This window comes from Physcomitrium patens, chromosome 15, assembly GCF_059467195.1.
Source record: "Physcomitrium patens ecotype Gransden chromosome 15, ASM5946719v1, whole genome shotgun sequence".
In the NCBI taxonomy this organism is placed as follows: Eukaryota; Viridiplantae; Streptophyta; class Bryopsida; order Funariales; family Funariaceae; genus Physcomitrium; species Physcomitrium patens.
The window spans coordinates 8,735,977-8,808,065 of NC_143424.1; the positions used below are offsets into that span (position 1 = coordinate 8,735,977).

The 72,089-nt window shown below is 34.8% G+C and overlaps 3 protein-coding genes across 14 annotated transcripts; all 3 read left to right on the forward strand.

Annotated features, from left to right (window-relative positions):
- The first annotated feature begins 34,437 nt into the window (after nucleotides 1–34,437).
- LOC112292167 (putative aquaporin NIP5-1) lies at nucleotides 34,438–37,637 on the forward strand. Its single transcript, XM_024540378.3, has 5 exons — nucleotides 34,438–35,447; nucleotides 35,595–35,819; nucleotides 35,971–36,165; nucleotides 36,603–36,664; nucleotides 36,757–37,637. The coding sequence occupies exons 1-5, from the start codon at nucleotides 35,217–35,219 to the stop codon at nucleotides 36,947–36,949; spliced, it is 906 nt and encodes a 301-aa protein (XP_024396146.1). The 5' UTR covers nucleotides 34,438–35,216; the 3' UTR covers nucleotides 36,950–37,637.
- A 1,402-nt stretch (nucleotides 37,638–39,039) lies between these two features.
- On the forward strand, nucleotides 39,040–44,695 carry LOC112292166 (uncharacterized). Of its 12 annotated transcripts, none has more exons than XM_024540372.3 (10): nucleotides 39,136–39,593; nucleotides 39,985–40,113; nucleotides 40,345–40,427; nucleotides 40,721–41,168; nucleotides 41,303–41,886; nucleotides 42,278–42,451; nucleotides 42,748–42,864; nucleotides 43,176–43,355; nucleotides 43,479–43,525; nucleotides 43,808–44,695. In XM_024540372.3, the coding sequence occupies exons 2-10, from the start codon at nucleotides 40,068–40,070 to the stop codon at nucleotides 44,298–44,300; spliced, it is 2,172 nt and encodes a 723-aa protein (XP_024396140.1). In that variant the 5' UTR covers nucleotides 39,136–39,593; nucleotides 39,985–40,067; the 3' UTR covers nucleotides 44,301–44,695. The 12 variants fall into 12 exon arrangements, with proteins under 12 accessions (XP_090112494.1, XP_024396140.1, XP_073395245.1 ...); XM_073539144.2 differs by having other exon boundaries at nucleotides 39,138–39,593; nucleotides 41,306–41,886; XM_024540373.2 differs by having other exon boundaries at nucleotides 39,245–39,649.
- Nucleotides 44,696–46,515: 1,820 nt separating this feature from the next.
- LOC112292413 (zinc finger CCCH domain-containing protein 19) lies at nucleotides 46,516–53,968 on the forward strand. Its single transcript, XM_090256108.1, has 11 exons — nucleotides 46,516–48,183; nucleotides 48,352–48,431; nucleotides 48,639–48,826; nucleotides 49,014–49,989; nucleotides 50,174–50,301; nucleotides 50,512–50,571; nucleotides 50,672–50,722; nucleotides 51,062–51,322; nucleotides 51,405–51,606; nucleotides 51,743–53,453; nucleotides 53,819–53,968. Exons 1-10 carry the CDS (start codon nucleotides 46,898–46,900, stop codon nucleotides 53,050–53,052), a joined length of 4,542 nt encoding a protein of 1,513 aa, XP_090112234.1. The 5' UTR covers nucleotides 46,516–46,897; the 3' UTR covers nucleotides 53,053–53,453; nucleotides 53,819–53,968.
- The last annotated feature ends 18,121 nt before the right edge of the window (nucleotides 53,969–72,089 follow it).

Here is a 72,089-nt window from a genome sequence, read left to right on the forward strand (position 1 = left end):
AGATATGACAACGATGAGCACACCGCTTGGATTGGTTAGAATGTGCACTCTTCCTCAAGGCGCGACCAACTCGGTTGCGCATATGATGAATGGGATGAATAAGGTATTGAGAGATTTTATTCCGGAAAAGACTATGCCTTTTCTGGATGATGTTCCTATAAAAGGGTGCAGAGAAGGAGACAAGGATGAAACTTTAGCTACGAGGGGGTGTCGCAGATATGTTGTTGATCATATACAAGATTGTGAAAAGATTTTAACTCGGCTTGGAGAAGTTCATCTTACATTATTGGGTATGAAGTCCGTATTTGGAGTGCGAGAGGTTGTAATTGTTGGACATTTATGCGGATCTTACGGAAGAAAACCAGATCCGACTAAAGTTGATGCAATTGGAAGGATGAAAGAGGATTGTGGTTCTTTAACAGAGGTTCGCAGGTTTTTGGGTGCATGTGTATTTTATCGAATCTGGATCCTTCATTTTGCTCACATAGCGGATCCATTATATGAACTGTTACGCAAGGGTTATCGATTTGAATGGAAAGAAAGGCATATTCAGGCAATGCAAAGATTGAAGAAATTATTGATGTCACCTCCAATATTGAGGAAGGTTGATTATAAGTGCAATAGACCAGTGATTCTTACTGTAGACACTAGTCCAATTGCCGTTGGATGGGCGGTGGGTCAAGATGATTCGAATGGGAATAGATTTGCAGTTCGATTTGGAGCTAAAGTTTTAAGTATTCGTCAGCGTGCATATTCGCAAGTCAAAAGAGAACTTTGGGGAGTCGTTTCGGCTATGAAAGCTGAAAAGGACTATTTGATTGGGGCAGTAGTAGTAATTGAAACAGATTGCTTGCCATTGCTTGGAATGATTATTAACTGTTCAACGCCAGATATTGCAATGTTGAGATGGATTGCTTATATTAAGTCACTAAATCCAGAATTTAAGCATATCACTGGAAAGGACAATTTAGTAGCAGACATGCTATCTCGAGCAAGATACGAGAGGGAGGACGAAATGGTTGAAGACATTGATGATGTCGGATTGAAATTCTATTCAATATCGAATCTCAACAGAGAAGACAAGCTATTTCTTGAAGAATCTTATGAAGGAGAATTATTGGATATTGGTCATTATTTGAATACCTTGTCTAAGCAGGGGAATTGGTCTACAGAAAAATTCAAACAAATAAGAAAAAAAAGCATATGGATTTTTACTTCGAGATGGATTCTTATGGAAGAGACCGAAGAAAGGAATTGGGATGCCACAACGAGTGATAGGCAAAAGGGAAGAAAAACTAAAATTATTAAAGGAGTTTCATGATAGTTTATGGGCAGGGCATAGAGGAATCTGGGCTACTTTTGCTAAACTCAAGGAACGATATTGGTGGAAAAATATGTATCGAGATGTGCTCTCATTTGTAGAGTCATGTGAAATCTGTCAATTGTATTCTAATATCCGACATCGAGATGGTCTTCATCCTACGTATCCTCTGGCTATTCATTTTAAATGGGTTGTTGATTTGGTTATTATGCCGATTGGGTTATGGCAGATGAGATATTTGGTTTTAGCTCGTGAAGATTTATCAAATCTAGTAGAAGGAAGAACATTGAGGACAAAATCTACAGAGGGGATTTGTAGGTTTTTGCTTGAAGATGTCATTTGCCGTTACGGGTGCGTAGGAAAAATCACTGCAGATCGTGGAGAATTAAATGCACAAGAAGCTCGTAAGTTCTTTGAAAAATGTGGAGTTAAACTATCACTGACTACTGCTTATAATCCGGAAGGGAATACGAAAAGCGAACGCGGTCACCCGCCGATTGTGAAAGCATTGGTTAAAGCTTGTAATGGGAAGGTTAAAGAGTGGCCACGGCTTTTGTCATTTGCATTATGGGCTGATCGAACAACACATAGTTTGATGACAGGATATATGCCAGTAGAACTTATGACAGGTCAAAAACCAATTATGCCGATTGAAGAAAAGGTACTTACTTGGAGTATGTTACCATGGAAAGATGGATTGACAAGAGAAGAACTTCTGGCTATTAGGATTCGACAATTGGAGCAAAGAACGGAAGATGTCCAGATAGCATTGGAAAGGTTAAAAAGAGCAAGGTTACAAAACAAGGCGCGATTCGATAAGCAACATCGATTGAGACCAAAAGCAATCGAGGAAGGTGACTGGGTACTTGTTTATGACAATAGTCTGGATAATCAACATAGTACTTTGCGGAAATTTTTAAAACGTTGGTTTGAACCATATGTTATAACAACTGTTCATGATAATGCGACTTACTCATTACGGGATGTTAGATGGTACAAAATTGAAAATACCAATTGCAGGGAAGCGAGTAAAAATATTTAAACGAAGACACGCAGAGATGAATATGGAAGACCTTAATGAAGGTACAGAGATTCCGCAGCAAGAAGATGAAAGTGATATGGATAATGAAGGTGACGAAGACGAACTGGACAAAGACGTAGGGGATATATTCTGAATCAAACAGCAATTGGGTAAATTGGTGCATACCGAAGGATGCACAGGTTCAGAGGGGGTGGATGTCGTGTTGTAACACGAGTATACAGTGAAAATAAAAAGAAAGGGGAATTTTATTAATATTCAGTTACCTCGAATATTGGGAGCATCAACCAACTCCAGTACAAATACTGAGTGGTCAGGTTCAGTCACTCCGTTACAGTCAGCCGGGGCATACTGAAATGCTCCATTCGATTCCAATAACAGGAGTCAGCAGGAAGAGAAGGACCAATTCACACGACGGGTTTGAGGAGCCAATTGGATCCAATTTCGATAATCCAATCCGGGTCCTCTTACCCAATATGAGACCTGTATTGGTGGGTCAACCCAATGCAGTCTAATTACGGGAAATCCAGGTCTTACTACGGATCTTAGCCAATCTGACGTGAGGACCAATTTGACCCAATTACGGGAACATCCAGGGTACTACGGGCATCTTTTCCAATATAGGACCTGAATTGGTCGGGCGACTCAATGTGGTCCCGATTACGGGGTTCGATTCTGTTTCAGGATGTCCTGTTCTCTGTGCCGTTTTAGGGAACGTTGTTTTCGGTAAATGGATTTTTTAAAGGTAAAAACGGAGAAGAAAGCTTGACGGCGAGAGCCAATTTTGGATCCAAGCTTGAGGTGGGAGCCAATTCCGGATCTAAGACGGAAGATTGAAGAAATTCAGAGGATAAGGTTAGGGGGGGATATAGTTTTGAGGGGGGAAGGTTTTTTTTTCGGGGGGAATCGGGGGGGGAGCGAGTTTTCAAGCTTTTGCAAGGTTACCAGTTCGGTTTTTCATTGGAGGTTTTTGGAAGATCAGGGGAATTAGAGAGAGGAGCTTCATGCTTCGGATCGTGGAAGGAAAGACATAGAATTTGGATTTTTCTTCTTCGTAGAGTTTTGGGACGACTGAGGCAATCGCTGCTGAAGTCAGTGTTGTAATGGTGAATCGGGATTTTTAAATGAAGTGGGTTTGAATACTCTTGACTGTTTTGTAAAATCGAGTTACGTCTGTGATTGAAGGATTAAAGGGGTGTCTATAGGATTGAATATGCGGAGTGAATGAAATTTATTGGGTTAATCTAACAGGACAGTCAGTGGATACAAGATCGTAAGTACAAAGGGGTATTGAAGATTAACAGTTTGGGATGTTCGGGGTTCTCTGTAACGTCTAGAGACCTATCGGCTGGGAAAAAAAAAAAAAAAAAAGACTTCGACAAGCAGTCGAAGAGCATCCGTATAGATTTACGGTACATTGTTGCAGTCGTTTATATTCCAGCAGTCAAAAACTGATAGACTGCTTGACTATCGGCAAATCTCCATACTACCTTCTACAGCCAGACGCCCGGTGCATTCTCGAGCAGGAAAGCACATAATACGACAGCGGCACTGAATAGCTTCCATGGTCATCAAAGCCGAAGCCCTAATCTCGTCCAATTTTTCCAATTCTGTTAACCGATATTGGAGAGATTCTTTGTTATCCAACCGTTCTTCCAATGCAATTCTTAAACTAGGAACCTCCAATTCTATTGGTAAGATGGCCTCCTGTCCGTATACCAATTGAAAAGGTGTGGAATTGGTCGTTACTTTATACGCAGTTCGATATGCCCACAATGCTGCAAATAATTTAGTATCCCAGTCGGTTCCCGCTCGTGAAATAGTCTTTGTTAAGATTTTACAAAGGATACCGTTGGTCTTTTCAGTCTGCTCATTGGCACGTGGATGATAAGGGGTAGTTTTTCGATGTTTGATCTCATACTTCGTTGTCAATGCTTCAATGGTTGCATTAATAAAATGGGTTCCTCGATCACTAATCAATTCTTTCGGACAACCAAAATGAGTGATAATGTTCTCATATAAAAATGTTGCTACAGTAGTGGCATTATCAATTTTTGTTGCCGTAGCCTCCGCCCATTTGGTGACATAATCGGTGGCTACTAAAATATAACGTTTCTGTCCATTCCGAGAAGCAGGTGCAATTGGTCCGACAGAATCAATACCCCATTTTTCGAATGGTGCTTGCGCCAAAACTGGTACCAATGGCATGGCAGAAGTTCTAGTAGGTCGACCAATTCGTTGACAAGGGTCACAACGACGAACATATTTGTGAGCATCTGAAAACATTGTTGGCCACCAATAACTAGCCATTAAAGCTTTACGCGCGGTGCTATCATCCGCAAAATGTCTTCCATAGCTATCCAAATGACATCCTTCCAATATGGTACACACTTTACTTAGAAATACGCAACGTCGTAAAATACCATCCCGTCCTTGTTTGTATAATGCGGCTCCAATCATGGTATATGGCGCACTTCTTATAATCAGATGCTTCTTTAATTTTTCATTATAAGAAATTGGAAAAGTCTGAAATGTGAGATATTGGATCAGGTCACCATATTCGGGTGTAATAACCTCCACAGCGAATAGTTGTGCATCCGGAAGGGCATCGTTTATCGGCTCATTACCCAATATATTCGATAAACGGGACAAGTGATCTGCATTGGCATGTGTCTTGCCAGGGCGAACATTAATTGTAAAATTGAATTCCTGGAGAAGTAACACCCAGCGAGCAATTCGTCCGCTCAATTGGAGTTTATTTATCATATGCTTAAGCGCGTCATGATCAACGTGGAACACAAACGGATAGCCCAGTAGATAATGGCAGAATTTTTGTACAGAATAAATCATGCCGAGGGCTTCTCGCTCGGTAGTATTATAATTGCGTACCGCCATAACCAATTGTCGACTCGCAAAATATATTAGATGATCACGGTTATTGTCATCCTTTTGACTCAATATTGATCCAATCGCGACGTTCGATGCATCGACATAAACCTGAAATGGTTTCGTCCAGCATGGGGCAACCAGTATTGGTGCAGACACCAATTTTTGCTTTAAGGCCTCAAAGGCAACACTGCATTCGGCCATCCAAAAGGGACTAGATCCATCCAATAGTGGTTTCTTTAGCAAATTTGTCAATAGCTAATATAGTACCGCAAAGGAGTGAATAAAACGCCGATAATAGCTGACATGGCCCACAAAGCCACGTACTTCTGACACCGTCTCTGGCTTTGGTAAAGCCAATATTCGAGTTACTTTATCTGGGTCCGTAGCAATACCGCGGCTGGACACTATGTGGCCCAAGAGTCTTCCAGAGGGGACTCCAAATTGACACTTCTCTGTATTCAACGATATACCGTACTTATCACATTAGTCCAAACATCGTCCCAGGTAGTACAAATGATCGGTTGTCGTACTGAACGTGCAAAAATCATCTAAGAATATTTCCATTGACACTCATAAATAATCTTGAAAGGCCTGTGTCATCACTCTTTGAAATGTGGCTAGTGCATTGCATAATCCAAATGGCATCACTTTGTATGCAAATGTACCCCAATCTGTCGTAAAGGTCGTCTTGAGCTGGTCTTCCTTAGCAATTTTCACTTCATTGTAACCCGAAAAACCATCCAGAAATGAATAACATTCGTGTCCTGCTACGGCATCCAATATACTGTCCATAAAAGGTAGAGGAAAATAGTCCTTCTTGGTAGCAGCATTGAGTTTCCGAAAATCTTGACAGATTCTAATCTTGCCTTTTTTCTTAGGTACCATTACCATTGGTGAGACCCATTTGCTATACAGAACCGGATAAATGAAACCCACGCGCAATAATTTGTCCAATTCCTCCTTTACCATCAAGGAATATTTTGGGTTGAGACGGTGTTGTCTTTGACGAACTGGTGTAGCATCCGGAACCAATGTAATACAATGTTCACACACCGTTTTTGGAATACCCTTCAGATCTGCATACGTCCAAGCAAAGGACGATTTATGCTGGAGGAAGAATGCTTTCCACTGACTCAATTCGTTACCTTGAATACCCTTGTATATCTTTATATTCTGGGGCGCGTCAGGGGTGCCTAAGTTCAGAGTCTGGAAAACAGGTTCTTCCACAGCTGCCGATTTAAAATCGCCTGTTGGCCCGTCGTCGTGCGAAGGAGACTGCAACTGTTGGTGACTCATGTCTGACCGCATTGCACTCACATGATTGACATCATATTGGGTCATCCATTCGGTAATAATATGATCCGAGTTAGAGGCATCCTCCTGATGCAGTAAATATTCGCCGGGGCCACCACATTGGTAGACTCCGCCCTTGGTTGTTGAAGGGATTTGACCTGCCCCAAATTGCGGTGAAACTATAGCATCGTCATCTTCCTCAATTGAGTGACTCTCGTTATCCGATGTAAATTCTGATTTGGGCAATGGGGTTTCTCCGTGATATTGTACCGGATACATTTGTAGAACAATCTGGTCACTGCCTTTTCCAATTGTCAATGTGCCATGGCCCCAATCGTTCTTAGCCTTGGCTTGATACAACCAAGGTCTGTCCAATAAAATGGGATACGATAACGTAGAACGCTGTAACCGAAATACAACATAATCAATTTTGTATGTCAATCCCACGATTACAGTGGCAATATCGCGTAAGATTCCCATCGGTTTAACCTGACTATGATCTGCCATTTGCAAGACTAATGTCGTAGGGAGCAATTGCTTTAGATCCAAGTCTTCCATTGTATCAGCGTTCATTAAATTCACACTGGAGCCACCATCGACTTGTACCCCTGGAATTAAAACTCCATCGATTGATACATCGATTGTTGGTGCTCCCGGATCTGGGTTTAAGCTAACTTCATGTATTTCTTTAGTGCGGGATCTTCACCGTATTAACACTGAATTCAATGTTGATCGACATTTCGGTGCTACAGCCAAAAGTTGCTTCATTGTAATTGAAGGCTGGATAACATCCAAATCCTTCAAAATGTCATAGGGTTGCATATTGAGAGTAACTCCCAATGCTCTTTTGCGTTTCATTGGTTTCGTTTTGACTCTGTTTGGCAGCAATTCCTTCCTCTTAGTTGACTCTTCGACCACTAAAGGTTCCTTCAATGGGTACGAACTTATATTGGGTTGTGCGGGTATTGTGACGTGGTCATTTGGGATTGATCTTGATGTCCCCGAAAAATTAGCACGTGAAACTGAAGTGGATTCCTCGTCTTATTGAGGGCTCAATATTGGTATACGTCCCAATATTGATATTGGTTCGGTCCGCCTCTTGGACGGCGCTACTGTTGTTACTTCGATTGGGTCATCCAGGTCCTGAATTGGATTCTTGCCTTTTTGTTGGCCCCTGGTAAGTACTGCGTTCACCACCTCGACGTGATGTACTGGTAAGTCCCGTTGAACAGGACCTTTGTCCTCCGCCGGTTGGCTTATTTGCATCTGCTGGCCCCGATTATTATAATTAAAAGCCGCATTGCACTGCTGATAAGTATGACCAGACTGCTTACAATTTCCACATATTGGGGCATAATCATCACTTGCTCTTGGATTAGGACATTCACTCGCATAATGTCCAATTTATCTGCACCGATAGCAACGAAGTGGTCTTCTGCCAGCTCCTTCAGAGATATTGGGTGTCTCTACTGGTATATAACGGCTCGGTCTATTCCATGTCGGTTGAGTGAAGGATCCTGGTTGACCCATTGGTACTGTAGATTCTGGCATTGGCTTCTGCATAGGTGAATATTGATGATATCCTTGCTGATTCACCCCCAAGCCATGGATATTGGATATACCTTCTTGGTGAAATTCAGAGTTTTAGAAATTGGAATAATTCTTGTTTTGTCTATTTGCTCGATTTCTATTCCAGCCGAACATATTATTCGTTTGTACTTGATTTACATTCCACGAAGTTGGTTGACTCATGGTCTGTTCTCCGACTTGTTGTTGTTTCCTTAAGTTCCAACAATTGGCAGTGGTATGCTTACTCCCACAAAAGGTACATTGAACCATCATTTGGGGTGGTGAAGAACATTCGGTTACCAAATGACCTTGTCCCTTAGAATTGCTACACCAAACATTGGGTCGCATATTGGTCGGTTTATGCCTTTTCTCTTTATCCTTGGCCAGATTCACAGCCAATTCATCCATTTTCTTCCTTAATGTTAACAGCAATGACTCATTGGGATCCCTTGATACCAATTCATTGGTCAATTCCTTCGTAGGTATTGGTTTTTGATATGCGGAATAAGGCACATACGGTTGTGACGATGATGGTAGTACAGCCTGCAATGGAACGGCATTCACTATTCCCTGTGGAATTGTACCATAATCACTCCTTCCCGGATAACTTTCCGATGCGTCATTCCAATTTGTCATTTGATAACCGCCTTGCGATGGAATCATCGTGGCGCCAACGGTTAACTACTGGTCGTAATGACATTCCTCCCATACTTTTGCTCACTCAAGAGATGCTGCAATGGTAGCTGATTGGGCCTCCTTTACAAACATCTTCAATTCTGGTGGGTGTAATCCATTAACCAATATGGACAACACAAACGATTCTGGGATTTGGTTATTTGGCCATTTTCGAAGTATATCTGCTACATGACCATAATATGAATGTACCACTTCCCCTGGTACCATTCTACTGTTCATTAATCTTTCTCGAAGACATTCTTCAAAACCAATTGGTCGGAAATGGGCTAAAAATGCCGTTTTCAATGCCTCCCAATTGATAAATTGACCTACAGGTTGGCGGTTATACCACTCGAACGCTGTGTCTTTTAGTGTCGCTGGCAACCATCTCAGCCAAATGTCTTCTGTCCTTCCATTATTGGCTACACACGCCGTCAAGAATTGAGACAAATGTTGATCTAGGTCTGCACCTGGAAAACCACGAAAAGTAGGTAATGGTGCGACGCTAGTCGTACGATCGCCCAAGGTATCCATTTGAACTGCAATCAGAACGGCTGGTCCTCCTGCCACCATCGAATTTTCTGTTCCTCTGAAATTTGTTTTAAAATAATCTCTGCTTTCCCTTACTCTAATTACCGAGCTCTCAGCGGTCCTTGCTTTACTGTTATTCTCCGCAATTAGTTTTGTTGGTTGACTTGCAGGTGAAAAAGTCAGATTTTGAAATACGATATAGTTGCCTTTATTGGCGACCAATTCATGCCAATCTGCAGAGCCCCTATTGCTCGTTTCAGCGGTACCCCTTACTGGAAAATTACCCAATGGAGTACCAAATACTTCTATGCCTCCTTCTCTTTCAATTAACGGCCTCAAGATTTCCACTGGAATGTTAACAAAATTTCCCGCGAGTGCTCTTGGCAATTTTTCTAACGGTACATAAGACTGCAGAATTAACAGTCTGTCTGATTCTTGATATGTTCGGATGTGCCGACAAGCTTGCAACCATGGTTTAATCCAATTCTGTCGATGCTTCTTTTTAAGATTACGTTCTTGCTCCTCTCTATGCAAGTTCCTTCCTTACGCTCTTCCCTGTCTTTCTCTCAACTGATTTATTTTCCTCGATGCAATGCTCTCGTTCTTATTAACCATAATCTTTCTTCAAATACTACTGAAATCGTCTTCCATTGCCCATTTTTTTACACGTTTGTAATTAATTCCTAACGCTCAAAGCTATTATCACTCCCCGGCAGTGGTGCCAAAATGTGGTTACTTGTTTTACTTATTCCGAAAGAAACCTCCCAGAATAAATCTGTATAGGGAAATTTGAACACGGGGAATGACTAGTTGCTTGAGCGTTCACATTAGGGTCACACAATTAATTACCTCCAATGTATCGTCTCTATTTCCATTGTCTAAGCACACAAGGAAACTATAATCTCTCCTTTCACCTTATCAATCTCTTCCTTACAACAATTCAGTCATATCAATAACTGTTATTTCCACCAATATATCTTCACTCTTATAATCTCCAACTGTAATACCTCAACATCACAGCTTCAATACACAATTACCCTCATTCCAATTACTGGAATTCTTCACACAAAACTACCATTCACATTACAGTGTTTCACACAACCACAGATTCACTCTTTCTGCTGAACTACATTCAGATTTCAGCATTCAATCTCTCTTCTTCTCATTCAATAACATATAATTCCATTCACACTTTCATTCTATGATTCACTTCACAATATTCAGAAACTTTCAATATTCTTATTTCAAAGAACATAACAACAAAAGAAAAGAGGTAGCACCAAGCTTACCCCGGCTCACACTATCACAGTAATGGCCCTTTCTTCCTCTCTCTCATCCTCCTTATCCTACCACGAGATACCAACTGCTACATCTCTAATGAAAACTGCTTTTCCTAACTATTCATCCATTTTAACTACTGAACTATCTTTCCAACAGTCATCTATCCCTGTTTACACTATAAACTAAGTATCTACAAATCAGCAAATAACTACTTATTCTACAATATTGTAATCTTAAGATAGATTGCTTATATCAAATCATTAAATTCAAAGTTTTGGCATGTAACTCAAAAGGATAATTTGATAGTAGATATATTAGCTTGAGTCAAATATGAAAGAAAAGATGAGATGGTTGAAGAAATTGATGATATAGGATCAAAATTCTATTTAGTATCAAATCTTACTAAAGAAGATAAGATTTTTTTTGAAGAGCTTTATGAAGATGAATTATTAGATATTGGTTTTTATTTGATTACCTTGGCTAAATAAAAAAAATTGGTCTTTGAAAAAATTTAAATAAATAAAAAAAAAAATATATATATATATATATATATATATATAGGTTTTTTCTTCAAGAAGAATTTTTATAGAAGAGACTAAGAAAAAGGATTGGAATGCTATAATAAGTGATAGGAAATAAAGAAGATAAACAAAAACTACTAAAAAGATTTTATGATAGTTTATAGGTAGGCCATAGGAGACTTTGGACTACTTTTGCTAAATCCAAAGAATGATATTGGTAGAAAAATATGTATTAAGATGTGCTTTTATTTGTGCAATCATGTAAAACTTGTTAAATGTATTCTAATATATGACATTGATTTGGTCTACATCTAACATATCTTTTGGATATTTATTATAAATGGATTGTTAATTTGATCATTATGCTAATTGGATTATGGCAAATGAGATATTTGATCTTAGTTTGTGAAGATTTATCAAACCAAATATAAATTAGAACATTGAAAAAAAAGTCTACAAAAGGAATTTGTAGATTTTTGCTTGAAGATGTTATTTGTTGCTATAGATATGTAGAAAAAATCACTGCAGATTGTAAAGAATTAAATGTACAAAAAGTTTGTGATTTCTTTGAAAGATATGGAATTAAATTATCATTGATTATTATTTATAATTATGAAGGAAATGCAAAAAATGAATGTGATTATCTACCAATAGTAAAAGCATTAATTAAAGCTTCTAATAGAAAGATTAAAAATAGCCTTATTTTTTACTATTTATATTGTAGGTTGATTGAATAATTCATAGTTTGATAATGGAATAGATGCCTATTAAACTCATGATAGTCCAAAAACCTATTATGCCAATTGAAAAAAAATACTTACTTAAAATGTGCTACTATCGAAAGATGAATTGATAAGAAAGGAATTTTTATCTATTAAAATTCAACAACTTGAACAAATATTAGAAGTTGTGAAAATAGTATTAAAAAGATTAAAAAGAGAAAGGTTATAAAATAAAGCACGATTTGATGAGCAATATCAATTAAAACCTAAAGCAATTGAAGAAGGTGATTGGGTTTTGATCTATGATAGTAACTTGGATAATTAGCATAGTACTTTAAAGAAGTTTTTTAAATGATGGCTTGAACCATATGTAATAACAACTGTACATGATAATGCAACTTATTCATTACAAGAACTAGATGGAAAAAGGTTAAAAATATCAGTTGTAAGGAAGCAAGTGAAGATATTCAAACAAACATAAATGGAAAAAAATATAAAAAACCTTCTTGAAGACATAAATTTTTCAAGACAAGAAGATGAATTTGATTTAGATAATAAAAATGATGAAGAAGATTTAGATGAAGGTGTGGAGGACATTATATGAATCAAACAAGATTTTAATTATTTGATGCATATCAGACGATGTACAAGTTCAAAAGCGATGGATGTTGTGTAGTGACATGACTATATAGTGAAAACTTTGATTAAGATTAAGTCTTAATAAGTAATTAATATAAATATATTTTTAAAAAATTATTAATAGATTTAAGAAAAAATTATTTCAAATTACCAAATATTAATACTCGGAGAAAATCAGTCGTTGACATGAGTCAAAATTAGACCTCAAAGAATAAAACCGCATATCTACATCAATTCAAGAGTTCTTTGAGAGATCAAAGAACAAAACTGAAGAGGGGACTTATAAAGAAATTTTTGAAAATTGGTTTTATAATTGAGTTAATATTTAATTTTTGGAAGATTTTTAAAATTAATAATGTTCTCAATTGGATTATTTTGAAAAATAAAATTATATTTACAAAATTAAAGTTTTCTTAAGTTCTATGATTTTTGTATAAGTAAAAATTGAGCAATATTTTGGTATTCAAGTTGTTAGTATGTGTGCAAACTTTGAGGTCAATCAAATAGTTAAATCAAAGTGTCTAAAGGTTTTTGTAGGTTGAAATCTCAGAAATTGGAGTTTAAAGATTAGTAATTATTTTAAAGATCTTTAGCAATTTTTCAATTAGATTGAAGTGAATTTTTTTGTGTAGAGACTAGACTTGATTTCCAATAATTTAGGTAAATTTTGGAAGTAATCAAATGATTCAAGAAGGAGATATTAGTACTAAAAGTTCAACATTTAGATTAGAGTAGGAGGCTAGTTAATTCTTGAGTGGAATTTAGGATTGATCTTCTATTTGGTAAGTTTGATCTTCTTCAAATTTTATGTACTTATTTCCAATTTAGTTGTTGAGAGGTGTGTAAAATCTTAAGCAAGTTCAATGATATAATTGATAGATATTGAAGTTCTAAACTACTCTAGATTTAGATTAATTTATTTAGAATTTGATTTAGGATTTAGAAATAGATTAGGATTTAGGTATAGATTAGGATTTAGGATTAGTTTAAAATTTAGGATTATTTAGGATTTAGTTAGGATTTTATTTAAGATTTAATTAAAAAATATTAGAATTTTAATTAGGATTAAATTAAGATTTGGTTAAAATTTATTTAAGATGTATTTAAGATTATATTTTCATACTTCTTTTGAATTTCTTTAGGATTTTTTCATGCTTTTTTTGTAATTTTTTTCAGATTTCTTTGGATTTGATTCAAGCTTAATTAACATTGTTAAGATTCAATTGAAGTTATTTAAGATTCCATTGAAATTAAAATCTTATTATTGTAATTTTCTTTTTACTTTCAATAGTCAGGTACTCAATGCATTCTCAAGTAAGGCTTTACATAATACAACAGCATATAAAATAGATCTTAGAAGATATGCTATAGAAATTTGTAGAAGTTCACAATAATGATTAAGATAAATATTTGATATCTTTAGAGTTTACTTACAATGATAGTATTCAAGCTAGTACCAATCATTCACCATTCTTCATTAATACCAATGACCATTTGATTATATCAACAATTCTCTGTCATTCCATTGATACCAACAATTTGACAATGAAGGAGTTTATATAATAATTTACAACTTCCTTATATTAGATACAATATTGCTTCTTTACAACATAAATTGACAAAAGCAATATGTAGATAACTACTAGCAACACAAGACCTTTCGAGATGGTGATAAGGTATTACTCTCTAATGCCAACTATTCACTTACTACAACAATTTAAGTCCATAAACTAGTACCTTGGTGGCTTGGATCTTTTTGTATTTTTGTAATACTTTTTGATGTTGCATATTACCTCAAGCTTCTGCCATATATTTGAATCTATTCAATATTCCATATTTTGCAACTCAAAGAACTTTATATTGTACTAATGCACTTCTTGAATTAATATCAACTACCACCACTACCATCAATTATAATTGATGACTAACAGAAGTATAATGTAGACAATATTTTGGACCATTGCTATTTTTGTTGTGACAATAGATATCTGCAACTTCAAGATAAACTCTTCTTGAAAGATTATTCCATCTATGATATAACATAGAAATCTTCACAAAATCTCATCGATTATCAAGAAACAATATAAAAATACCATTAGAAGCAAAATAAGAATATTCCACATTAGTAGAAAAAAATTAATTGTAATAAAATATAGATAAAATATTTATATTATTGACTTATAAAGATAGATAGTTATGGCTGTTATTAGTAAGTTTTTAGAATTAGAGTTAGATTGGTGGTCTATATGGGATCTACTATAAAATATTCTAAAAGTGTTTAAGGTAGTTATTTACAGAGGGCCCATCTCCAAAATCTTCTAAAAAGGTGGTTATTTTTGTAGGGCTTACTTCTAGAATCTTTTAGAAGGATTAATTTTCCTTTTAGAGCCCACTATTAGGAATATTTTAGAAAGTTTTGGGATGGTTAAAAAAAGTATAAATAGGACTAGCCATAGCCATTTGGATATTGGTTTAGATATGGCTTTAGTTCTTTTTTCTCAATAAATTTTAGATTTTAATTTTTCTATTTTACTATATTTTATTTTCTTTTACCTTTTATGTTTCATTTTATTTAGTTTTGTTTAGTTTTGTTTTGGTCTGCTATATCTTATGTTATGATAGAATTTATGTTGCTATAGATTTAAAAAGTTTTAGATCTTAGAGAGAATTCAAATCTATTTCATAATATTTATAATTGAAACTCAATTTTCATAATATTTCAATAATTAAATTAATTAATTCTAATTTTGACAAAAATAATTGTAAAAAAGCTCTCAAGGCTTTTTTTATTAATAAAAAATTATATTTGTCATTCAAATAATTTTTCTATTTTTTTTTATAATTTAAAAAATTATTCTAATTAAAATTTTCTATATTAGAATCTATTACAAAAGTGTAAACAGTTATAATCTATTTATTCATTGACATTTCTTATACTCTTAAATAATTCATTAGGGCCTTTTAAAAAAAAAACATGAATTATATAAATTCCATACCTTATACTTTTAAACCCTTTCAATCCAATATATTATAGAATTGGAAATTTTAATAAAATATAGAATTTTTATTTGAGTCTTTTTTTAAATTAGGAAAATTAATTAAAAAAATATAAAAGAAAAAAATATAATTTTATCATAAAAATAATACTTATCTACCATCTATGTGGCCAAAATTTTAAAACCTTGCTATTGATATGAATTAGAATAATATAGTCTTCATCAATTTAAATATAGATTAAAAGATTATGTAATTTTTTTTTGCAATGCCAAAAACAAACTCATCAAAATAATTTATTGCTTAATCTATTGCATGTAACTATCAGCTTTTTGAAAGTCATCAAAAATAAATATTTGGTTAAAGATGCAAAAATCAAATTATGTTGATAATTCTTAAGGTTTTATAAATTTATTTATGAAATCTAAAACCTATGCAAATTGATGTTGTATCTTTTAAATATCTCTTTGAGTAAGAAAAGACTCAATATTATTAAGGAAGATTTTGTTTATATTATAAAAAACCTAAATGTAGTCTTCAATATTGTCCAAAGAAGTATTATGTCTATAAAATAAAAAGCTTGGTAGTTAAAGAAAACAAAGTGTTGGAAAATAAGTTTATCTAATTATTGTAAAAATTATGTGGCTGAAATCTTATGCAAAATCTAATAAGGTTTTATTTTCTATTCAAAATCTTTACTTTGTTTTATAATAGATATTTTTTTAAGATCTAAAAAACTCAAAGCCTTTGCCTTATCAAATTGAAAAGAAACATCTTATTTTTTAGATAAAGAGTTTACTAAAAGACATAAAAGAAAATTATAAAAAAAAATAAGCTTTTGCATATAAAAGTCAGAGCTAGTCATTTTTTATCTCTTGAAGATATTATCCATAAAACTATTCTCACCAAGGAGGCAAAAATGGTCAAAATAGATCAATAATATTTATTATTATTATATTTTTAAAATTTTAATTATTTTATATTTATCATAGCTATTTAACTATAATTTCTAGATATATTGAACTTCTTATAATCTCAATATTTTTCATAGTATAATCTAAACTTTTCTTAATTAAATAAAAAATCCGAAGTCTAATACATAAACTTTTATATATGTTGCAAAAGAAGAATTATCTTTTCTTATTTATGTTACACTTATTTCTAATGAATAAAGGATTACAAGAAACATCCTAAGTTATTGTAAGGATTATCAAGATATTTAAAAAATAATAATATTAATATTCTTTTAAAGCATCATCTTCATGATTACTTAATTAATCTTTTAAAAAGAGCTCAACCACCATTTGGACCAATGTATAGCTTATTGTAAAATGAGTTGGCTATATTTAAGGAATATATTGATAAGAACTTGATCAAAAACTTCATATGCCATTTAAAATCTCTAATAAGAGCTCCTATCTTGATTGTGAAATAAAATATCAATAAATTTAGACAAAAAATTTGTTTGTGAAATATCAAAAAAAAAAATATCTAAAATATCAATAAATTTTTTGTCTAAAATATCAATAATTTTTTTGTCTAAAATATCAATAAATTTTTTGTTTAAATGATTATTTGCTATTTAGACAAAACATTTATCTACTAAAAATATATAAAAAAATATAAACTTTGTATTTTTTGTATATTGCAATAAACTTAAAGATGTATGATTGTACACCAAGATAAAAGAATGTGTATTTTATGCAATTTAAGTTGATTTCTAGAAATAAATTATTTAAAATGATTGACTTATAATGGATCCTACAACAGTTTATACTACCATGGATTAAAAGGTTCCAAAAATAATAAGAGATGTTTAATATTTTTTAAGATTTAAAAAATCTATTAAATCTTTATCAATAAGTTTTCTCAAGTTGCAATTCTATTTACACATTTGACTTGTAAAAACAAAATTTAGTAGAACAAAGAAATTAAAAAAAAATTTAAAGATTTGAAGATAATTTTTATAACAATTTCAATTTTATATGGTGTTGATTTTTATGAGGCATTTTTTATAGAAATAAATACATCATACTTTGCTCAAGGTGTGGTATTATTATATATAGGAGTAGATCAAAAATTCAAAAATTACAAGATCTACAACAAAGAAATTATACAATTATAGATTGATTTTGTAAATAATCCTATTATTTAAAAGATACATCTAGACTAATGATTGTTTATAAAATTTGTGAGAACATAATAAATCATTGTCAAACTTATTAATGCATGTCTTTGTTATAATTTGTATTCAATATCACTTTTTAGATAAGAATATAATAATTTTTTTGAGATGCTCTTTTCAGATGTTTTTATCTTGTATCAAAAAAAAAAAAAAAAAAAAAAAAAAAAAAAACTATAAGCAGCAATATATAATATTTTTGAAGCTAAAATAATTTTTATATTTAAGTAATGAAATCTATATTGATTATTGATTCAAAATTTTTTAATCAAGTCTAATCAAATAAATCTTCAAATTCTCTTGTAAATTATATTAAAAATAATTCTTCTAAAATTTGTGATATTTTTAGGTTTGAATTCAAGGGCAATCTACTATATTTTGAAGAATGCTTATATGTTTTAAAAGATGAAGCAAGATTACATACTTTTAAAACTTGTCACATTTTTTTAATTATTGAATATTAATTTTTTTTGACAATATCTAATATAAATATTTTAAAGAATTTCTAAAATTAGGTAATTTTTTTTTAAGATCAAAAACCATCAAGGACATGAATTGAAAGAAGATGCATAAACTTATAAAATCCATGTCATAAAAAAGTGACTAAATAAAAATAAAGAAGTATTTATATTAAAAAAAAAATTATAATGGCTATAGCCAAAAGACAAGGAAATTAGAGACTCTTGAATTTAGACTAGAAGCAAGAAAGGAGTTGAAAAGATTAAAGAAGGCTTCATTCTTGCCTCTATATATACTATCTATGTAGAATCTATGTGGCGACGTTCTATAGGACCTCCAAAAATGTATTGACTTTGCATGACATGTATCTTGACTTGCAAGGTAAGTTTTCTATATAAGCACCACATAGTTAGCTTTTTTTGCAAGCTACTAATATATGTGGTTTATGGATAGCTTATTGATCAAGTTTCTAACCTATCAATCAACTACAAATATATGTAAAGTCAAAATAGCATCTAAGAAGCTTCTAAGAAGCTTTTCTAAAAGATACTATGAAATTAATTTACTTTGATCTGATTTTATTTATTCATATTACATAGGTAACGATTGCAATAAATATATATTCATGATATTATTCTCTCTTCTAGAGACAAGTTCCATAAAGAGTGGTGATCATATGTTGACAAAGTCTAAGATGCAATAAATTATATTTGCCACGTATTTTGATCTATGTTTTTTTTGAAGATAGTTGATAGGTCTTCTCAGCCATTAATAATGATCTATTTCAGGATAAATAGACCACCCTGTGATTTGATCATTGTTGAAATCTTTGTAACTTCCTTTAAACAAAACATTTGTAACACTATCAAGAGTCATGCTTACTTCCAATAAAATCACCAAACATGAAGAGTCTTTTTTTAGGTCATGATATCAAACACGTTATATCTTGCTATCTATCCAAGAAAAGACATATTATTCTTGAAGGTTTTCATTCCTATTACAGTATCTTAAAGGCTAAAATAATTGTAATGTTTCATCCGATAAGTCAGCAAATGATGGCTTTTGAGTTGAATCCATTAGTTATTGATTCTCTATCTCTTTAATACCACAATTACACAAAAACTACAAATAAGGATATAAGATAGAATGCAATCTTTTTTAAACTATGTTTCTTTTAAAGTAAAGATTTGATATCATTTATCTTAGTTTAGATAGATGCCATTGATGAAAAGCTTTGACCTTCTTTGTTACATTTATAAGATTTTTTACTAGATCATATGTGTATTTACTATTATTATATCTATACCAATAGAAAAGGTATTCAAACTTATTTTGGCACTGCCTTGAGTCCAGAACTACTTTTACTTCAAACTCTTCATTATTATCCATTTTTATAGGAGGAGGTGGGACTTATTTTTTCTTGGTATGTTCACAATCTTGTATGATTCAAGAAGAGATATGTGGAAGACAAGATGGATCTTTATTGACTTTAGTAGATATAATTGATAAGCAATTGGATTGATTTGTTTACAAATAAGAAAAGATCCAAACTTACAATAATCCAACTTATTATGAAGTCAAGTAGTCTTAATATTATGACAAAGTAATTATATCTTATCACCTATATTGAATTATGATTGTTCCTTTCAATATGCATCTACATTTATCTTTTGTCATTCTTGAGCTTATTTTAATTGTCCCTTTATTGTTGCATGTAGCTTTGACAAATAATTTATCAAATCGTCTGCCATAAGATTATTAATTTTTGAAAAGTTAAAAGTATCAAGTTAAAGATGATAACCATAATTGACAAAAAAAATTGTTTGTTGCATAGAAGAATGCATTGTATTATTATAAGTAAACTCTGCTAATGACAACAAGATTTTTTAATTGTCTTATTGATAATTGATGGAACACATTAAATATTGTTCTAAAATTTGATTTACATACTTTGTCTGTCCATCAATTTGATGATGAAAGGCCAAAGAAAATTTTATGTCTACTTTTTAAATCTTAAAAAGGATATTTCAAAATCTTGGTACAAATTGAGTGTATTTATTTGATATAATATCTTTTGGCAATCCATGATATCAATAGATATTATCAAGAATAAGCTTCATAACTTCTTTACTTATGATAAATTTTATACATGGTACAAAATATGCTATTTTTATAAAATGATCTATTATCACAAACATAAAAATATATCCATCTAAGATTAAAAGATCCATAATAAAATCCATAGAATCAAAAGACCATGGTTGTTTTGAAATAGGTAATGGCTAAAGAAGTTCATAAGATTGATGACAAGTTTTTGACCCTGAACAAATGTCACATGATTGAACAAAGTCTTTAATAGTCTTTTATATTTGTGACTACTAAAAATCTCTATTTAGCTTCAAAGTCTTATTGTATCTAAAATATCCTCCTGCTAAAAAGTTGTAACATGCTTGAAGAACATGTAAATGTGCTTCTTTTTTTGGTACATATAAGCGTCTTTTGAAATAAAGTAGATTAGTCTTGAACTTGAACTTAAAAATATTATAAGATATAGAAGAAGTATTCTGGATATCATGAACAAGAGGATTATAAGACATACTTGATTGAATTTGCTTGAAAAAAATTGAATCAATAGTCAATGTTGATTTCATCACTCAAAGATGAAATTATTTTGGCTTCAATAAAATTATCCTTTATTGATCAAAAGCTGCATTTTTTTTCTTTTGATGGAAGATAAGAACGTCTAGAAAAGACATTAGATAAATTTTATAATTTTTTTAGATGATAAGAGATATTGAACATAAATCTTCACAAAGTCATACTCTAACGAGCTTAATGCCAATTTAAAATATGTATTGACATAAAATACTCAAGATTCTTGTAATTCATATATATGGTGATTGAACTGGAAGCTTTTTCTAAATAATGATGCTATTCTTTAAAAGAATCCATAATTACAAGAAGTTCTTTGTTGTGGATTTCATAGTTCATCTTGATTGCTAAGAATTTCATGGAATAAAAAGCTATTAGGTAGAGCTTATCATCTTTTCTTATTTGTAACAAAATAATACCTATAACAAAATCTGATGCATCTATTTTCATAAAAAATGCCTTAGAAAAATTGATGTGATACAAAATTAGTACAAAAATAAATACCAACTTCAAGGCTTTAAAAGATACTTCATCTCCTTTGCTCCAATCAAGTTTTTCTTTGCATGTAAGACATATAAGTAGAGGAGCAACTTGAAAAAAAATCTTGATGAAGATTTGATAGTAATTAGAAAAGTCTAAAATTTATTTCATATTTTTTTATATTTTTAGAATCTTCCAATCTATAATAGTTTGAACCTTCATCAAATCCATCATAAGTCATTTGTTGGAAATGATATATCCTAGAAAGTTAATTTGAGTACTATAGAATATACACTTTTTTAACTTGGCATACAATCCCACATCTCTAAGTTTTTGTAATATACAACAAACATGAACTTCATGCTCTTTTATATTCTTAGAATAAATTAAATATTGTTTAAGTAATAAATAATAAAATTATTTAGAAATTCATGAAAAATATCATTTATAAAATATTGAAAAGTAGTTGGTGTATTGGTGAGTCTAAAAGGCATAACATTATATTCAAAGTATCAATATTTTATTCAAAATGTAGTCTTCTATTCATCTCATTTTTTAATATTGACCAAGTTATATGCTCTTTATAGATCTATTTTTGTATAGATCTTCGCTTAATTTAGTTGATCAAGAAATTTAAATATCAAAGGTAAAAGATACCTATTTTTAATGATAATCTTTTTGAGTCTTCAATAGTCTATACACATTTATAGTGATTCATCTTTTTTCTTTAGAAATAAGATAGGAGCTCATACAGGAAATTTTATATGGCCTATGAAATTCTTGGCCAAGTTCTTGTCAATATACTTCTTGAGTTCAATCAACTCATTTCGTGATAAACTATATATTAGACTAAATGGTAGCTGACTTCTCTCTTTAAGGTTAATTGAGCAATCATATAGACAATGTTTTAGAAAAATATCTATATTCTTCTTTTCAAAAATATCTTTAAAATCTTAATATTGATTTAGAATGCTACTTAAAATCTTTTCATCATTAAAAATAGGTGTGGTATAAATAACAAAAGGTAATTTTTTTTATATATATACAAGAAAGCTTTCATGCATATAAGTATGGATTTGGTTATAATAGACTCATGGCTTTTCATCAAACTCTTAATAATACTTTCAAAAAATTCAGGTTTACAAGAAATCCAATCTATCAAAGAATTATACCTTTTGAACCACAATAAAGCTAAAATAACCAAATTAGAAGGAGACCTAATTATATTAAAAACTATGCAACTATTATGATCATTTATTGTTACATCTATAGGAAGGATTTTATGAGTAATATCTTCAAAAGATAACAAATGGCCATTTATGACTTCTATATGTATAGATTTAATTTTTTGAATTAATAATATTTTATGGCTTTTAACAAACTCTTCTTTTAAGAAACAAGCTGAGGCTCTTAAATCTATCAAAGTAGAAGCTTTATAATTATTAGGTCTTAAATACATATCTATTTTTAAATAAGAAGATAGTGTTGAAGAGAGGATAGGACCTTCATTTATATAAGATTTCAACTACAGGATCTCTATTATAACTGGATAAATTTATTTTCTGATATTTTGTCAACTTTGATAGTTGTACTCCTTATTTTTTAGTTGTGTCATTTCTTTGAATACTTTTGAGCAATATACTTAGCTTCTCTACAATATAAATATAGTCCTTCTTGACAACAAGTCTTTTCTTATTTAATAAGAGATTTAAAATATATAATATCAATTTGCATGTCTTCTACTTCTAAATATTTAGATTGAGAGGTCATTGGTATTATTATTGAATTATAATAATGTAGAGGTTTTTTTAAACGATTTTCAAAGTGAAACTCAAATAACTAATTGTCATACTTCATAGCAAAGTCAATTGCTTGACTCAATGCTTGATGATCAAATAAGTTGAACATCAATTTCTTTACTTCTTATTGTAATTCGTAGAAAAATTGGCTGATAAGGGCAACATCATCTTACTTTACATTAGTAGCTAGTTGTCAAAATTATGAAGCATATGATGTCACTAATTGATTGTCTTCTCTTAGATATGAATCTTATTGGTTGCAACAAGAATTCTATTATAGTTTCCATACATAGATCAAAATTCCACCAAAAAAGTCTCATAATTATTCAATATTAAATCTTGTTGTTTAAGAAAGGATGAAAATCATAATAATGCCAAACCAAAAAAAAAGTATCAATGAATCTAACTTATGATCCTAGCATTGCATAGCTTTGGAGTTGAAGTTCAATCACAAGTTGTACTTGATTGATAAATCCTTGAAATTTAGATCTTGTGCCATCAAATTTCTTGAATAAAGCAACTTTGGATTTCTTAATATTGAAAAGATATTCTATTATAAGAAAAAAATATGTAGATATTAAAGTAGCTCCAATCATATTTGTATCTTTACTTCCTGCCATTTTAGTTATTTCTTGTGGTAATAAACTGAGTTGATGTATTACAAGCATCAACTCCTTTAATTTTTCTTGCATCTATGCTATTGTACTCTTTATTTTGAAAATCTATGCCGTAATAACACTTAGAAAAAAAAATCTAATATCTCTCAAGATAAGTAAAAGAGAGGACTTAAGAACAAAAAAAATATTAAGAATAATATTAGTTTAAAAGAGGGTAAATTATAACTTCTAATATAATTATGTCTTATTAAGAAAAAAAGATAATCTACTCTTAATTAAGAAAAGATAAAGCTCTAATATTATAAGTATACTCCTGTCAATTTGTCAAGAGCATGAACTGAAAGAAAATGCATAAACTTGTAAAACTTGTATCAAAAGAAAAGTGATAAAATAAAAATAAATAAGTATGTATATTAAAAAGAAATTAAAATAGCTATTGCCAAAAGACAAAAGAACTAAAGACTCTTGAATCTAGATTAGAAGCAAGAAAAGAATTGATAAGAGTGAAGAAGGCTTCATTCTTGCCTCTATATAAATTATCTATCTAGAATCTATATGGCAATATTCTATAGGACCTCCAAAAATACATTGACTTTGAATGACATGTATCTTCACTTGTAAGGCAAATTTTCTATATAGATGCCACATAGTTAGCTTTTTTCACAAGCCACCAACATATGTGGCACATGGATAGCTTATTAATTAAGTTTCTAATCTATGAATCAACTACAAATATATATAAAGTTAAAATAAATAAAGCTTCTTAAGCTTTTAAAAAGCTTTTTTTAAGAAGCTTTTCTAAAAGATATTACGAAATTAATCTTTTTTTATTTATTTTTATTTATTCATATTGTCTAAGTAATAATTACAATAAATACATATCCATGACAAAAACTCCTTATTATTGACTTTATGGACTTTTTCAACCATTATCTATGTCAAAAAAACTATGATTTTTTATTTTTTAAGGATTTTATCACTAATCTTTTAATCTAAAGCTCGTCTTATTTTTTTATACAATAGTAGATTGCTTCATTAAGATGATTCATTTTATATCATATACAAAACTATCATAAGTAAAGATATAGTTATAATATTATTAAATATATATAAAATCCATCTAAGAATCTTATAAGGAAAAAAAAATTGATATTTTTTTATCAGCAAAATTTATTAAAATCAAAATAAAGTGTTAAATTTTTTTATTATAAAATAAATAAGGTTCAATAAAGATTGTATTCTATTTTTTTACTATTTTTTGTAGTTTTTTTTATATTTGTGGTACTTAAAAGGTGGAGAATCAATTGCCAAATTCAATTCAAGAAATTTATTTTTATTAATTATCAAAAAAAAAAAATGAAATATTTTTAGCCTTTAAGACAATATATAAAAGATGAAGATCCTCAAAAATGACATGTTCTTCTTAGAATAGATAATAAGATACAATGAGTTTGATACCATGACCTTAAATTCTTAATGATTGGTGATATTATTAAATATAATAACTATTTATGATGGTATTTTAAATATTTTATTTAAATGAAGTTACAAAGGCTTTAATAATAATCAAATAAAAAAATGAACTTCTTATCTTAATATGAGATACTATTGATTTTGAAAAGACCTATTGAATACTTTTGGCCAAAAAAAAGATTCTAAAGTACCAAAATTAAAAGAGTACTTAAATTTGTAGAGTTAAATAGAATTAAGTAGAAGTAAGTAAATTTCACAATATCTTATAGAAAAGCTTTTCAAAAGCTCTATAGATATTGATTTGATTTTTTAAGATTTTATAGGTGATTGATAAGCTAAAAATTTAGCCAACAAGTTGACCACATGTTGCACATGTTGGCTACATGATTTTCAAGTTCTTCACATGTTGCACTTGTTGATTACTCGATGTATAAGTTGGCCATGTGGCACATATGTTAGAAACTTATTTTATAATTTAAATATGTATAAGATAACCTATAAAATATTATTGCATAGCCTTATAGCTAGATACTATATTTGAGAGCAAAAATGAAGCCTTCTTCACTCTTATCAATTTATTTCTTGATTTTAGTTTTATTTTAAGATTCTCTAATTTTTTATTTTTAATAATATTTATTATATTTTTAATATTATAATTATATTTAAATAAATAATTTTTTTTAGTGAAAAAAATGTATTAACTCTTTGGTTGTTTTATGATTCATGTCATTGATAAATGATTGTCAATAGCCTGTAATATCAATATTTTATTATTTATAAGTTGATTATATTTTAATTTTATTTTTTAATAGTATTTAGCATCAATATTTAAGTTTCTTATGATTAATTTTTCTTCTTCAATTTTAATAATCAAAAATATTAAGCATTAATATGATGTTGCTCCTGTGCATAATTTTTCTTCTATAATTTTGATTATCAATATTATTCACTATTGATTCCTTTTTATTCTAGTATCCAATGAATTTATTTTTATTTTTATTATCAAAAATCTTCAATATAAATTCTTTATTACTAAATAGTCATATTAAATTCTTTATTATCCTTATTAATTGATTAGATGATAATCTTATTGTTGATTAAAATTTCTTCTTATATTTCTTATTAATTAATAATTAATTATTTTTATCATTATTTTTTATTTTTCTTTGTCTTATTTATTAGCTAATTAATTAAGCCACCACCTTATTATTGATTTTTTTTCTCCTTGTTCTACTTGTTAATTGATAGCCAATTTTTCTTAGTTTTTTTTATTGATTCTCCTCCAACCTTCTTTTCTTTTGTAGATAGTCTTTTCTCATTCAAAGATTGATAATCCTCATCACCATCATCATCAACAACTTTATGCTCTTCATTGCTAGTCTTAGCATTTTTAAAGGTCTTGTTCTCCACTTTCTTTGCCTCTTCATCTTCTTCCTTCTTTACTAAATTTGAAGATGTTTCCACAAACACACTATTATTCTCACTTGGATACATCTCCAAGTACTCATAAATACTCTTGTACTCCAAAAACTCAACATCACAGCTTTTGATGAATTTTTTGGCCTCCAAACACATGAGTCTAAAAGCCTTTGTATCTTCACAATATCCAACAAATATATATTTTATACCTTTTGCATCAAATTTTGATCTCATACAATTTGGTGTCTTTGCATATGTTATGCATCCAAAAGTCCTCATGTGTAAAATACAAGGATTCTTCCTACTCCAAGCTTCTTCAGGAGTTTTTAATGTAAGTGTACTTGTAGGGCACCTATTCCTCGTATACACTGTTGTTTCCATGGCTTCCATCCAAAACTCATGTCTAAGTTATTAGGCATGAAGCATATTTCTTGCCATCTCCATAATGGTTCAATTTGCTCTTTCAGCAATTCTATTTTGTTCTGGAGTGTAAAGAGTAGAGATTTGTCTTATAATACTATGCATCTTCAAGAAATCATTGAATTGCTTTGACATATATTCACCTCGATTTTTTGTATGTAATATCTTGATTTTGCATTCATATTGCTTCTCCACAAGTGCCTAAAACTCCTTAAACCTTTTGAAACACTCATTCTTTGCTTTGAGGATAAAAATCCACACCTTCCTTGAAAAATAATCAATGAATGTGACAAAGTACATTGCACCTCTTATTGATGGCATCCTCATAGGTCTACAAACATTAGAATGGACTACCTCCAACAACATTTGATTGTACGTGTTACAACTCCACTTGGAAATGAAGCCCTTTGTTGTTTGCCTTGAATACAACCTTCATTAGTAAGTGTCATAGCATTGTGGCTTATATGACCAAGATCTAAGCCACTTACTATGGATTGGAGCTCCTTCATGCTCTTGGCATTTATATGACCAAGGCATCAATGCCAAATGCCAAACTTCTCTTGATCTTGAGGAAATTCAACAAATATCGCCACTTCAACTCCATTCACCTTCTTATACTTGATGAAGTAGAGGTTGCCATCTCTAAAGCCCTTTGCAACATCATCTCTTTTCAATGTCTTAACAAAACATCCATTCTTATCAAATTACACTTTACAACCATATGAAACAAGTTTATTCACCAAGAAGAGGTTTTTCTTTATCTTTGGTACATGTAAGCCGTCCTTCAATCTGATCCTCTTAGTTTGGCCTTTCACAACAATTTCTACTACAATAGAACTAGTTCTTATAGCTTGTACTAAGCCATAGTCTCCCATGAGTATATTTGTTGCTGAAATTTCTTCATAAGTATCAAATGAATACTTGTATAGAGTCATGTGCTTGGTGGCATCCGAATCAACAATCTACTTGGACATGGCAGCCATGAAAGTACCTTCACTTTCCATGAATGCATAATCATCACCTTCATATTCATCACGAGTATTGTTTACACTTTCTTTATCTCCTTTCTTAGTCTTGTAGCAATTTCTAGCAAAATGATATGGTTTTCCACAAATGAAGCAAGTTCTTGCATTGCCACATTGATTAGAATAACTTCTCTTGCCTTGTCTTGAAAAGAAAGCCGAATCCTCACTTTGAGGCTCTTTTTCTTTCTTCTTATTTACTTCATGAGCAAGTCTTGCTGTCTCATAATCCATTGTGAGCTCTTTTAGTTTGATGGATTTTAATGCTACAATGAGGTAGTTATATGACTCGAGAAGGTTCAAAAGTAAGGTCATGACAATATCACTCTCTTCTAAAGACTTGTCAACAATTTCAAGTTGATTAGCAACGGCCTTTACTTTATTGACATGAGCAATGAGGTCATCACCTTCTTCCATCTTGCAAGTGAAGAATTTCCTTCTTGTGAAGATGATATTAGATAAGTTCTTGCTCTCATATATGTTGCAAAGGATCTTCCATGCTTCTATTGGTCTTTTGCAAGAGACGATGTGAGAAAAGTTGGCTTCATCCAAATTACTGGCAATCATACCAAAAGCCTTCTTTTTATGTCTTATAAAATCCTTCCTCTCCTTAGCATCAGCATGCATGCTTGGAGGCTCTTCACTTTCATCTACAATGTCCCAAAGGTCCAAAGATGCCAACAAAAGTTCCATTTTTACCTTCCAATGGTAAAAATTGTCACCTTTAAACTTCTCAATCACTCTCAAAGCTTCACCCTCGCTAGAAGCCATGTCTAAGAACACGTCTATCAAAAAATATCAAGAAAAGGAGTCTCTATGTGCTTAAAATCAGCAAAATAATTTTGCACTAGCAAAATCTTAGAATGCTTTCTTATGAACAAATGAATGTTTTTTCATTCCAAATACTCCCAACTCAACTTTCAAATTTTTTAACAAGTATATGGACTCCAATCAACCTCACCATCAAGTTTTATTAATTCATAAAACTCACTTTCTTACTAAAACTTCCACAATACCAAAGATACTATCAAGGGCTTTTTATAAGGTCTTAATCACTCAATCCTAAGAATTAAGAACCTTCAAATAAATGTTAGGGATCTACAAGGTCCAAATGAAAACTTCCACAGGTCAAAACACAAGGTTAGATCATACAAACTCTAATATTAGCAAACACCATAAGATCTATTCCACACAAGAGCAACAACTAGCAAATAACTTCAACTTACTTGAGAAGCACAATCAAGTCTGTGTGGACCTATAACCTATTGAAGAAACATAATAAGCAAGATACAAGTAAATAGAAATGAGCAAGGTTAGACATAAGAGAAGTGTACAATGAGATGCCTCTCACTTCTAACACCTTTTACTTATAGGAAGAGTTTACATTCATTGTGGCTCAACCTCATTCTCATTCATCTTTACTTCATCCAACTAAATCTTAGATTCTATTTAACCTAGCTGTAACTACAAATCCTAGCCGCTACCTTGATAACTTTCTTATTATCTTTTGCTGCCTTTTAACCATTAGCAACTTACATTAGATAATATCTTTTATTTGTCTAATATTTTCTTTATCAAAGTATGTAAATTTTGAGTTAATATTAATAATTTGATCATTAGTTGTTGAGGTTTTAATTTATACTAGGATTTGTTAAGAGTTTGTTTAAGATTTAGAATTTGATTAGGATTTGCTTGGAATTTGATTCAAGTTTTTTGTAGGATTTAAAATTCATTATGATTTCATTAAATTTTGATCTAAGATTTAATTAATTTTTAATTAGAATTTCAATTAGGATTTAACCTAAGATTTGATTAAGATTCAATTTGGGTTTTATTTAAAGTTTTAATTAGAATTTGACCTAGGATTTGATTAAGATTAATTAGAATTTCAGTTAGGATTAAATTAGAATTTGGTTAAGATTTATTTAAAGTTTTTATTTTTAGATTTTTTAATATTTTTTTAAAATCTTTATTTTTAATATTTTTTAAATATTATTTTTATTTATTTAAAGGTTTATTTTTATATTTCTTTAAGGTTTTTTTTTATTTTTCTTTGAAATTAGTTTAGAACTTCTTTATGTTTTTTTATAATTTTTTTTATATTTATGCTGAATTAATCAAAGTTTGATTAGGATTATTAAGGTTTATTTAAAGTTTATTTGAGCTTCTATCAGACTTAGTAGGATTATTGCTACATTTCTACTTATCTTCAACAATTAGGTGCCCGGTGCATTCTCAAGCAAAAACACATATAATACGACAACATACTACATATTTTATTATGTATTTTTTGTGTATTTGATTGTAATTATTATACAAGTTTTAGCATGCTTTAAGAGACTCAAGCATATATATTGTTTATTCAATTCTAAAAGGTACAAGTTGCATATTTCAAAAGATGGTAGATATTTTATTTCTAAATAATTAGTATGATGACTAAATATGACAAGCTTTATTGTTGTCATAGCATATTGGAATACTTAAAGAAAGAGCTCATAGAAGCATGTACTTCCAACCTAATCCTTGAAACAAATAAGTTATTTTATATATAATTAAAATATTTAATATAGAGATTATATTATTTGATGTACTTATAGAAGCTTTTTGGAATGACTCAATTGCCATCAACCTTGACAAGATTCTAGCCAAAAAAGTGAAACATAAGTACCCAAAGCTTCCAACTTCCCTCCTATCTTAAAACTATTTTATTTAATAACCACATTTGGCTACTTTGCAATACATAGAACTTTCAAGCAACTCCAAGAAGTATACTATTAGATTAGAATAATAGACAACATCACTAATTTTATTTGACAATGCCTAATATGTCAAATAAAATGGAATTGTGACAAAAGTGTGAAGCCGTAACTATTAACTTCTATTTCTATCTCAAATTCCTTCACACGAGTGGCTATAGATCTTATGGATTTTCTCATAACAATTGTTGCTAGGCAAAAAATATGTCATTGTAGCTACTTGCTATTTCACCAAATAGATAGAAGTTCAAGCTTTAAAATCAAAAGATTATAAAAAATATTTTTTAATTCTTCTTTGACTTTATTATGATATAGCATAATAGCCTCGTCGAGATATTCACCAACAATGGCATTAAATTTTATAATACTTTGATAGATGTATTGACAATTTAATTGCATACAAAATACACTACAAATTTGTTATATCACCTTTAATGCAATGGATTAACAAAGAGATCCAAAAAAATATTATGTCTTTTTATTTAAAAGAATAGAAAGTATGATGATCATTGGTACACCATATTGCCAACTATTACCTTTGTTTACTGCACAAGTGTATATTTTAATATAGAATTTTTACTATTTGAAATATTCTATAACCGCAAGCCATGGCAATGCATATTATTATTGGACTTTGCATCTATTGTTGCAAAACCTATTAATTTACATACTTGATTGAATGCATTACTTTGCCATTGTAGTCATCTTTAAGCAGAAGTTTATGATTGTGAAAAATGTGATAAGTTTTGAATTAAATACACTAGACTATATAACACTCCTACTAAAAATGAAAAAAAATGGCAGTTCCACCTCTAATCCATTTGGCTTGAAATTGTACTAGCACTATTTTTTATTCATAGATTTAACCAAGTACATTACAATTTATAATTTGACCTTATCAACATCAAATTAATTGGCTGCAATGTGCAATACACATATAGTCGTTCTATGAATAATGCCTTTATCACTTACTTTTTTTAAGAAAGACGTTCTTCTATATGTATAGAAATAAAAAAAAAAAAATAGAATTAATACAAATCTTGTGCCATCCAATGAGATCACAATAGTATCTAACTTGCAAGGCTAGGAAGGATAGTTCCCTTTCATTTTTATTAATAAAAAATGCTGCTTAATACAATGGCTTAGAAAAGCATTGAGATGTATGATTATTATTTATTCTATGTATGCAAACTTCATATGGATATTTTTCATCTAAATATTTCTTTTGTGTTGTCAAAAAGTTATTATTGTATATCTTAAATTCATGTCCATATCTGATGGAAGCTTAGTCTTTTGTATGTTATCAAGTTATGCATACTCAATCTGACTTCATTAGCTCGCATAAGAATCACAATTGGCTAATCTTTCTCTCTACATGTGTAATCTATTTTGTTTATCCCAATCTTATTTATTTTTTATGCTTGCCTTGATCTTATTTGTTGTTTTTATGCTTGCATTTACTCTATTGATTGGTACAACATAGTTTTGTACTTAAGATCTAGTATTGATTGTCAAATTCATAATAGTTATTGGTTTTGTCTAAAGAAGAAGTTTGGTGAATTTAACCTTGTGAATGGAAGAAGAACAATTTATAATAAGTATTATTTGCAGTAGTCTAATTATTAAAACCATGGAAAATAAAATAAATAATTTTAAGAATCAAAATACCAAAAAAATCTAAATAAGTAATAGATAATTATAAAAAAATAAATAATTTAATAATAATATAAATAATACATCAAATATGAATAAGCTCAAAAAAATAATCATCTTAGATTAAGTACAAAAATAACTTAATATAGACATAAATGTAGTTTCTTAAAGAATTCCAATTTAATCAAGAATAATATTAATGTAAAGTGAATTGACTACCTCATTAGAAAGTAATTACTTAATCTCATACCATACAAAATATATGAGGTTGTTTCTCAACATAGCTTGAATATATAATACTAGATGATGTTTAAGAAGTTGATACGTATATTATATTATGTAATAAACAAAAATTCTTCATTTACAATAAGAAAAGAGATATACATTGTTAAGTAGAAAAAGACATATATACACAAAATAAGCAAACATTGAAACAAAGGCAAAACAATCAACAACCAAATGCAACTACTAGCGTAAAGAACATTGGTTTAATCTATGATTTATTAAAGATTTATACTAATAATTTATAATAAGTCAAAGAGGTTGCATATTAAGCTTGACAATGAATATTATTTAATGGCAAGAAATAAAGTGACAAAAGACAATACTATAAAGCACAACCCAACCTTTGGTAGTACTACAAGAGACAATCTAAGTTTAGTAGAGTTGATAGGGGCAACTTCTATCAATTGTCTTAAAATGAATTTTATATTTATATTTTCATTCATTGTTACTCCATACTAATGTAGGAAATGTTCAAGTGAAGTGATGATCTCAAACATTTTATTTTATTTTTGTATTTGCATTTTTATTATAACTATTGATAAAAGATTTAAAAATTAATGTTGGAATAGTCTTAAAATACACTAGTAGGTTGGATATCTCCAACTTGACTTCTACTATGTAGGTCTTATTGGTTCAATTTTTACGTGCATTGGATATTTCCAACCTACCTTCTATTGTCTAGACCCTGTTGGTCCAAATCACTGTGCTAGGTCAAGAATTGGGTTATATGTACATACCAATAAAACTCCAATCCTCTAATTCAAGTATTAACATGAGTAAAAAAGAAGCCAATTAGAACTTAACAAACGTTACGTCGATCAATGCTGAGTTGAAATGAAATGAAATGAAAGTTGCAGAGTACATATCTAGCATTTACATTCAGCTCGTGAGACACTTCGATAGGGAGCAGCATCCTACAACGGCCACGTTGAATCCACTGCAATCCCTGCTTTCCTAACTGCAGAATCCTGAGCTGGGATATCAGGAATGCATGTGCAGAAAGTTTGTAGAATGCCGCTGAGGTAGAGTCCTACTATAGCAGTTAAACGCAATCTCCATCAAATCATGTTCTGACAATTTAAAACAAGTGGGTACAAAGACTATCTGACGTCGTTAACAGACACAGAACCGTGAAGAAGTGCGGGCTATTCTCTTTCGCGGTGCAGGCTTTGAGATGCAACGCAGTGGGAGAAAAAGATATTCACTCTCCTTATCGATTATGGGTACAGCTCAGTTCCTTGGCGCTGATCATGCTGCAGATGAGAATCAGCGAAGTGAAAGCAAAAGTTCGAGTTCAGGAAATAAGTTGTTTGACTTGATGTAATTCATTTATGTCAGTGACTTCGCCTAGTATCACTTGATGCCAAGCACCTGAAGGAAATGAAGCTCACATAAGTTTCTCCTGATGAGTGTTGAAACCTCAACCGGCAAAGTAACAGAAGGATTGACCGAGCCAGCCTCGAGGGCTGAGCCCGTTTCCTGAACCATCCGTTATGCACGTCTTCAACCAGAGGTTCAATAAAGCGTAATAAAACCTGGGGATTACTAAGTAGGTATTTATTTTTGGCGGTGATATTGCAAAAAAGAAGAACACGTCGTTTCAAGAAGCGTAACAAACCCTGACAGCATTATTGACTTGCTCATAAGGTGCAGCCATTCCAGAGCCCTGGCAAAAGATGTCCTCGCACGAATCAATTCTGCATAGAGAAACACTTCTATCCAACAAGCGAAACTATTCTCAGTATCTGCAGGCTGCATCTTCCTCGTACTGAGCTTGACTCTCCCTCTATTATTATGGCATTCCTTAGTATCCAAAATTCTATCTTTTCTATCATACAGCTCTGCTTCGTAGCTCTCCAGCGGTGAACACTGCTCCTTTGTATTGTTGTGTGTGGCCCTTGCCTCTCGATTCTGCATTTATCACTAGGTTTGAGGCCTCATTAAATTGGATTCGAAAGCGGGGAGACTGCTGGTTGCTTGCTGATGCCTTGGTTGTAAAACTACGAACAGAGCCAATGTTATTTTCTGTAATTGTGAACATAGTTGTTCCCTTCCGTAGTTTTATCGGACTGCCTTCTCCTGTTGTCCAACTGATGTTATTTGGCAGTTTGATTTCACTTCAAACGTGTCATAAGTTATTTGTGGTTCTTCTAAAAACCAATGCAACACTACTCTTGCTCGAAACATTGTCAAGTTAGACGCAAGCAGAGGAAGCAACGACCATAATTCCTCAATACCGCTACTTTAAAACCTCTCCAAAAATGTAAGGTGTTCCTTCGTAGAAACCCAACTCAACACTCAAAAAACCAAAAAAATTATGTTTTCCGAAAAAGAAAATTGAGAGGAAAGTTGCTCTGCAAATTCTCTGAGTGTAGTGGACGAATTCTGACTCCTAAACAGCAGTTGTAATCGTAAAATCTGTTGCTCGAATATGATAAATTAGAACCGTACTGGAGTCTACATTCCCACAGGCGCTGGAACAAAATAAGTGTTAGATACACTTAAAAAGTCGGAGAGTAGAAAAGATGGTGAAAGTTGAGACAGCAGCAGCTGCACAGGCTCCGCTCACGACAGTTCCAACGCTATTTGCACTTCCTCCAGAGCGGCAGCTCTCAATCCAAAGTGCAGGAATGGAAAGGCAGCTGTCTACTACTAGTGCTACATCAGCCAAGTGTTTCCCAGTGGAGTGCATGATCGAAAGTAGCTACTTCACCACCCCAGTTGTGTCCCCCCCCAACATCTCTCTCACACGCAAGGTTCGTTTCCAACGCATTTCGGTATACCATCACAATACTCTTCAAGATGCTGGCAAATCGATAATCACGTCTTTTGGTACCGGATAGATGAGATGATGAAAGTCTACTGATCTGAATTACCCGGATGTTGGTGGTACTAAAAACCAGTTTGCGACGGAGCTGATAGGGACATTCGTGCTGATATTCGCTGCCACTGCCACGCCGATTGTGAACGAGAAGACAAAGGGATCAGTCACTCTGCTTGGCAACGCTGCCACAGCTGGGTTAGCCATCATGATTGTCATCTTTGCAACAGGCCACATCTCAGGTGCCCATGTCAATCCGGCCATAACCATTGCCTTCGCTTCTCTTCGCCACTTCCCTTGGGTCCAGGTGCGTTTGAAAACTCAAAGTGATCGCAACAATAGTTCATACGTAGGGAAAGTGTTTGCTGCCTTTCTCAAGCACGGAGAAGTTTGTCCTTTATCACTTTTCCTCTGCAGTTGATCGGCGGTTAACATGCACTGGTCGTAATTGGGTGCAGGTCCCATTTTACATTGCGGCTCAAGTGCTGGGTTCAATTGCAGCATCATTCACTCTCAAGGGCATCTTTCACCCCTATATGCACGGCGGTGTAACATTGCCGCAAGGAGCTTACTGGCCTTCGTTTCTGCTGGAATTCATCATCTCGTTCAACCTCATGTTTGTGATAACAGCAGTTGCGACAGATACTCGTGCAGTAAGCTGTGACTGACATCTTTCCTCGAATTGACTTGCTATTAGATCTAAATGTCTTCTACATCTCAATGTGTTCATGCATTCGTGGCTTGTGCGTCTCCCTTTGACACGAACAATAAATCTTGCAGCTTCTTCCGAATAAATCTTATAAGACACACATTCGTAAACAATAATTTCATTTCTTCAGTATTTTACCTGTCATCTCTAATTAAAAATGATCGCGTACATTTTGAGGCAAGTGGTTGGAACCTGCAAAATTTCTAGGAGCACGAAGAATACGCATTTGTATCTACATGTTCGAAACCTGATGAAGGACAGGAAAGCTTTCTAATGCAGTTTTGAGAGGAAATAAGTGCAATCCAAAGTCCTCAACATTCTAGGGTTGTACGAAGTAACCATGTTTAGAATCCTAGCGATATGAGAAAGTGTCTTGTACAGGTAGGGGAGCTCGCGGGCATTGCTGTTGGCGCGTGTGTGATGATGAATATCATGATTGCTGGGTAATTTTCTACTCTAACTTCGAGATTAACCATCCGATTTGAGTTGGTATCCCGCCCACTGCATCACCTAATTCAGACTTGAGCTTGCACAGTTCAACATCAGGAGCATCAATGAACCCAGTGCGCACCCTCGGTCCAGCAATCGCTGTCAACAACTACAAGGGCATCTGGTTGTACATGCTGGGACCAGTGCTGGGCATGCTCGCTGGAGCCACCGCTTACACTGCTGTCCGCTTGAAAGAGGAAGACCCTCCCCGCCTCCCAGTTCGCGTCTTCCATCGTTGAAATGTTTCAGCAATTCTGGGAATAGGTACACTACTAATTGCATATAACCAAATACATATAATAATGCTGTCAATTTAGATCGCGGCGCTTCTCAATCCTCTGATTTCTCATGTCACGGACATGCTTTCTCCCTCCCTCTCTGGTCTAAGTCTACTCTGTTGACCTCTTCACTATGCCTCTCTTCCTCGTCCAAATTGTGATCAATTTGTTGGATTTCTTCACCCCTTGTGTCGTCTCATCTTCTGAGATTCCAACTCTTCACACCCTTTCGTATTGAATTGTCTTCATATCCCAATCGATCTGTACTGCCGAGCTTCCCCTGGTTCACTTCTACACTCCATTATCTTAACTCCGAATCAACTTCCTCTCCTTCCTGTTCCCTCTGACCAGTCGAATTGTACACATCCGTCCAAGAGAGTTGAGACCTCCGTATCCACAGATCTCAAGAAGGTCGACAACAGCAGCCATTTCGACGTAGTATTCGAATGTTTTCGTCTCTATGTTATGTGATGCACTTTAATTAACAGACACTGCCCAGTGTTTCTCCTGCATGTCTTACCAACTTATCAAGGTCAGGTCCATTTTATGTGGAGCCTAAAAATCTTGATTCATGGTGGCCTCGTACTTGTGCGGTGAACACGTCGTCACAGTATTCCTGCATAAATATATATACTATATTTGATCATTAGTCAATGTGTTCATGCTACCTGCTCCTCATATGATGCATGAATTGATTTGTTGCACTTGAAATGGGCTCAAACAGGCATACAAACTCCACAATAAAGGCGAACAGATTCGTGATGTTGTTGGATGCGTAGCTAGCGTGTTAATTACACTCATGACTTCGCTCTGGGGCTTGAATTTTGAAACAAGAGAATCTAGTATCTTTTTGACTGGTCTATGGGTGTCGTGACAATGAGCATCCCAGAACATAAACGTGTATAGCAAGCAATCGCCGCCGGTTGCAGGATCCAAGTCGATGCGGCTTAGCCAATGAGTCACGCACATCGTCGGACACGAATTCAAGCACCGCTGATTTCCTAGCTTTCCTATATCAGCGATTATGAGGATTTGCACTGGTAGTGGCCCATCACTGCAACAACTCGGCCGGCTAAAATTGGCAATTCCATCCATGTCGAGAAATTCAGCACGACTTGAGTGATTCATCACACCAGTGTCTCGCCTGCACAGATTTGCTCCTCGTCAGCCAGCCGCTTTCATGAGCTTCGATGAGTGAAATCACGAGGAGAAAATATCTAAGACTCGGTTAACACGTCAGAAAACTTTAGTTTGCTCATGAACAACTAATGGATCTATTTTGGCGTCCTCTAGTTTAGCCATAGTTGAAATAATCAGAAACTTAGGACATGACCACAATCTCGAGTTGGGATTTCCGATTTGAAATTAAAACTTCAAGAAACAACGCAACCAAGGTTTCCAATCATAAATGAAAATGGTAAAGGCCTACAAACAATAAATAAGTGTATATATATAGTAAAGTTAGTGCAAGTAGTGACCAGCTTCGTATGGCAAAAAGAAGGGATCTCGGCTACTGGTGCTTGATTTTGCCTTTTTAGCTGCCGGATCCACGAAACCCTAGTGCATCCTCTTCATACCTTTTGTTTTTTACTTGCGATTCGGTGCAAATTTAGCGGGTTAGACAAGTGTGTAGAGACCGATTAGACCTATGAGTTTCCATGAGATTCTTCCCATGTACCTGGTGCGCCAGATCAATCCTCACCCCACGCTCGTTGCTGCCCATCGCCCTATTTCCAAATGTCGGCACAACACCTAGGAGGGTACCTTCCCAGACATCACCTCACAAATCCATCCACTAGGCCTTCGTGTCCAGTTCCAAAACCGTTTATCTCCGGTGAACACAATTGGGGATAATCACGCGTTGAAGAGCATTTTTAACAAAGCTGGAAGTAAATTGGAAAGCGCACAGGTCTTCGTTTAGTCGTTACGAGGACGGAAACAGTGCAGGGAACTTCGTGTCGCACTTGGTCCAGGTTGAGAAAAGTCTGCGGCATGTGGGCATTAGTACAACTGTATGTAAACACATATTTGTGAATATTATTATAATACTGGGGAGTAGTAGTGAGAGCGTGAGATTCTGGCTTGAGATGCATGTCTGGGCTGATTCAAGGGCGGTGGGGGGTGATGGACAGAGCAGTGGGAGTGTAACAGCTTTGGGAGATATCTGTTGCTGAGAAGGCTGCTGTGTTGACCCTTCTTGTGATGAGCCTTCTCTTCCGGTGCTTGGCTGAGGCGGCCGTACTCCAATTTTGGAACAGAACAGGAGAGAGTCGTAGAGACGAGAAGAGTTGGAGTTGAGGTGGTTGCGTGAAGGGGAAGAGCAAGGGAAAGGGCGGGGTGTTGGTTGCGGAGTCTGGGCGAGGTCGGTGTTGGTCTCGGTGCTGGGCAATTGACGCGTGAAGGGGGAGGCAGGTTTTATCGGTAGAAAGACAGGCAGGCAGGCCAGGGGAAGGGTAAGGGCAAGGGCAGGGGAAGCAGGCATATAGGTAAGCATAATTGGTGGTAGTTTGTGGGCAGTTTGATATTGTGGAGCGGGAGATGAAGTGCTAATCCTTGTGGAAGGAAAGTTTGGGAAAAAGCACACGCTAAGTGGGAAGCCAAGTCGGTACGTTGTAACGTGATGACGACGATGCTTTCGTTATACTACTGATGATGATTACGGTGATGATCGTGTGATTTTTCTTGCTGTTATGGTGGTGGCGATTATGGTTTTGAGATATTTCCTTTGCGGTTTACGGGCTACGGCGTGGGCTTGAGAGTGGAGAAGAGGGTAACAGAGAAAGAAAGCAGAGGAGAAAGCCAAGTAGAGAGGAGAGGCGAGGGAAATAGGTCTGTTCTCTGTGCTCGAGAAGAGAGAGATTTGGGTGCGTGCGAGTGCAAGTAGGTGGTAATCGAGAGTATCCAGAAGGAATAGGGGGAGTTGTGGTGGTTGTGATGTCTTTGATGATATGATGTTGGCAACGGATGAGTGTTTGACTCGATCGTGCGGCATCCAGGTTCTCTTTGGGAGTTGGGTTTCCTGTTGAGAGTTGCATGGGTTGCGCTTTACTCGGTCTTCTTTCATGCCTTTGATCGACTCATGGAGGAACATTCCGTTGCGCATCTCTGGCGGTGTTTGCGTGATCGTAAGTCAGAAGAAACTGGATGAGTCGTCTAGGTTGTAGATCGATGCTTGTTAGGGTAGGGGCTGTTTTGTGAAGGACGACTGTTGTACATCATCGCAATTGTGCTACCTATGCTGGCATTGATTTTGATTTTAGGATAAAATTGCTGGTAGTCCTGACGGATGTGATATTTTGTCCTGTTGCCTATGTGTTGTTTCATGGCTTATGGTTTCGTGAATTATATGTTTGCAGGCGCAATGGAGAAGGAAACCAAAGAATGGGGTAACAAGGAGCAACGCACGATGTTAAACACGTTGAAGACTATGTTTCCTCAGGTAACAAATTAGCTTTCTTTGAATGACTTTTTGTGGAAAGTCTTCTGACCTAGGGTTTCAAGCCTCCTCCGTTGCGCGTACAATTCCTCAGGTTGTATATAAGTGAAAGTTTATGTGGGAACTTCATCTAATCGGATCCATAATTCATAACGGTTTTTCAATTTTTATAAACTAGTTAACACTTTAGGAACTGAAGTAGATGGAACTACTTGTAAAGCTAAGCCCAATACTGTTCTGCTGGAATCTTTGCGAGTTATTTACATAAAATTGCAATTGGATGTACTTATGTGCAGGTGGATGTACGGATCTTAAAGGGGACGGTGCTTGAAGGTAACGATATAGATGCTGCTGTTGAGTTCATCCTCACTGAAGTACTTGAGCAGCCCTCTACGGGAAAGGTGGACGAGCGCCTTGCGAAAGAACTCATATCCAAATCTCTTAAGGCACCTGGGGGTGCAAGTGACAAACGTTTTACCGAAGTGAAGAGTGCTAAGAATCACCATATCAAGGATCAGAATCCGTTTGATATCATGGGCGATATGTTTAATGTAACTGGATCTTCCGTTCAAGATGGAAACACCATTGTTTGTCAAGAACCTTTGATTGATTTGCAGTCTGAAAAAACAGTTGAAGATTCGAAATTGCCTGCTTTGGGATCATCACCCATTGATATTCCATCTGGAACTGCCAGGATGACCGGGGTAGAATCTGTAACCTACGATGAAGTGCTCCAGTCACCTTGTAAGAATTTTTTATACCTTCAGAGACTCTCGAGTTCAAGTGATGGTTTTTTCATTTTGCGAGTTGTAGTATTTGACAGGTTCTGGAAATTGTTATGAAATTACCTTAACTAATTTGGCTAGCATTCTCTCTAGCAGATATTGTGATGTCGGAATCATTGACCGAAAGTGAACCAGACACTTTGGCTCGTCCTCAAGATCGTGGTCGAACTTGGATGAATGCTGGAATGGCGATTTCCGAACCGCTGTATACACCAACTGCCGAGAAGCAACCTGTTCCACCAATGTCTAAAGTGCAAGTTAAGGACGAGCCAGCACACGTGGCTGAATCTCTCTACGGGAGCGTCCTGGACGGTATCGAAGTCGATTATACAGGCGCTGATGCTGGGGCTAGGAAATCGACATATTCATGGAGTGACGATGAAGGATCATCCCAGAAGCATACTTGCAGCAAAGGTAGTAGATGGGCATATGAAAGTGACGATGATTATTCAGATATGCAGGAATCAAAGAGTTCATTGTTGGCTGTGCCAAGTGGACAGTTTGACGGAATGTCAAAATTATCAGATGAAGGCAGCAGGTTGATGGAATCTTCAATGATGGAAGAGACTTATGATGGATTGTTCACCAGCAGTGCCAACAGCGTGATGACTGGGTCTTCACAGTTGCTTGGTGTGGACGCACTTGACGAATTAGTGAATGGCGCGAAGGCCGACAAGGTTTGATCCTATACAATGCTGTCTTCATGAGTCAACTCATAGGCGGAGATTTCATTGTTTATATTCAACTTGTTGTCAGGTTCAATATGATCGTGCTAACATTTCGTGCGGTCCTTTAAAACTCTTAATGGAATTTGCAGAATTATGCTGCTTGATGAGTTCTATTTAGATTACTTGGCTCTACGACAAATATATAATTATAGTTGTGCCCTAATTTATGAGCCGTAGCAGATGATATTAAGAAAGGTGTTGAAATGTTGGGGTTACATCTTTCACAGCATTCCTGAGATTTGTGGTACTATTATGAAACCGCAGCAAAATTATATGTTTCGTGTTTGTCTAAGATGTTGAATATGCAGTAATGCTGTGCATTGCTATTGTGTTGGTCCAGGAAGCACTTGTAGCAGCGATCGAAGATATGCGAGCAATGCGCTCTGCAGTTGAACACGCTGAAGCATCCGCACAGCAAGCAAAGAAGGATGCTATGAATGGCGGATTGGATCTGCTCGCTAAAGTTGAAGAGATGCAAGTTATGCTCGTTCGAGCTCGAGAAGCTAATGAGATGGTGCGTCTTTTGTGTTGCTTTTGCTAGCATTGAATTTTATATATAATTAGCAGCAATCTAGTTTTCTGAGGGTAGAGAAGTGGGCGTGATTTAGATTTTTTTGTTGTACCATCAGAAGCTCATTATATGATATTATCATATGCTATTTGTTTTATATACTATATTCAATGATACATATTGTGCTCGCTATATTGGGCTGAGATATGGCACAGAGAACAGACATCCTTACTAAGATCGTTTCCTCGACTGTCAGGGCTCCCATGACGTTTCACTGATTGTTTGATTGACATGTGTAGCATGCTGGTGAAGTTTACGGAGAAAAGGCTGTTCTTGGAACCGAATCTCAAGAGCTGCAGCGTCGACTTGCACAACTGAAAGAAGAGAAGGAGAGAGCCTTCGCGGCTGTTGAAGAGGTATGTTACATCCGATCCGGAATCATATGCACATTATTAGTCTTCGTAGCTTTTAGCCTGTGCGTTGTGACACCTAAAGCGCGACTGACTTTTTTCACTTCGACTTAACTACATTGTAGCATTGAAAAGCAATTCAATACGTAGTTGCCTCATTGAGTATTGTGCCTCCTATGCTGACATTATGTTTAGCGACTTGCCTTTTGTACAATTATCAGCGAGTTGTTAGAGTCGTTTGGAAACTATGTGGTCCTGTAGGCAAGCACATGAAGATTTTGTCTGTTTGTTTTGTGTGACTTGATATTGGGATATAGATGCGGGCAACTCTGCAAGCACGCATTGACCGTGCAAATGAGGAAAGGGAGGCAGCTGAGAAAGAGAAGCGTCTGAAAGAGGAAAGAGCTCTTGCCATGCTTGCTGTGGAGGAAGAGCTGATGGCTAAGATTGCTCAAGAGTCGCGGGATCTTGATGCTGAAGAAGAAACATGTACTAAGGTATAAGATTGTCGTTCTTCGTGGTTGAATATGAACAAAGTTTCTATTTGTTTTTTCTTTTCTTTTCTGTTTTATTCACGTCCATAGATTTTATTCACTAACATATGTACGCTGTTGCTGCAGTTGCGGGACTTCCTCGTCGACCGTGGCAGCATTGTGGACTCTTTGCAGTATGTTGATCTGAACTTGGTTTCTTTCCTGGGAATGTTTTGTATTTTTAGAAATGATTGTTGGATGCACATTTCATGATTAATTTTTGGAGGTTATCCGTAATTCTCATTAGACATGCTTAATTGGTTCCTTTCGTTTTGTATATAAGGGAGATTATCGTGTTGATTGTGAACAAATCATGATATTGCTGAAGTATCCAAGTTAGCAAGAAGACTGTATTTCATGAACTAATGCTCTCCAAACACACTTCCTGACTCGTATGGCGGATTATCAAAATGCAGGGGCGAAGTGGCAATTATATGTGAAGACGTGGAAGCTGTAAAGAAGCAACTGGATGAAGGTATTCTGTTTGGAGAAAGTGGCTTCCTCCACATGCTTGGCTCTCGGTCTCTTGGCTACTCCGTAGTTTCTGGCAAGGATGGCAATTTTAAAGCAGGTGACGCCAGTGATAATCATTTCGGTGCTCTTAGCCAGTCCGGTAGCAGCTATCAAAGCGCTATTAGAGCTGGAGAAAGTGATGCTACAATTGAGGAACTATCCACCTCAGAACTTGTCGACCAAGTCTCCAGGATTGCGCTCACCTACGGTGAAAGGGATGTTGAAGAGTTTCAAAAGACTGTATCCGCTCAGTCCAACACTGATTCAGGTGACGATGAAGGCTGGAATCTCATAGAAACGTCATCTGTCAAGAGCAACAAAAGCCCTGGCTCTTCTCCAAGTTCAGTGAAACGGAGCAGAACTGAAGCTTTTTGCAGTTTAAACTTGCGGGTCTGAATGCCATGATGTGCCCTTCAGCGATCAAAGAGAGTTATTTAGCTCTGGTTTTCTTCTTCTCATTTCTTTTCGAAGTTTTCTGTAGATATTCTCGTTACAGTTCAGTGGCAGAAATAGTTGCTTCCAATACAGGATTCCGGCATGCTATCGATACGTACATTGGTTTTGCAACTGCATGTTGGTGCAGCCTAATTGTGAACCCATTATTTATGCACTTTGTTAATATTTTATGTTCTTCATTGTAGAATTACAATTCGATATATTTTTACTGGTTTATGATTTATAGAGATTTTGTGAGCAGCAGTTTCTGCTAAATTTTTTAATTTACAGAGATAGATTCAGGCAACCAAAAACTGGTGTCCGATTATTTTATATATTGGTACATATTTCAAGGATATCAAGGGTTCGTGTTTGCGAGGTTTTTCTTAACTGTATTGTGGTTATTCCTATCCGATTTTTTTTTGACCCTACTCAAGTTGGCTTTGGATACTCTGATACTCAGATTTCGTTCTCCGTTGGCAGCAGGATCATTATAACATATAGTTTTAAACTTAATATAACCATGGTGTTATTATTCCATACATCTAATCTGGTTCTTTTCCTAAATATTGTGATGTTTTTCATTGCTATTTAAAAGATAATTCTAACTTAGGATTGTACAGTTTAGGATGTTTTTTATGAGCCATTGTTATTACCTCAACATATAATTTTTGTGAAGTCCAATTCAAATTACAATATTGCATTTCAAAAGTTTATAATTTCATAAATTATTTTTCAAAAGTTTTTTCTTTACACTCTTTCAGTTCAAATTAATTTTTAAAAAAATTCTTGCTTATTCACAAACGTCTAAAAAATTCCCAACATTGACTTGATTCGCTCAAATTAATTAAATCATATTTTTGTGTAATGCTGAAACTTCAATACCAATTACTTATCAGAATGTAAAATCAACCTCAATTTAGTATACAATGCTATACATTGATCTTCATTGTTAAGAATGATTAACATGATAAATTTTGTATAATGAAAATTTATTATTTCTAATATGTGTACAAAATATGAATCTCATGATTTATAATTTAATAGACATAGGGTGATTTATGTCCCCCATCCCCCATTCCCTACAAACATCCCTTCTTCCCTACCCATCATTCCTTGTTCCCTATCTCCAAAAGTAATCATCACATGGTTTGGAGGGTGTGACTTTAACAACATTGGGGTGTGGCTTTAACAACCCCCTATATATATATATATATATATATATATTTAAATAAACATACATGAATGTGTTTATATATATATATATATATATATATATATATGTATTTTAGAATAAATTCTTCATGTTTTTTATATTAAATTCATTACATATTTTACAATATACATACCATTAAAAGTTTGTTGTGATTGCCCATGGTTCAAAATAATGCAATGAATTAAATTAAAATACAATAATTTTATTGAGAAAATACATGTTACTCACTTTGACACATATTGTGTTTCAAGATATGGTTCAATTACTGGTAACAAATCTATTAAGAAATAGTATCTGACGTAATCTGTAGTAACTGAAGAATGTCCAAAATAGAAAAACCAGTCTAAACCAGTCTAAACCAGTCTAAACAAACTTAGGAGGGCAAGCAAACTGGAAGAAAATGAAAAAAAAAAGAAAAAAGAAAAAAGAAAAAAAGAAAAGTGAAAGCAAACGTGAGGCAGATGATGCAAAGCGCGGAATGCCACATCCGATGATGCTACAAAAAAAAAAAAAAAAAAAAAAGGGAAAAGAAACACGGAACGAAGGATTATTCATCACATACAACGCTCATCTCAGGAGACAATAACACGTTAATTCCAACAAAGCTGGTCTCCAGTTTGTTGTGCAACAAAAGGAGGCATTTATAGCATCCCTTATCAGAAAACCCACACAACGGTGGAGATACCCACCTCCGAGTTCATCCATCTCATTCATTTTCATGCTTTGTTCATTCATCATATTAATCTCATCCATCGTTCAAGTGACGAAGTTAGCACGACTCAACGAAATCGCAGGGCGTGACGAGACTCAGAATCAGAACGCAGTGCGTTGCATGCAACTGGGGCTTCAGAGCTTGAGAGCGAGGGAGGGGAACAAAAATAACAAAAGGAACAAAAGGAAGAAGAGAGAAGCGGGGAAGGGGGGGGGGGGTGAAAAAAGCCCAGTTCCCTTTCCAACCGCTCACAGCCTTCGAACCCTAATTGCCTCGTTCCAAACCGAAACCATCGCTCCCTCCCACGAAGGGAAAAGGCTACGGGGGGAAGCGCATGTCTAACCACGCTGCTATCACGTTAGGGCGTCTCTTCTAGCAACTCACTCTGTGGACACACGGCCATGCCTTCCCGCTAGCCTCCTCCCTGCCCACTGCGACGGACAGGGGTTGCCGGATCATCACCTCCACAGCGGCGCCGCTTTCTTCAATCGAAGCTGTGCTTTGATTGATTAATTGGCTGGCCCCATTGATGCGAAGGGTTTTGCACCTCAGTCAGTCATGGCATGGTGTTAGAGGGTGTGGGAACTTGTTACTTCGTACGTGGAATCCGGCAGAGAGGGAGGGCAAAAGATGGAAAACGGGCTCCAGGAGTTCGCGGAACAGATGTTGGCCACGGCGGTGGTCGGGAAGGACCAGGACGTTGTGAAGGTGTTGACGAGCGTGGAGGTCGGCGATGACCTGAAAGATACGACGATGACGGAGGTGGTGGAGGAAAAAGTCGGAGGGGGGGGCGGTGCAGAAGGGGGAGAGGGGGAAGAAGAAGAGGATGTGTACTCCATGGAGGTGAGTGACGAATTGGAGAAGAGAAATGAGGTTGTTGCGAAGGAGGCGGAGTCGACGGCTGTGGCCGTGGCTCCCCCCGAGCTAGACAAGAATGATGACTTTCCGAAGGAGGAAGATGTGACGATGAGCACGATAAACGACGAGCCGACGAGTGAATCGGGGGCCGCGACCGAGAGAGGTCCGGCAGAGATCCCATTTGCCGAGCCGGCAGCCGGCGCGGCAGCAGCAGCAGCATCCGAAAAAGAGGATGTGACGGATCTCAACGAAACACCGAAGCTCGAGCTAGAAAATGAAAGCGAAGAGATGAGAGTGAATGAGGCAAGCCCGACGCCCCCGACGCACGACCTTGTGGAAGCAGCCGAAGAGCTGGAAGTGCCACAAGAATCTCCGGCGAAATCAGAAGCCGTGAAAGACGAGGTGGTCGAAAGAGTGATAAGGCCAGCCTTGGATGTGAATGAGCCGGCGGAGGCATTGAAAACGGTGGAAGGGGTGCATTCCGACGTCGCGCCCTTCCGCAACGTGAGAGCGGAAGAAGCAAAGGCGCTGCATGATGCGGAGACCAAAATGGTGAGCGCCGCGGCATGCGTGGCGAACGAAGCAATGGAAAGCGCGCACGAGGATGTGCGTGCCGCGGCGCAGGGAGAAGAGGAGGTTGCGCAAGTGAAACTCGAGCCCAAAGATGAGGGGCAGTCTTCCGGACAGGTCGATGATATTCGCTCGAGCCAAAGTCAGCCGAACGGCGGCGCGGACATGGCCGTGGATGCGAAGGAAGGCGACGCAGGCGTGGTGCCGAAGGCGGAGAAGACGGAGTTGGAGCGGGAGATGGAATTGTACGAGGCGTCGGAAAGAGAGGAGCAGGTGTGGTTGCTGGCGCCGACGAGAGTGGAGCAGCAATGCGAGGAGCCAAGCAAGGATGTGCAGAACGACAGGAAACGTGCCCTGGACATGCCGACGCAGGAGCGGCAGAGGAAGCAGAGCAGGAGAACGCACGCGGCAGAGGAGCGGAAGAAGGACGAGGAGGACGTGTGCTTCATCTGCTTCGACGGCGGGGACCTGGTGATGTGCGATCGCAGGTATGGTGGTGTTGGGAGCGGACGAGGTTTTGTGAGAGATTTGGTGCACGTCGGCGTGCAAATGCGTGGGGCATGAGGACAGTGACGGCAAACGTGGGATTTTTGAGGGGATATGGGTCCGGGCGGGAGGTCACGTGGTTTGACGATGTGCTGGGGACGGTGATGCAGGTCTTGTCCGAAGGCGTATCACCTGAGCTGCATTGGGCGCGACGCCGCCTTTTTCAAGAAGAAGGGGGCATGGTTGTGCGGTGCGCGTTCACTCGCCCAGCACGTGGTTGTGACGGCGTTGCAGTTAGTGTTGTGGTCGTGTGGTGGGAGTCGTGATTGAATGGAATGACGAGAGTGGTGTGTGAGTGTTGTGGTGGCACGTCCGGCAGCCGGGACGGCGTGGGTTGCGATGGGGACGTCGCAGTGGTTGCATGTGGATGATGTGGAGTGCGGGTGGTTTGGTGCAGGATGGCACTTCTGCTCCGTGTGCACGAAGCCCGGAAGCTTTCAGTGTTACACATGCCCGACAGCTTATTGCGGGAGCTGCATCCAGGAAGCGGAGTTTCTGATGCTGAGGAAGCGGAAAGGATTGTGCGAGGATTGTTTGCCGATAGTGAGCATGATCGAGCGGAACGAGACCACGAATGCGGACGGGGTAAGGGGCTGGATCCGTGTGTTCGAATTTGGGGGCAATTTGGGGGCAATGCCGGATAGGCGGCAGCAGTGTGGGTGTGTGCACCGGGCGAGGTGCGGAGTTTTGGAGCGGGGAGTGGAGGTGATGGAATGATTGTGGTGAGGTGATGGGGGGACGATGGGCTGACGTGTGGGTGGTGTGGATGTAGGTGGAGGTGGACTTCGAGGATCAGGACACGTACGAGTGCTTGTTCAAGGAGTACTGGGAGGATCTGAAGAGGAGGCTGTCGTTGATCATGCCGGAGTTGGACAAGGATGGGAAACCGGTGGGCGGGATGGGGAGCATGCTGAACAGCGGGGGGTCGGAAACGGAGGATCACTCGGAGAACGAGGAGTCGGACAGGGAGTCGGACGAGTCGGAGCAGGAACATCCGGAACCCGTGGAGGCGGCGAGGAAGGGGAGGGGGAAAGGGAAGAAGGATAGGATGGGGTCGGAGAAGATGGAGGAGGACGTGGACCAGGAGGAGGGGGAGGAGGAGGGGGAGGGGGAGGGGGAGGAAGAGGAGGTGCAGGAGCAGCAGGAAGATCGGGGGGACAAATTCGAGAGCTGGGCGTCGCAGGAGCTGCTGGGCTTCATCGAACACATGAAAGAGGACCCAACGAAGCCGCTGTCACGGTTTGCGGTGAACAAGTTGCTATGGAGCTACATCAAGCGTCACAGGTTGCAGGACGCGCGGAAGAGCAGCCAGATAAACTGCGACGAGAGGTTGAGGACCATATTTGGGAAGGAGACGGTGGGGCAGTTCGAGATGTTCAAGCATCTGCAGGCACACTTTCCGTCACGGAGCTCGGTGGATAGCAAGAAGAGCAAGGATTCTGGGAAGGGGGACGAGGCGGCGACGGAGGATGAGGCGTTGGATGGCGGCGAGGACGTGGTAGGGAGCGCGAAGGAGAGGCGAAGAGGTCGCAGGGCGGCGGACGAGAAGTTCGAGCGGCCGAGCAGCAGCGAGTACGCGGCGATCACGCCGAAGAACATCAGCCTGATATACCTGCGGAGAGCGCTGCTGAGAGATCTGTTGGACGACCCGGAGTTCGACAACAAAGTGGTGGACACATTCGTGAGGATACGGGTTCCTGGAATATCGACGAAGACGGAGACGACGTACAGACTGGTGCTGGTGACAGGTGGGAGTGTAGCGAGGGGGGCGGGGTCCGGGGACGTTTGAGAGTAGTGGGATGGGAGGTGCAGTTAGCGGGGGCCAGGATGGTGGGGGTGGGGGGCCGGAAGTAGGCGATTGGTGGAGTGGATGGGTAGCGCTAGGTGGACTTTGAGGTGCAGCAGGTTGACGATGGATTTTGTGGGTGTCAGGGACAAGAATCGGCGAAGAGAGCTACAAAGCAGGGACGAAGACGACGAACATCGTGCTGGAGATTCTGAATCTGCAAAAGAAGGAGGACGTGACGGTGGATCTGGTGTCGAACCAAGACTTCACAGAGGTAGGTACTGCAGGATAGGTTCCGGGGAGGTTTGGAGGCGTGGAGGAGAGGGGTAGTTTGTGGGATGTGAGTGTGGGATGACGGTGTGAAGGGGCGTCGTGGTTGACGTGGTGGATGATGCGAAGGCAGGGGCGTGCGCGTAGGTAGGTGTTAGTGAGCATGGATGTGGGGAGGAGCATGGCGTTGACAATGTAGTGGTTGGGTTTGCAGGAGGAATGCCAGCGGCTGCGGCAAAGCATCAAATGTGGGTTCATCAAGGCACTGACAGTGGTAATGGTCGGAGCGAAGCACAATGGTATGCAGCTGTGGCGGACTTGGTAGTGGCGCGAGGTGGCAGCTAACGTTTGTGGACAACGTGGTTGTTGTGCAGGGTGAAGTGGAGGAGAAAGCGTTAGCGTTGCAGGAGGCGAGGGTGAACGATGTGAGTAGCAGGGCACTTTGGTTGGGGTGAAGTGGAGTGGGTGAAGTTTGTGGTGTGGAATGGAGTGGATTTTGGAGTTGGTATGGGTGTCGGTAGGAGGATGGGGAGGAAGTGTGGGAATCGGGTGCCTTGCTGTTGATGCACGTCATGGGAGGAAGTGGAGTGGAGTGGAGTGGAGTGGAGGGTGCGGGGGCAGCGTTTGGGGGTGGACAGGGCTGTCGGTTATGCGTGCGGTGCATGGGTGAGGGAGTGGAGTGGAGTGGAGTAGGTGGTCATGTTTGAGTAAGTGTGGGGCGGAGCCATTGCATGTGAGTGAATGTGGCAGTGTGTGGAGTGCAGTGGTTCGAGAACGAAAGGCAGCGTCTGATCAACCTGCGGGATCGTGCGAGCGAGCAGGGACGGAAGAAAGAATATCCTACTTGTTGTGATATATTGCATGGAATGTGTGTGGACGAGGCACGGTGGAGCGTGTGGTGGGGTGGTGCAGGAATGGGGTGGGTGTTTTGGGAGGGATGTGGTTTGTATGGTGTGATAGGGGCTAGGTGCATGGGGGCAGGGATGTTGAGTGTAGAGGGTTGTGGGGATGTGGAGGAGCGTGCGTAGGAAGAGAGGAGGGAATAATGGCGTGGATAAGGTGGAAGAGGTAGAGATTGTGTGCGTGCATGCGTGGTTGCAAATGTGAAGTGTGGGTGTAGCGTGGCGTTGTGGACAGCGTTGCCTTAACCTGATGGGGGTCACGTTGCGGGAGTGCGTGGAGAAACTTCAAGAGCTGAGCAGTCCTGCGTTTCGTGCAGCCAAGCTTCAGGCAAGACCCGAGGTGTCGGCGGACCCGCACATGGACCCGGGGTACGAATCGGACGTGAACGAGATGTCACCGCTGCAAGGTAATCCCGATCGTGGTGGGCTGTGGCATGTGAGGGAGCAGTGGAGTGGGGGTGTGAGTAGGCGTGGGGTGTGGGGTGGGTGTGGGAGGAGAGGAGTCGGGGGGATTGATGGTGATGGGCGTGTGATTGCTTGCAGTGGGTGGGCGGATGTTTCGGGCGAAGGGCGCAGCGAGCAGTCGATGGGAGAAAGGCGGTGGGAGCGGCGGCGGCGGCGGGGGGTGGGACGGTTTGAACGTGGAGGAGTCGTCGTTTTACCCCGGCAGGAAAGGCGATGCGGATGGTCAGAGATCGAAGTCGAGCTGGGAGGAGACGAGCCGGAGCAGAGGTTACGGTCGCGGTGGGTACGATGCAGGGCGCAGCGGCGAGAAGGTAGGAGCAGGTCGCGAATCGAGTTACGGTGTGGAGGCGAAGACGTACGGGAGCGACGAAAGGGATAGGCGGGTATGGGACAAGGATTGGGATAGGGAGCAAACGCGAGAGCAGGAGCGCGGTCGCGGGGATGCGTACAACTGGAGCAGCAGCGGCGGACGGAACGGGTTGGACGCGTGGGGCGGGGAGGTCGGGGAGGCGAAGTACGGGCGAGGAGAGACGAGAACCGGGACGACACCGGTGTTCGGGCAGCCTCGGACGGAGTGGGGGAGCACGAGAAGAGAGGCTGCATCGACGGCGAGTGTGTCGAGCACGCCGGTAGGTTTCGGTCCAGCGACGCCGAGCATACAAAACCTGGCTGCGTTGGAGAAGGAGAAGCTGTGGCACTACCAGGATCCGACGGGAACAGTGCAGGGGCCGTTCACGATGGAGCAACTGAGGAAATGGAACACGACAGGGCTATTCCCGGTGACGCTGACAATCTGGAAGACGGGTCAGTCGCAAGCGGAGTCGATGCTGCTGACGGACGCGTTGGCGGGGCGGTGGAAGGAGGAGATTTGGGGAGGTGGGGCGGGGGGCGCGGGTCGGAGCAGGTCGAGGGAATTGGTAGGAGGCGGGTCTCCAACGCCCCGGGCGAACTCAGCGTGGAGCGTGATGGAAGGGGGACTGGGTGCGAGTCGAGGCGAGGTGGGTGCAGCGGTGAGCAGCACGGAGTGGGAGTCCCGAGATGCAGCAGAGCGAGGTGGGAGCTGGGCGAGAGTTGCAAGCAGTTTCGGGGGCGTGTCTTCGGGGAGCGGACGAGCAGTGGAGGAGTGGAGCGGCGCCAGGGCCCGGGCGGAGCCGGAAAGTTGGGGCGGGTCGTCTCGGAAAGGCGACGGCAGTAGTTGGGGAGGGAGCGAGAGCGGGAAGAGCACGTACGGTCGGAGCAACTCGAGTCGCGAGTACGAAGGGGCAGCGGGTCGAGAAGGGTCTCGAAGTAGTCGGGGACCTCGAGGATCAAAGAAGGACGTGCCGTGCAGGTTCTACGCGAAGGGTTATTGCAAGAGAGGAGACGCTTGTGAATTTTGGCACGGTTGAGAGGAGAGCCCCGGGGAATGGGACGTGGGCGAAATTTTGTTATGAGATATTTATTCATTGAATACGTAGTGGAGGTGAGGTTTTGTTTGCAGTAGTAGTGGTGTAGGACTAGGCATTGCTGTGCATCACATTGTTATTACGTTTTAGGGTGGGTTTTTATTGTTTTGGAAAATTGTGGTTAATGCCAGAGTGTGGAATGCGCCTTTTTTCTGAGGTTCATGAGGGGACTTCGTCGTTTTTGGTGGATGCTTTGGAAGGGGTCCGGTGCCCGGCGTGGTGGACAGTTTGCCGATTAAGTCATATATTGCGAGATTTTTGGTGCATTGATCGGTGAGGGCCGGTATATTTCAGGGTTGGAGTGGGATGGGCTGAGCCGGATTTTTCGCAGACTTTGCAAGCATGTAAGTGGATACCTTGGAGAACTGGCGGAGGTAGCTTACCGTGTTTGGTCTTTTATTTTTGGGAGTTTTTGGTTCTTCCCTTTTTGCGTTTTTGTGTTATGTTGGATGTTTTTGTCAATGGATGTTATTTGTAATTTTTCGTTCTCTTCAAAATAGTTTTTACAGTGCGACATGGAGTTATGAACAATGTTCCGGTTTTTCATTTATCCAGTTATTTGATAGTTCTCTATATTTATTCATTTATTTGATCGGTTCTGGTGTAGTTGTGTGCTTTCTGGCCGCCAGTTTTTCCGCGTTTTTGTGGTGCTAATCTATATCAGTGTGGTTCATTTGTTCTGAACGGAGGTATTTGTTGTGAGTTGCAGGGTGCAGGTTGGCTCACCTTTTTTACGCAATGAAATCTTATTTTGCCGTTTTTGTTCCTTTATTCCCCCCTTTAGTAGGTGTGCTTGACAGTGTTGTAAGGGATGGAAGCCTTTTCACTTGCAATATAATGCATGGGTTTTTGGAGCGTACTTTTGACGAGGGATGAAGTTCACATTTGTTTTTTTCTTTTGTTTGAATTGCAGCTGCTGTCAGATGCAAATGAGTTATTCAGGAAAGAAATGAAGACCATCATTTATCCCTCCTTTTCGAAATGCGAGATTGTGATACCTTAAGTCATGGCGTAAATTTCTCTAAAAAATCAGTGCGATCGCCGTCGAGACCATCGAAATCCCCTTTACCTGAACAAATAGTTTGGGATTCTTTATTTCCTTGTCGGATGTATCCGATGGCGACATGAACGACTCCTTGGGTGTGTGTATCACTCATTGAGTTTTAAACTTCCCTGTCAATGGAAAGTGAATCTCACACTTGGATGTGTAGTTCCGTGCCCCGCTAATATTCAAAGATCGTCGATCGTACATTTCCTACCCCCCTAAGTGACGGGAGTTTTAACCAACGAATATAAATTCCAGTCTAGTCTGACCTCTTTGAATCTGGGAAATTCGGGGCAGATTATATCTGGAGAATGCTGAGTGATCAAATGCAGGGGAGATTTAAAAGATCCTTTTTGTACTATTACAATGACGTTCCTGCAAATGACGACTTAAGGTGTATGATCACAAGCATGCGAACCCCAAGATCACTATTTTAATAGTCGAATTGAAGCTCCATAGCGATTGAAGCCGACAGCAAGTTAACATACGAAAATATTGTTGATTGCGTGTGGTTCAATACCGAAGTAGAGCAGATTTTCAAAATGTTTGGCTACCCTAACTGATGGTTTAAATCTGGAAACTCTCGACACCGAGATTTTGGAGCGTTCCTACCGTGTCGTAGATTAATTTAAAGATGGAGCAAAATAATCATCTGTATCTGTGGACAGAATATCAAACAGCTGATGCGTTGCATCCATCGTAGAGAAACCAAACGCCTCAATGAACACCTACATAAACCGACCCTCATTCTGCCAATTGAACGTTGAACTGTTACTGTCGTGTATGGAGTTGTCAAATGATACTTGTGATGCACTCCGAATGTCGCGATTCGAGTTCACTTCCCGTGAGAATTCTCGACCCAAACGCAAGAGAATAATCGTCTTCCAAGCTGACATCTATGTAAAATCCAACCTCTTTGATTGAACCTCTGATTCAACTTGAAGAGTGTCCGCGTGGCGAGAATCGACCCTATGGAATATGTCAATGTTCTGCAACGTGCTAATTTTTGTCTTCAGTTTATCAAGTTCGAATGTACCTTTCCTTACGGTGTCTACACAGTAGACTGCCAAACATATGTGTCCTTTACAATCTGAATTGATAATGTGGTACTGTAGTAATTTAGATATGATGCTAAACTCATTATTGTACTGTGGGGTACAGAAATAATTCGAATTTTTTTTCAAAGTGAATCAGTGTTAGAAATCACTGAACTTCAAAAAGCTCCAGCAGTGTAAAAAATGAACGCATTTTTGAGCCGTAAAATGCATTGCGAAGATAGTAGAATCTAGTTTCATGGTGTAACAAGTTTGCATTATAAAGTTGTGAAAATATACATCAAGAGAGCTTTTTGTTACATACTATCTACCATCTCGTACTACCACCCCCAGCTGCAATCACCGCTTGCATCCTATAAGGCATAGTGGAAATCAATGTACGAAGCCACTCTATAGATATGGTATCCCATACGGATTGAATTTTTTCTATCATTTCTAGCTTACTATTAGGTCTACTATGATGTTTGAGCAAATCTTTTACTACCATCCAAACGTTCTCTATTGGATTCAAGTCCGGTGAATTGGCAGGCCAAAACAACTTTTCTATACCATGAGCACGTCATTGCAGTGGCAATGAGCTACGGTGGACTGGAGCGCAATCCTCCATCAATATCAATTGCTCAGGGTCATCATGTAAGAAATAAAAGCCACTTAATACTCCTTCATAAACAATAGTGACAAAATCCCTTGCTGATCTCTTATCTAAAGGAATGATGACCAATGGAGACTTATCAAAGCTAGTAAAGGCACCCCAAACCATCACTGAACTACGTCCAGACTTAAAACTTGGTGCTATATAATCCCAATTATATTTTTCGTACGCCTTCCGCTATACTCTAATTTGCCGTGGATTTTTGCTAGTTTTGAATGATGACTCATCCATCCAAATAATATTACACCAATCTTCAAACGTCCAACTCTCATAAGCACGTGCAAATGCAAGCCTATCTGCTTTATGTTTGACATTCAAATAGGGCTTTTTAGGTGCTATACAATTTCTAAAACCAAGCTCACGGAGGTAGAATCGAACAGTAGTTCGGGAAACACTCACCAAGTTTGCAAGTTCTACCAGAGTATGCCTTCTATTTGAACTGACAGCATGACATAACACCCGAAAATCCCGCTCAGACAACTTCTTGGGTCTGCCACATTGTGATTTCAAGGACTCCACACTTCCATGGACCTTCCAATGACTCAAGATAGTTGAAATGGTGGAACAGGGAGCACTGAAGACTTCTGTAATGTCCTTACACTTCATCCCAGCCTTCCTCATCCCCACAATCTGATTCTTCTGCCTAGGGGACAATGTTCTGTACTTCATGGTGCTTGCTGTAAGCCTTCAAATAACACAAACCAACTTCTAGTTTGACGGAGAGGAGTCACTGAAGCTAACGATGTCCAAAACCAAAAAAGAACACTTCTAAAATCTGTATGTACTTCACAATCTCAATCTGTCGCAGTGCAATGTGCTTCACATCTTCAGATGGATTATATAAGTCACCCCATCCAAGCATTCTATGCTATCACTCCATTTTGCTGGCTGCACGCATGCCTAATTGCAACTGTGATTTTTTAGCTCACTTAACCACTTCCACATTAATCATCACATTTGCAATCTGCTTTTGAAGACACATGGCTAATTACATGCAATTAGACACCTCTTGCACTCCAAAAATAGATGGCCAAGTGTCGGGAAAAAATTCCTTCCAACAGGATCACAACATTCAATTGAACAACAAGATTTTTTTAGCAAAAGTGGTGCTCTAGAAAAAAATTCGAATTATTTCTGTACCCCACTGTACATCGCCACCATTTCAAATCTCACACCTTGTGAGATGAGAGAAAGAGGCTACGGCTCAGGTATCTGGAATTTGAGACAGCATTTTCACATTTTATCAATTAGTGTTTTTTCTCAAATTTACGTGAGTATGTCTGAAGAAGGGAACAATGTGTCATGTGACCTTAAAATCTAAATCTGTTCCTCTCCTGAACAATTGTGATAGTTCTAACAGATTTATTTATTTATTTATTTATTTTTTATTTTTTTATATTGGAAAAAATTCTTTTAATACGTTGATTTCAATTATCTATGAAATTGTTGTTTTCTTTGTAAATCGGAGCTATTATCCTCCTATGAAATAAAAATTATAAAACTCCGAAAAGCTTGCAATATTTTGTGAACATTCCAATGATACTAATGGATTGTAATTATTCTTATGTGATACTATAAAGAATTGTAAAAATGATAATGTCTTTATTTCTATAAAATAAAATTCGGAGTTATAAATAAACCAAGTGCTCCTCCATTTTGTATAATCAGGTTTGTTTTTAAAACACCTTGACATGGTAAAGAAACCACATAGTGTTTTAAATATCCGGATGACAATATTAACATTTATGCCACATATCATTTCTTAATTAGTAGTATTATTTGTTGTAACCTAGGAATGTGGTTGTACATACATGTAAACGATTATATTCATGTCTACTTTGATATTTCAATAATTAGAATAAATTATGAATATAAAATAATTAGTGATGATATTGGAATGGCATAAAATTTAAAAAATAATGGTTCAAAATTCTATGGTATATGTTAATAACTACTAAATATTTTGTTGTAATAGTGCATTCAACTTCTATCACCAAAGTAGAAACAAATTTTACATCATAGCCAATTGTACTTATAAGTAGACATTAGAATTATTTTTGCATTGTTGATAATAATCCTTTATTTATTCATTTATCTTTTGTAGTATATTCTATGAGTGGTGTTAGATACTATCTATTGCTTAATAAAAATTACAACAAGTAATTCTATTTCTTTACTTGATATACTTGCATATTATACATGTATTTTAAAATTGTGAAAAAATAGAAGAAAAGAAAAAGAAGAAACTTGAATTAAGTTTGATTTGTGTGTCAATATATGGTAGATGAAATAGAATGTAATTTCTTTTGTCATCTTTTTAAATGTACCTATACTAATATATACTTGGTAATATTCTTATCTTATTCAATAATTAATTTGCTTGTAGTGACATTTAGTTTTAGTATATTTGGAATTAGTATATAAAATTATATATTTTAAACATATTCAATCCATAAATTCCTTTGAACTTCTATAATATTATGGTCATTAAAGTAGATCAAAATTGAATAATAACTAGTCAACTTATTTGCGTACAAATCAGATATTGAGTTTATTTTATTTCCTATAATAAATTCATCAATAAATTAGATTTTTTGGTTATAAACTAAATCTTTATTTGATATATCAATTATTCAGTAATAATTTTAAAAAAAATCTTGTCATTTTATTAAGACATATGATTTAAAATTTCATTACATGCAAATTTGGATTTAGAAATTCTATTAAAACCTTGTTATTAACGTTTGCCAAAAAATAAAGTTTTTGGTTTTTATCCAAGATCAACAAGATGTATAAAAAAAATGATTTAATAATTAAAAAAATCTACAATCCATAAATTGATTACTATTTTTTGTAATACTATCTATATATATTTAAAAAATTAAATAAATTAAAATAACTAAAAATAAAAATTTCAAATAAAAGTCTCAACTTTCTATATCTTATATTCTTTTTATAAATTATTTTATTAATATCTTTATTATATATTTTTATTTATTTAAGATTATATATTAAAATCATATGCAAATTTGGTTTTTTTAATATACACGTAATAATCATTGAATCCTCATATAATTCTACTATTTATTATAAATATCTTCCAAAAAAATAAAAAAAATAAAATTTATTATTAAAATATATTTTATTATTATAAATATAAATACTAAAAGTTGTTTCATGATTAAATTTATAAAATAAATATTGAGAATATTTTGATGGTTATTTTGTAGTTTATTTACAGAATTAGGTACAACTCAAGTAATAAGTAATTGGCTATTGAAAATTTGTAGCCAACTTTGAGCATAATTAATAGCTTCAATGGTTAGTTATAATTACTTTTGTAATTTTTTACATATTTTTATTAATTTTAATGCTAATATGATTAATTTATAGATCTAAATTAGTCTTTTAGTTAATTATAACTTAAATTATAGTTTTAGATTATTATTTAGGTAAATACTTTTAATTATTAGATTGAGTTGTTGTTAAAAATTCTAAAACAATAAGTTTAGAAGGTCTATGATTTCTTTTTCTTGATTTGGTTCAAATCCTCTTTTAATACTAAAATTAGAATTTTAATAGAATTTTTCTTCTAAGTCCTAAAAATTATATCTGAAATTAATCCACAATCTTAGTTTTCAACCCCAAGGCTAATTCCTAATTCGACTATGGTTAGAAAATCCCTTCAGTCTAATTGCTCTATCTTTCTATTTAATTTTTAAGAGTTTTTTTAAGGTTAAATTTCATGCCACAATTTAAATGGATTAAAAATATAAAGTTTAATTGTTAAAATAATGATGATTTCTAGAAGATGGAGGTGAGCTAATTGTTGTGGTGGAATTCCTCTCTTAGTGATTTTAATCACTATTTGGAGTTGAAAATTGGAGAAAAAGAAAAAGATCACAAGTGTATTAATTCAAGACTAAATTGCAACTGGGTCTTGGATTTGCTAAGAGTTCATATTTATGGGAGCTTAAATTGAAGAATGGTGATCACGATGACTTGATGGCAAGAATCCTTGCTAATCTCGAAGTAGACTGAGTAAAATTAGAATTATAATTGGAACCTACAACTAAATTAACAAATTAATTATTTTTTTTGATTTAGAACTCAGATTTGGACTTGTGAATAGTCAACCTTGAGATAAAAACTTGTTTTAGAAACATTGGTGGTGTTAGTCTTGCCAAAAAAGTGTAAGTTTTTGAATTATAGGCATTTCTAGCCTTAATATCGGATTTAGGCTTAAAGTGATTGTGGACCTTTGATCTTGGTTAGGGATTTTTTGATTTGGATGGTGGAGATGTGGTCGCCACCTTTGGGCCTCCTCCCACTTGGTTAAGAGGGCTTGGGTGGCCAAGCTCCCTCTCTCTCTTCTTCCTTTTGTAAGGCAAAGCCCTGCCAAATTGTTTCTAGGCTTTTAATTGAAGGACATTTTTTCTCACCTTGTCATTGCTTTGGTATTTTTTCCTCTCAGTCACTCAATTTTTTATGCTTTTGAGCAATATTTGGTACTCAACTGTTTCTAATTACTAGATTTTCAACGATGTAAGCCACAAGCAATTTGAAGCTTGGATGGATGTTTGGCAAACTTCCAAGTGGTAGGGGATCTATTGTCTTTGGTAGTATGGGAGCATCAACTTCAATTTTTTTTTAACTCGGTGACCTCTAACTCAACTTTTATGTAACTTAATATTATAAGTTTAATTTAAAGTCTAGTTTATTAAAAAATTTAAATCACTAACTTCCAAGTTATAATAAATTATTGATGATTTTTAGAGTGAGGATGGATCTGCTACCTCAATAGTTTAGAATAATTAACTTTGAAAAAATGTAGCTTAATACCTACTGATTTTTTGTTATCGAAACTTATTGTGAGAAGCAGCTTTCTAAGTTTAGTTTTAGGAAAAATTAGAGTTGTTAACTTTAAATCACTAACCAACTTTTAGTGAAGTTTTAAGTAGAAGGGATCTGCTGCCAAGGCAATCCAAGTGGCTCTACTTAGAAAAACCATATCTCAAGCATTTCAGATCGGATTGCCACAAGCTTTAGGAAAGTAGAAGCATGCTAGAATTAACCTTGATCATACTAAATTTTACATATATTAGAATCTCAAGGAATTTTTTGTAAATTTTTGAGTGGCAAGGGTGGCTGCCTATAATTTGACATCTCAAGGTATGTTATTGTTTCTTCTATAATCATTCTCTAATCACATTATTTAGCACCTAATTTTCTATATTTTTACTTACCTTATTATCTTTAATTAATATTATTTAATAACTTTTAAGAACTTTTTAACATTAAGTTAACAACATGTTCATCTCTAAGTTGTAGTTAAAGATTTTAGAGCATATTGGCTTTACAAACTAGTATTTTTTAAAGAACATCAATTACAAACTTACTAAAGATTCTATAACACATCTTTTGAAAGTTAGGCCAAAAACTTGAATTGTTACAAAAAAAAGAATTTTTACTATTCTAATACATTCCTATAATCCTTGTTTGACTTCTTTATATGTTGCAAATACCACAAAACTTTATGTTAGTTTTTATCTTGATCTCATTTTCTATCAACAAATTGATGTACTTATTTTTTATTGATTTGTTTGCACTTCTAAGGTTAATCAATATCATGCCATATTTGACAAAGATGATATTGTAAAGAGTGTTTGTAATACACTTGATATTAAAGTAGAACCTACATTAAGTTGAATCCAAAAAAAAGAAGTAAGCTTGAATAAGAATTTAAGCAAATAACTCTTATATTTTAGAAGTTTTATCATTATTATAAGAGCTGCCATCTTTAACTTTAGTGTTGTGAAGCTTGTTGAATAAGAACCAAATATAGTATTGTTGTAATGGATAAGAAGCAATTTAAAAATAATTTATTAAAGAGATATGATGATATATAATTTGAATGAAGCTAGATTGGTCATAATATTGGCAACACAATAAATCAAAAATAGATTTAAGAGCATGCCATTCAAATTGAGAAATAATGCAATTCAACATTAGAATAGAGAATATATCAATATTGTACAAAGCTTCGAAAATATTTTGCTAGTTGGAGCAATTTTCCACCATGGAAAACAATAAGTTCTAATTCTTATGATAATTAAGTCCTAGTAATTGAAGAATGTTTGTACATGTCATACATACTTTGATTGTCCAAAAATTAAATTTCATCACAACATGATAGTAAATCCACTTGAACACTTCTTTTATACACAACTCTAATGTCTTTTAGGAAGCAATTGATGACATGACATATTCAATAAATTTAAAAATTCTAATGGAGTGCATCAAAGTATTTTTTGTTCACTAGCTCTTATAATTGTTTTATTGTATTTGGCATTTCAATACCACGTTTGGTAGTAATACCTACAATGCATGTCAATATGCCAAAATCTTATAGCAAGTTGTTTAGGATATTATTCATAGTTGTAGAATTGTGCAAAGAAAAAAAATATTTAAATGCTAAGACTTCTAAAAATAAGTCTTAATCTTTGCTTAGCTAATGTATGGTGATGGTGATATAGCTTCAAAATGCTCTTAATGACCAAAAATCTAAAGTGAACCTAAAGCAATATTTGACATATCCACAAGAGAGAACAAAATGTTGAGTTTGAAGCGAACTCATTCTTAAATGCCTTCTCTAACCTGCAACAATAAGAGACTCTTTAGTTCTAACATGATTTCTTCACAAGTTTTTTGAAGAACAACTTTTTAATACCATTAAAAAACTGCTCATCGTTTGCAATTCAAATAACTAAGGCTTTCAGGTTTGATTGAAAGCCTTTAGAAATTAACTTTAGATGTAAAGTGAATTTGATCATTGTTTATGATATTGTACTGGTCCAGAGCTCTTGTATTAGATAATGTCATTTGTGCTTAGTTATAAGCAACACCGCCTTTCTTATCAATCTTGTAGGCGATCTTGAAGTGATAGGCAAGAACACCACTTGAGATTGATTTGGCATGCAAATGCAAGTTTGACTAACATTCTATGCACATTAGGCAACCATCGGCAACCTTAAAATCGTTCCATATTCAAGACAAAGATGTTGCTAAACAAGCTGGAACTCAAATATATTGCTTCACAGAGGTTCATGGTTTACTTAGCTTTTGCTAAGTTAGATGAGGTTTAGAAGCGACAGGGACCAGATCGATCTAGTTACAAAACGAATCCTTCAACAAATCAGATTGTATGTTCCACCGTGGAGTTCTTGTGATTGATACTAAAGAATGGATTGAACAGAACATTACCAAGGCTATTGTTTGGTGTGTGGATGAGTTTTTAAAGTCTGACATAAAGGCATTGTACAAGGCAAGGCATACTACAAGATGTTGGAGTTAAAACATCGGGAGAGTCGTTTAGTGTGCATCCAGTAAATGCTACACAAGCTGGAACTTAAATATATTTGGGCGGAACCGTTGTAGAAAATCAACAAGCTACTTAAATATGTTGGAAGAAATGTAGTGATGCTAAGTTCGCAACTAAGTTTAACGCGGATTCACATTCCTGAGGTGATAGAGATGGATGCAACTTTTGACAGTGTAGCCCATGTGCGTGTCCAAGAAGACGCACTTAGTGATGACGATCCTGAGGACGATCGCCGAGCGCCAAAACAAAGGGACTTAGATCCACCGCGTGCTCAAGCGTCCAGACCAAGACTGATGTCTACGACGGATTCGATGACTATTTTGATGGCCTGTCGCCAATACACAACCAGAGAAGTCCCGAAGCTTGGGTAGAGAGAGAAAGAAAAAGGATCTTCAAGCACCTCGCTTAAGTCAAGCAAATATAAAAGAGATTAAGGACGACAAGATGACGAAGAATATTAAAGAGAGGTGAACAAGAGAAGGGTGGCAAAAGCTAGATGAAGATGGTTAAATCAAAGACGACACTGGGTGCACTATGACAAGTGATCTACATGGAACAAATACCAGGTTTTATTCAATACCCAGCTCAGCTGAAGTTGGTAAGCCAGACGACCACAACAACGTGCCAGATGACATCTAAGAGGCAAGCTAAGAATTGTGGAGTTTAGAAGTGTTCACCTTGATATTGCAGCGACTGGGGCTGGTCATTCTCTCCAGATGTTTATTGATGTAAGGAAGGTAGGTAGAGGTAGCTTAAAGCTAAGAGAGGAGGCCAGTCGGCAATGAACATAGAGGAAGCAGCCGCATCTAGATCTAGAATTACAGGCATAGGAATTTTTGTGGAACCAAAGGTAGGAGCAAAGCAAGATACAATAGGAAACTAAAAGCCAAGTTTTCTAATTGATCTAGTTTTCTTATTATGTAGAAGGAAAAAAACAAACAGGGTTAAAGTAGTTATTTGTGGTATTTGGAAACTTCAATACAATGTGTTTCTGGTATTATGTATTGCTAAAATACTGGTTGGAACAACCTTTAAGTTTAGCCATTGACATATATTATAAAAGTAGATGTTGCAATCAACATGCTTGTAGTTAAAATTCCAATTTCACTAGCATGTCTTGGCCTATGAAGAGATTCTCACCATGAAACTTTCTTGTAACATGCTAGTTATTGTTTGAGTTAAATTTACGTTTTATTGAAGATGTTCTCAACTTAATCCACATAGAGTTGTATTGGTTTCTTAGAAAGGTATCATTGATACAAGTCCTATTTTTCTTGGATTTACATCCAATTTGTGTTGTAATGGGAATGTAGTGTGTGTTTTGTAACTATATTTTTACCTAGTTGCTAATTGTAGTTTCTTTTAGATTATAGAAGAAATTGAGGTTAAATAGTAGTTATGTTGAGTGTCTTGATTTTTTCATTGTTGCTTACATTTACAATATAAAATTTGTATAATTTATATATTTTTTTAATTAAGAATCTAAATACCTATACCTAGATGGTTGTTATGCCAATTACCTGTCATTTCTTTAAGATTAAAAATATTCATCTTTGCCAAAATTACAAAAGAGTAATTATTTGTTCTTCTATGAATTTTTTAAAGTATATTTTTATAAAACATAATTTAGATTATAGCATGCAAATTAAATAGTAGAACTTATATATTAAATGGTTAAATTAGATAATAATTAATATTCAAAATTATATATTTAATATTTTTATAAATATATAAGATTAGTATTTAGGTTTTGATTTATTAAAAGTCATGGTTAGGATTTACTTGCATAAATTTTGGATTACACTTATTAGGATTGAAAGAAGTAGCTTTAAAGTAAAATTAATTGAATAAATAATAATTTGAAGAACAAAGTAGAACTTAAAACTAAATGTGCATGTTTGACTTTATATATATATATATATATATATATATATGTATATGTATATATAATTAGTATTAAATATATTAAAGAAATTGTGTTAAATCCATATAAAGGGTAGTCATTGTTCAATCATTATAAAATATATCAATTATAGATATCATCTAATAATCACTTATAGCATTAAGTATAATATTAATTTATAATTATAAAAATTATAAAAATATTTATAGTAAATTATACCTTTATTATGATCCATTCAATATTTTTTTAAATAGTTAATATTTAAATATAATTTATTAATCTAGATATTTTTTTTGATAATTAATATATATATATATATATATATATATATATTACATCTTAAAGCATTTAAGATATATTAGATGTAACATGTTTTTAATATTTTTTCTTAAATTTTAGGTCTTTATTACATATTTTTATATGCATTACTAATATATTTTTGAAAAATTTATTTTTCGTATATTTTTTTAAAATAAAAATATATTATATAGAAAAAAAATATGTTTAAGTAATATTCTTAGAATCATGTCTTTTAAGTAATACCTTGTCATTTCTATAATTCTAAATTTAAAGACATGTGATTTCTACCTTAGATATACACAATGATATGTTTTATATAGTGACTAAAAGATATTATATAAATGATAAAAAAAAATCTATTTGATTGAATCTTAGGATATTTTTTAAATTTATTTATAAAAAAATTGAGAAAAAATTAATATATTATTTATCATATTTTTTATATTTCATTTTAAATAATATGCTTACAATAAAATTAATGATTAAAACATAATAAAATAAAATAAAATAACAATATTTTTACATTCGTTTATTCTCAATCATCATTTTTGTAAAACAATATTCAGCCATGATAACGGATTTTTTTTCTTGTAAATTATTTATTTTATTTCATTATATTATTTTTATTATATAATTAAAAAAATTATTATAAAATTTTAAGTATATATTTTTATTATTTTAAGATTTTTTAATCAAATAAATAAACAACATCAATAAAAACTATCTATTTTAAATATTTGAGTTAAATTATTTATAAAACTTACTTGATTAAAGTGTAGAATAATTTCTTTTTTCTTGTGAAGTTATCTAGTTCTTCTCACCTAATACTAAAATTATGTTTATAAAATGACATATCCAAAAAAATTTACAAACCTTTGATTATCACTTTTATTTTAAATTGATAAAAATTAATAACCAAGGTATTTAAATAAATGTTTAAAGAATTTATTACATTATAAATATATATTAATTATTAAAATTTTAAAAAAATAAATTTATTTTTATCAAAAATAATAAAATAAAAACAATCATAAAAAAATCCTCATTTTAGTGAATTGTTGTTAAGGACATGAATAATAATAAAATTATAAAGAAATAATATATTCTTGTGATACTTATAAAAAAAGTAAACAAATCAAAGATAGAAATATATATATATATATATATATATCTTATAAAAAAATAATAAATATATATATATATATATATTATTAAAAAAATAAACTATATATATATATATATATATATATATATATATATATATATATATATAGTTATAGATATTGATAATTTATTTCAAAAGATAAGTTAAGATAGATTGATATAGACTTGAGATGAAGTGGTAGCATATTAAAGTAAAGAAATATGAGCTAAGGTGGAGTGACATGGGCTTGTGTTGATTTTTGGACCCCTCTCTCCTTTTCCTTTGCTTGAGCTCTTTTTTTTTAGAAATAGCTAGCTATTCTTTGGAGGTTTTTTATAATATTTATAGTATTTTTTTTAGAGATTTTGAGAAATGTTTCTTTTCTTTGTTAGCTTTTCAAAAATCTTTTACTTAATCTAAGAAAAATTAATATAAAGATAAAGTGTGTTTTAAAAGGAAGGAAGAATTAGCTGTTTTTCAAAGTCTCTTTCAGAATTATCTTTAATAATTTTTTTAGAGGATTTTTTTCTATTTTATTTGGAAATTTTGAAAAGTTTTTCTTCTCTTTTTTAGCTTTTTAAAAAACTTTCATTCATTTCAAGAGAAGTTATTTTGAAAATGGAATGATTTTTTGGAAAAAAAAGAGTCAGTTGACTCATATTAATATGATCATTAGCTTTTTTTTGTTCATAAAATATATTAAAAAATAATTTTAATTTTTTTTTGATGTGTATTTATATATAGACTAAGTAGCTCTCATATAAATCATCACATACTTAAATCTAATGAAATATGGAGCTAAAGTATCTAGTTAAGTGAAGAAGGAATGACAACTCTTACATACTATCAAGAATATGAAATAGTAGAATTTATTTGAATGAATTTTATTATTTGACCATATCTAATTGTAATCATAAATCTTGTATTTTTTTGAAGCAAATACTCTTACTATGATATTTGATGCTTCTATTGAGAAAAACTTTTGAACTACTAGATTGGTCAAGACAAGGTGGAGAATACAGAGCAAAGAGATTCAAATAGAGGATGTGGTCACAACCTTGTGGAAGAATTTGTAAAGGCTATGCAGGTGATTATAGATCAATAAGTTATCAATACAAATGAGCAAAGGACTACAAAAGCATTCAAATATATTATTGATAAAATAGGAAGAATTTATGAAAAAAATATCATTAGATTTTTGAAGGTCTACACTTATGAAATAGAAATCTATGAAGTTTTAAAAGATAAGATGATTGAGATCTTTGATCTAGTTGTTGTTCCAAAAATCAAAGAAAGGGTGAGACAACTATATAGAAGCGTCCATATGAATACATGGGCTAGATTTTAAAGAAGATTAAAAGATGAATACTTTAATGACAACACTGAAAAGATATTTAAGAGAAGATTTATTGATTGTGTAAAAAAATAATATAATAAACATATGGGACCAAAAAAAACTACTAAGAGAATTTGAGAAGAAATTTTGACAACTTCCATTATTTGAGAAACATCTTCAAAAATTGAAGAAATTAGAGTTATTTTAAAAAATTACACATGATGCACTAGAAGATAGATTGCTTCTCCTTTTTTAAGATGGAATGGTAGATGGTGGTTTTATTACCAATTGGGAAAGATTGGAAGAAGCTGTGAGCTTCATTGCAAAACAATAATATGTGAAAGTTAAAAGATTAAGGATAAAAATAGAAATAACATCAATAATAGTTTTAAAGGCTCTTGCAAAAACTTTGTCTGCTTCTATTCCATGAATTTTTTCAAAAGATAAGAGTTTAAAAGAAAATTTCATTAAAGTGTTGATAAAGAGCATAAGAAAATTGATGATAGAAATGAATGAATTGAAAAAAAAAAATACAAGGTGAAGTACTTCACAATTGGTTGAAGGATCAAATAAATTTGTGATGATGTGAATTTGGTGTGATGATCCAAATGACAAATGTGGTGATTGTGGATCATATAAAGATGCCATGAAGAGTGGCATTATTACCTTCAAAGAAGACAAAATCAGAGATACTACAATAGATGAGCCTATAGAGACTAATTTTAAAAGATTGAGCATTAAAAAATTAATGGAAGATAGATTGGAAAGAAATAATTTTTTATATAGTAAAAAAATAAAAACTTTTTATCATTGAGGTTGAGCACAACAAGGTGGGAACCTCTATATATATATAGAGAGAAGTGATGGTAAAGAAAACACAAGTTATCAAAAAACTAACTAGATAGAATACTTCAATTGATGCAACTACCATCAAGGCTATTTGATAAGTGAATATGATGAGAAGAAATCTTGTGATGCATTAGTAGAGGTCAAAAGGAGAAAAATTAGTGAAGAAAAAGAGGTAGAAGAACTAATTAATAAAAAAAGGTTCTAAATAGCAGAAAAGTTATTTTTTTAGAAAGACTAGCAAGCAACACTAAGCAAGAAGCATGACCTTTTGTTTTGCATCTATAAGCTAGTGTTCCACTTTCAAAAGAGAAATAAGCAGAGAAAATGAGTAATACCAAGGACAAGGAGAAAGAAGACAATATCAAAGATAAAAATAAGGCACCAACGTATAAATTTCAATCTGATATTAAATTATCAATTGACATAAAGAACATTTTGGAAGAAAAGATATTAGATGCCAAGATTGAATTTACTTTGAAAGAATCACTTGATATTATTAAGAAAGATTTTTATGAATTCATCAATGATGTCATCAAGAAAAAGAAGCAAATGACAACTGAAATGGTCATAGCAAGGACATTAGATACTTTCATGACCAAGAAAAAAAAAAAAAAGAGATTGAAAAAATATTTGTCTTGATATGTAATAATTTGGATAGTGATGACCAAAGTAAAAAATATGGAGTTATTTTTAGTATTAATCATAAAAAAAAAGTTAAAATTATTGAAGAAGTTTTGAGTGATGAAATGGAGGATGAAGTACTATAATTTTTTTTATGTGATGGAATGGTTAATATTTAGACAGAAGTAAGAACTAAGAAGAAAAGATTATAATGAAGGCCAAAGTATTACAATATAGAACTAACAAGCTATAGAGTAATGGTAAAGCTTTAACAATTTATATTCATCCATTTAGAGCAAGAGCTATTACAAAGACATCTGTAAAGATTAGAGTCCTCAAAGAGCCAATCTTAGCATTGATAGATCATAGTTCTAAAATCAATATCTTATCCAAAAAGACTTATGAGAAGAAAAAATGGCTAATTGATATTTATCATTGTCACAAACATACATATTTTTTCTAATATTTATCTATAAGATTAAGTAAAAACAAATAAAAGTAGATTTATTTCATAATATTTTTTAGAAATGCTTCTTAGAAGCTTCATAGATGTTGCTTTGACTTTATATGTGTTTGTAGTTGATTGGTAGATTAGAAACTTGGTCAATAAGTTAATTATATGTTGATAGCATGTAGTATTGTATTATATGAAGTTTTGCTTGATAATGCACTAGGTACTTGGCTGTAGAAGATAGAATAGAAATTGTAACATCAAAACCTTAATTCTAATAAAATATTGAATAACTCTAATTAAACTGTTAACAATGCTAAATAAGCTTTAATGAAATTCAAAAGAAATATTAAAGAAATTATAAAAAAATAATAAGAAATCTTAAATGAATTAAAAAAAATTCATAATAAATCTAAAAATAATATTTAAGAAATCTTAAAGAAATATTATAATCATCACAAATATATCTTAAATAAATTTTAATTAAGTCTTAATTTAATCTTAATTGAAACTCTAATAGACTTCAATAAAATCCTAGGCCAAATCCTAAATCTCAAGAAAATTCTAAATCCTAAATAAAATCCTAAATAAATCCTAAATTCTAAATCCTAAATCGAATCCTAGACAAATTATAAATCCTAAATCAAATCTTAAATAAATCCTAAATCCTAAATTATATCCTAAACAAATCTTAAATCTTAAATTAAATCGTAGATAAATCCTAAATCCTAAATCAAATCGTAAATAAATCCTAAATCCTAAATCAAATCCTAAACAAATCCTAAATCCTAAACCAAATCCTAAACAAATCTTAAACCTTAAACCAAATTCTAAAAAAATTCTAAATCCTAAATCAAATCCTAAGGTAGATTAGAATCCTAATATCTATTGATTAAACCATTGATCTTGCTTAAACATTTATATACCTCTCAATTTATTAGTTAAAAAATAATACAAAATTTTTGAAGATAATCACATTTATCAAATGGAAGAAAATCCTAAAAACTGCTTGGATATTGGCTAGTCTTCTATACCAATCTAAATGTTAAACTTCCAATATCAATATTTTTCTTTCAAACTATTTATTTTTTTTAAAATTTAATATATATGTAATAAATCAAGTCTATTATTCTTACACATAAATTTTACTTCAATCTAATTAGTAGATTATTGAATATCTTAGAAATTCTAATTACTCCTCAAAGTCTAATTTCTAAGTCCTCAATCTACTTTAAATTCAATAATCTTCAATTTAACCATTTGATCAAGCTCAAACTTACAAAATATACCTTAGACAATTATTCTTATAAGTTTTTAAAATTTTAATTGTGGATCTACTACCAAATTCACAAAATTCTCCAAAACGTAATACCTTTTTTATTTTATAAATTCCAAAATCATCCAAAACAACAATGACTTTGCAAAGCTCTTATAAAGCCATTACATGCTCAAATTAATCAAAATTAATATTCAAAAAAACCTTATTAAGTCTGCTCTCAAATCTCACTCTTTGATTTCCAAAATAATTCTAAAAATTATCAAAGGTGCCTAGTTTTATACCTCAAAAATTGATTTCAATCCAAATTGATAACTAGTCCTCTTTAGATATCAAATTTTGCCCTTTTGATTTAATTTTTACTAAATCAACTCCTAACTCCTTCTTATATATGCTCATATCTTTTATTTTTCTAATCTATCTTATTTTTTCTTTTTTAAGGCCTTACAAAGTAAGTAGAAGCCTACTTTGCAAAAAAATGGTATTTATACCTTTAATTTTTTTTTTTTTTTGTATTATTGTCTATTTTTTAAGATAATTTGTTATAATATTTGAAGTAAGGTTTTTTATAATATAATAATTTCTTCATCCTTTTCACCTATTAGTTGTATCATATCATGACAATGGAAGAAGCTAAATATATGGTGTACATATAAAAAACTTGCTTTGTAAGTTAAGATATGTATCTTACAAATTCAACACGTTTTGAAGGTCCTATAGTATATTGCCACATAGCTCTTAATTAAGAGTATATATGGATGCAAGAGTGAAACCTTCTTCACTCTTATTAATGCCTTTTTAGTCTTTAGTCTTATTTTAAGACTTTTTAGTCTTCTTATCTTTAACAATAGACATTCTAGTTTAATATAATATCATCTTAAAATGATTTCTAGTCTTTTCAAGTCACACAAGAGTATATTGATATTTTAGTTCTTTAAAGTTTATGTCCTTGATAATTTGATAAGAG

Bases quoted from the DNA above. Each gene is read 5' to 3' on its own strand.
- LOC112292167 (XM_024540378.3), top strand. From the start codon at position 35,217: ATGGTGAAAGTTGAGACAGCAGCAGCTGCACAGGCTCCGCTCACGACA. The intron at 35,448-35,594 runs GTTCGTTTCCAA...ACTAAAAACCAG, and splicing joins ACATCTCTCTCACACGCAAG to TTTGCGACGGAGCTGATAGG. The intron at 36,166-36,602 runs GTAAGCTGTGAC...TGTCTTGTACAG, and splicing joins TTGCGACAGATACTCGTGCA to GTAGGGGAGCTCGCGGGCAT.
- LOC112292166 (XM_024540372.3), top strand. From the start codon at position 40,068: ATGGAGGAACATTCCGTTGCGCATCTCTGGCGGTGTTTGCGTGATC. The intron at 40,114-40,344 runs GTAAGTCAGAAG...ATATGTTTGCAG, and splicing joins CTGGCGGTGTTTGCGTGATC to GCGCAATGGAGAAGGAAACC. The intron at 41,887-42,277 runs GTTTGATCCTAT...GTGTTGGTCCAG, and splicing joins ATGGCGCGAAGGCCGACAAG to GAAGCACTTGTAGCAGCGAT.
- LOC112292413 (XM_090256108.1), top strand. From the start codon at position 46,898: ATGGAAAACGGGCTCCAGGAGTTCGCGGAACAGATGTTGGCCACGGCG. The intron at 50,302-50,511 runs GTAGGTACTGCA...TTGGGTTTGCAG, and splicing joins CGAACCAAGACTTCACAGAG to GAGGAATGCCAGCGGCTGCG. The intron at 51,323-51,404 runs TAGGAAGAGAGG...TTGCAAATGTGA, and splicing joins GGGATGTGGAGGAGCGTGCG to AGTGTGGGTGTAGCGTGGCG.